The sequence below is a fragment of the Phaenicophaeus curvirostris genome, chromosome 11, assembly GCF_032191515.1.
Source record: "Phaenicophaeus curvirostris isolate KB17595 chromosome 11, BPBGC_Pcur_1.0, whole genome shotgun sequence".
In the NCBI taxonomy this organism is placed as follows: Eukaryota; Metazoa; Chordata; class Aves; order Cuculiformes; family Cuculidae; genus Phaenicophaeus; species Phaenicophaeus curvirostris.
The window spans coordinates 23,766,512-23,838,600 of record NC_091402.1 but is presented as its reverse complement, the minus strand read 5'-3'; positions in this window follow the sequence as shown (position 1 = coordinate 23,838,600).

Here is a 72,089-nt window from a genome sequence, read left to right as displayed (position 1 = left end):
GCCTTGTCTTCCTTTCTCTTTTCCCATTCTTCTATTTCTTTCTCAATCCCTTTGTTTTGCTCGCCGTTGCTGTTCCAGTTTTTCCATTCCCTTTGTATCTTGATATTCCCCTTTACCGCTCCGCTTGCTGGTTTAGAATCTTTGTGCTAGTCCCTGCCCTTTTTTTATAATCCTTTGTCTGTCTGTAGGACTCCTAGTTCCTCTCAAACATGTCAGTTCTTCTTTATGTACACACGTGGCTCTATAAGAGGCCCAGGCTGAAATGGTCCTCTTAGCTTCTGCTCAGAGAACTGCTGCTAAAAAGATCCATGTGTTGTTATCTTCAGGATGACTGAAGTGGCAGAGTTTTAGGGTATTTTGTTTCCCTCTCCTCCTCCCCACCCAAGTGCTCTGTAACTCAGAGGCACGGGACCCTAGCTGACTCGATTTTGGCACGTGCCAGGGATTCACAGACCCCTGCAACTGACTAATGATGTTGCAGCAGTGATCGTATTGAGTTAGCTCTGTGAGAGGAAGGGCTGTAACTCAGCTGATAAAAGCACAGGCTGTCTCTGCCCTTGCACAGCCTTTCCTGTTATGTCTGGAGTCTGCTATTACAGTTAGCTTCTCTGTGACAGCTTTATTGTTCTTCTCAGCCTGGACATTTTGGCCTGATGACCACCCAAAAGATGCGGCTGCGTGCAGTGGTAAGGCTGGTAGGAAAAAGGCCAGGGGAGAATCAATGACAGAGTTGAAAATGCCCTTTAGACTTTGCTGCTTCATTGGCTGCTGACAGATAGCGACGCCTCTGTGATTTTGCTACCCTAGAGACAGATCAAAGGCATTTAAGCAGTACTCAGAATCACAGAATAACCAGGTTGGAAGAGACCCACGGGATCATCGAGTCCAACCGTTCCTATCAAACACTAAACCATATCCCTCAGCACCTCATCCACCCGTACCTTAAACACCCCCAGGGAAGGTGACTCAACCATTTCCCTGGGCAGCCTGTTCCAGTGCCCAATGACCCTTTCTGTAAAGAATTTTTTCCTAACGTCTAGCCTAAACCTCCCCTGGCGGAGCTTGAGGCCATTCCCTCTTGTCCTGTCCCCTGTCACCTGGGAGAAGAGGCCAGCACCCTCCTCTCGACAACCTCCTTTCAGGTAGTTGTAGAGAGCAATGAGGTCTCCCCTCAGCCTCCTCTTCTCCAGGCTAAACATCCCCAGCTCTCTCAGCCGTTCCTCGTAAGGCCTGTTCTCCAGCCCCTTCACCAGCTTTGTTGCCCTTCTCTGGACTCGTTCTAGAGCCTCAACATCCTTGTTCTGGTGAGGGGCCCAGAACTGAACACAGTATTCGAGGAGGGGCCTCACCAGTGCCGAGTACAGAGGGAGGATGACCTGCTGGTCATGCCGTTTCTGATCCAAGCCAAGATGCCATTGGCCTTCTTGGCCACCTGGGCACACTGCTGGCTCATATTCAGTCGGCTGTCAACCAACACCCCCAGGTCCCTCTCCTCCAGGCAGCTTTCTAGCCAGACTTCTCCTAGTCTGTAGCACTGCATAGGGTTGTTGTGCCCCAAGTGCAGGACCTGCCATTTGGCCTTGATAAACCTCATGCCGTTGGACTCAGCCCAGTGGTCCAGCCTGTTCAGATCCCTTTGCAGAGCCTCCCTGCCCTCCAGCAGATCGACACTTCCACCCAGCTTAGTGTCGTCTGCAAACTTGCTAAGGGTGCACTCGATGCCTTCATCCAGGTCATTGATAAAGACATTGAACAGGGCTGGACCCAGCACTGAGCCCTGGGGAACCCCACTTGTCCCTGGCCTCCAGCTGGATTTCACACCATTTCCCGCCACTCCCTGGGCCCGGCCAGCCAACCGGTTTTCCACCCAGGAGAGTGTGCGCCTCTCCGGGCCAGAGGCTGACAGTTTCTCAAGCAGAATGCTGTGAGAGACTGTGTCAAAGGCTTTGCTGAAGTCCAGGAAGACCGCATCCACAGCCTTTCCCTCATCCAGCAGCCGAGTCGCTTTGTCATAGAAGGCGATCAGATTAGTCTGGCAAGACCTGCCTTTTGTGAACCTGTCTGGACTGGGCCTGATCACCCGGTTCTCTTGCATGTGCTTCATGAGAGCACTCAAGATCACCTGCTCCATGACTTTCCCTGGCACTGAGGTCAGACTGACAGTCTAACTGAGACCCTACTCAGTTCTATCTAAATGATGTGTTAGAGTCTTATTATTGTACATGCAATTAAGTTATGTAATTTAAATAGAGCTTTGCCATGCTACTTACGTAAAAACTTTCATTGAACCACCAACACATTTTATTTAAGTTGCCCAGTGACAGAAGAGAGCTTGGCTCTCTCGCTCCACTATGCGTGCGGGTCACCCGGGCAGGGGTGCCGCATTTCCGTCACCCGATGACCTGCAGAAAATTTCAAAAGAGAGCCGGGTTGATCTATTCAGGTTGCGACACCACGTATGTGTCACTCCGTAGCAGCAGAGAGCTCGGTTGGACGACTCGGCCTGCAGTAGCACGAGTCGGTGACCGGGCAGCAGCAGAGAGTCGGGTTTGATAACTCGTGGTGCAGAACCACATTTTTGTCACGCGGTGGAAGCAGAGAGCAGGCCTGCACGGCTCGGGCTGCGGTACCGCTTTTCGGTGTCCCGGTGGCAACAGAGAGCCACCCTAATCGATTCGGGCTGTGGCAGCACAACTCACTCCCCCGCCGGCAGCAGAGCGTCGGCTTCGACGACTCGGGCTGCGGTACCGCATTTTGGTGACCTGGTGGCAGTAGAGAACCGGGTTAGGAGACTGGGGCGACGGAACCGACTCACTTTCGCTCTGTGGCAGTAAAGCACCGTGTGTGACGACATGGGCTGCGGTAGTGTGATTCGGTCACCCGCTGGCAGCAGAGACTGACAACAGATTGGACGACTTGGACTACGGTACTGCGTTTTAATCGCTCGATGCCAACGGTGAGCCAGGTTAATAGACTCGGGCTACGGAACGACCTTTCTTTTACCCGGTGGCAGCAAAGAGCCGGGTTTGACGACTAGGGCTGCAGTAGCGCCTTTCGGTCACCCAATGGCAGAGAGCTGTGTTAATAGATTTAGGCTGCAGCACCGCATTTTGGTCATTCGGTGGCAGCACAGAACGGTATCTGACAATTAGGGCTACGGAACCGCTTTTCGGTCACCCGGTGGCAGAAAAGAGACGGGTTAATGAGAAGAAGAGGCCGTCGGCCCTCCCGGACGGGAGGGCTTTCCTCTTTCGTCCATCGTCCCTTCTTTGCCCTTCTGGTTCCCGCCATCCTGGGCTGTTACGCATCTGAATAATGGTGAGAAGATAATCTCTTTCAAATTAGTAGCAAAAGCTTTTACTTGTGCCCCTGAAAGTAAAATGCGAGCTAAGTGAGGACGTGCGAGACTGTAAGCGGCATCGCTGGACTGAGTTTTATAAATCACCAGGAAGAATCTGATTTGTTTAAGTATTTATTCTGTTATACGTACATCAGTAACAATCATTACATTACTAAATAAACAATCGTGTTATTAATGCATGATTAATAGTAGTTAAAGCAAACTCTATTGCCGGGATGGGAGGGACCAAGCGATCGAATCAATATGATTGATAAAGCAAGGCCGTCTTTATTGAAAAAAGAATCAGGTTATACACTTTTCTTCTACTTGATTACATCATTGTTTTATAATTTCATTGGTTGATCAAAGACATAATTATACGTTCCATGGTTACAAGCATATTGAATATCCATCCCCCCTTATACTAATATATCACTACCTGTCACACGCTATTTTACTCTTAACGTCTTGTGCGACCGCTATGATCGAGAACGCAGCATACTGTTACGGTTTCTGCATCCGTGAACACGCTACCTTATCTATAGCTAAACTTAATGTTCTACCAGGGAATTGCTTGTACGGCCAACCGCTCCCAGCTATTGTTCAGCTAGGAGCCTGTTTGTACAATTCCTCCAAAGGAAAATGTACTTGCCCGTTTAACCGTTTCTCAACACTCTATCTCACCAAATAAGAATGCTATACGCTAAGGGGTTATCAATCTTGTTCCCGTGAAAGTTTGCTGCAGAAAAGCAGCCCGGACACCCTCTTAGTGTTGAAGCACGCTATTTCTAGCAATGTTTACAGAAAGGCGTAGCGAGAGGAATAACTCGTTCAGACCGTACCGCTCAATATGCTTCTACAGACAGACAGTGCTGTGCTGAACACACGTGCTCTGGGCTCGTTTGAGGGATAAAGGGGGCTCGTGTTGGGGTCTCTGGGCCGATGCTGGGGACTGCTGTACTTGCTTTAGGGTGTCTTTACTCAACTGGGGGGGGCTCTAGTCCCATCTGGGGGATCCAGAGGCTTCTTTTTTAAGTCTGTTCCCATTTGAGGGACTCAGTTTGTTGGGTCTCTGAAGCATTTTGGGGTTGTCTGCGTGCATGTTGGAGTACCTGGGGTTTGGGTCTCCGTGCTTTGGTTCAACGTGTCTGTGCCCATTTTTGTCATCTCTGGCCTTGTTTTGTGGATGTCCGCGCTCGCTCTTTCTTTGTCTCTCTGCTCCTTGTTGTGTCCTCTGTGTGTGCGCCACCCCGGGATCTCTATTAATCGTAGCATCTTACTGTTATTTTTCTCTTGACTAGCATTTCTATGCTTTAGGAAGAGCAGCTCCGACCAGACGCAAACATCCACAGGCGGGCCTGGCTGAGTAAATGACTCCAGCTGGAAGTCGGAAAAAGGAGGAAAATGTACAAGTTCTGGCACGAGGGGCAAGTAAGTAACGAGAAGTACAAAGGTGAAGTGGGATCGCGTAAAGAAAAGAATCGGAAGGGCTAAAGACCGATTAGAACTCAGATTGGCTCATTGGCTGAACGATAACGAAGAAATCCTTCTAAAATATATTGATAATGAAGGAAGGACTGAGGAGATTCTCCATCCTTTGCTGAATCTAGAGGGAAATATAGTGACAAAAGATGAGAATAAGGTGGAAAGGCCGCCTTTGCCTCAGTCTTTAATAGTAAAACAAGATGTTCCCTGGATGCTCCGCCTCACGAGGCTGCAGGCAGAACGGAACGTGACTCCCTTGAACTGAGAGGAAGCGGCCGTCGGTTCCAGATGAGAGAGGGCTTTCCTCTTTTACCCATTTCCCCCCATCCTGGGCTGGGACCCATTCAGACGAAGATGAGAAGAAAAACGTCCTTCGATTTAGCGTCAGAAGTTGTCACTTGTGCCCCGAATGGAAAAGGCATGGAAATTTAGGAATTGCAAGACTCAAAATGGCATCGCTAGCCTAAGTTTCATAAATAATTGAAACAAAATAACTTACGCTTAGTAATTTTATTTAACTGTTAATGCAGGTATAGTTTATACAGCACTAGAGAAGACCCAGAAATGGTCCTCAGAGTGCTTCTGCTGATCAGGCATTTCAGAGAACTTTACATACGCGGAACTGTTTTCGTATCCGTATTTTTCCCCAAAATGACAGGTACGTTTCGCTCCTGGAACGCCGTCTCATGTCGGGGGGGGGAAGGGGGGATGAGTCGTTAAGGTATGGCCGTATCTAAGCGGTCAATCTCAACGATCCTGAGTGACAAGAAAATAAGAGTAGTTACCGTTATCTTAGTTGTTAATCTTGTTGTTTAACACGCTGCAGTTGACGTTCCATCCTACCATGTACAAATCACCGTTTCGTAATCAGAGAGAATCCAATTGAAGTATTTATTCTGTTATTTGTACATGATTAACAATCGTTACATTACTAAATAACGAATCGTGTTATAGTACACGATTAGATGTTATTTAAACCATAGGATCTCACCAAATATAAATGCTGTACGCTAGGGTATTCTTAATCGTGTTCGTGTGAACGTTTGCCACAGAAAAGCAGCCCAGACACCCTCTTAGTGCTGAAGCACACGATTTCTAGCGATGTTTACAGAAAGGTGTGGCAAGAGGCATAATTTGTTCAGACTGTACCGCTCAAAATGCTTCTACAGACAGACAGCGCTGCAGTGAACACACGTGCTCTGGGCTTGTTTGAGGGGTAAACGGGGCTCGTGTTTGGGTCTCTGGGCCAATTTCGGGGACCGCTGTACTTATTTTAGGGTGGGTTTGCTCATTTGGAGGAGGGCTCTTGTCCCATTTGGGAGGCCTGAGGCTTCTTTTTGGGGTCTCGGTGCCCATTTGAGGGACTCTGTGCCCCTTTGAGGGACTTGTTTTTCTTGGGATCTCTGAGCCCATTTTGGGGTTCTCTCTGCGCATTTTGGGGGGCCTTAGGTTTGGATCTCCAACTTGGTTTCAGCATTTCTGTGCCCATTGTTGTTGTGTCTGGCCTTGTTTTGTAGGTGTCTGTGCTCTTCCTGTGTGTCGCTGCTCCTATTTTTGTGCTCTCTGTGTGCACCACCCCAGGTGCTCTATTAATCATAAGATCTTACTGTTATTCTGCACTTGACTAGCGCTTCTGTGTTTCAGGAAAAGCAGCTCTAGTCGGACACAAACATCCACAGATAGGCCTTCCTGAATAAGACTATGGAAAGCAGGAAAAAGAGGAAAATACGCAAGCTCTGGCAGAAGGGACAGGTAACTCGTGAGGACAACAAAGACAAAATGGGATAGTGTACAAAAAAGAAGCAGAAGAGCTGAAGAGGGATTAAATTCAGATTAGCCTGTGCTCTAAAAGATAAAATAAAAATCATTCTAAAAATATATTAATAAAGAACGAAGGACTGAGGAGAATCTCCATCCTTCCCTGGATGCAGGGAGAAGAATAAGGATGAGGCCACGCTTCCCTCAATCTTTTTTATAGTAAAACGAGATGTTCCCTGGATACTCCACCTCACGAGGCTGCAGGCAGGAAGAACAGAACGAGGCTCCTTTGAATAGAGAAGAAAGGACTAGATACCCTCTAGGCAAACTTGGTATTCATAAGTCTGTGGACCCAGAGGGGATTCACCCGAGGGTATTGAGAGTGAGAGTGGGTGGAGGTGCTTACCAAATCTTTTTGCGTGATCTCAGCAGTCGTGGCTGACCGGTGAAGTTCCGTTGGACTGGAGGCTGGCAAACATTGCACCCATTTTTAAGAAGGACGGGAGAGAGGAACTAGGAAACTACAGACCTGTCAGCCTGACCTCAGTGCCAGGGAAGGGTGTGGAGATGTTTTACAGGGAAGAAGGACTCGATGCTGTAGGCCTTGTTGATATTGAGCAACTCTGACAAGACCTTGAAACAGAGAGCTGGGAAGAGACAGCCTCCTGATAAACAAGAGGCAGCCGAGAGAAAAACAAGATCTAGTTCAGTGGGAACACGTACCGACTGAGAGAAAAACAAAAGAAGAAAAATATCAACATAGTTAATTTTAGTGTAGCTTGTCTTTTTAGCATGCGCAGTTGTTTAGCCAATAATATGTTAGTAATAGCTTTATGGAAGGCTATATTCAGCCAATGATATTCTGTAGATAGCCTCACGGACGGCCTGTTATGTAACCCAAAAGGGTATATAAAGAAACAGCTAACTCAATAAAGCGTCTTGGATCCATCACGTTGAAGTCTGTGCCTTAATCCCCTCGTCATATGGTGACCCCGACGTAATGCGACTGGCAGCCTGATTCTGGAAGACAACCGGTGATACTGAAGATAGCTGGAGATGCTGAAGATGACAGGAGATACTGCAGTACGCTCGGTCGATAAAGCACACCCCATCGACGTGTGTCCAGGGGGGAGCGCTTGGCTGATCCATCATCTACTGGCTGGGCCAATTAGGCACACAGCTTGAAAAGGAGAAGAAATAGAAGAAGTTCCGGAACTGCCTGTTCTCTTCAGGATCAGGTGAGCAGCTGAGATGGTAATGGGGATGAATATGTGAGCAGAAGAAAAGTCTGTGCTGAAGATGTTTAAGCAGTTTTAAAGAAACAGGGGGTGAGTATAAAAGGAAAAACCTTCAAACTTTTATTGACCTGGTTAAAGAGTAAATGAATGCCCCCAGAGGGCTCTCAAGTGTTTAATTCAGAAAAACATGGAAGGACACTGGATGACAGTGATATTCCAAATTTGGAGTCGAGTGCAGGGGCATCGGCACCTCCCGATAATCCCTTGGATCTGTGGCCAGCAGCCCTGGAGAGAACTTTGATTTATTTTCATCCGTGGAGGTGTGGTGACCTTAAACAGCTACAAAGTCTTGCTGGGATTTGTTTGTGGGAGGCCGGAGACTCAAAATCATAGAATAACCAGGTTGGAAGAGACCCACCGGATCATCGAGTCCAACCGTTCCTATCAAACACTAAACCATGCCCCTCAGCACCTCGTCCACCCGTGCCTTAAACACCTCCAGGGAAGGTGACTCAACCACCTCCCTGGGCAGCCTGTTCCAGTGCCCAATGACCCTTTCTGTAAAGAATTTTTTCCTAATGTCCAGCCTGAACCTCCCCTGACAGGGCTTGAGGCCATTCCCTCCTGTCCTGTCCCTTTTCCCTTGGGAGAAGAGGCCAGCACCCTCCTCTTGACAACCTCCTTTCAGGTAGTTGTAGAGAGCAATGAGGTCTCCCCTCAGCCTCCTCTTCTCCAGGCTAAACAACCCCAGCTCTCTCAGCCGTTCCTCGTAAGGCCTGTTCTCCAGCCCCCTCACCAGCTTTGTTGCTCTTCTCTGGCCTCAGTCCAGAGCCTCAACATCCTTGTTCTGGTGAGGGGCCCAGAACTGAACACAGTATTCGAGGAGCGGTCTCACCAGTGCCGAGTACAGAGGGAGAAGAACCTCCCTGGACCTGCTGGTCACGCCGTTTCTGATACAAGCCAAGATGCCATTGGCCTTCTTGGCCACCTGGGCACACTGCTGGCTCATGTTCAGTCGGCTGTCAACCAACACCCCCAGGTCCCTCTCCTCCAGGCAGCTTTCTAGACAGACTCTTCCTAGTCTGTAGCACTGCATAGGGTTGTTGTGCCTCAAGTGCAGGACCTGGCACTTGGCCTTGTTAAACCTCATGCCGTTGGACTCAGCCCAGCGGTCCAGCCTGTTCAGATCCCTTTGCAGAGCCTCCCTGCCCTCCAGCAGATCGACACTTCCACCCAGCTTAGTGTCGTCTGCAAACTTGCTAAGGGTGCACTCGATGCCTTCATCCAGGTCATTGATAAAGACATTGAACAGGGCTGGACCCAGCACTGAGCCCTGGGGAACCCCACTTGTCCCTGGCCTCCAGCTGGATTTCACACCATTTCCCGCCACTCCCTGGGCCCGGCCAGCCAACCGGTTTTCCACCCAGGAGAGTGTGCGCCTGTCCAGACCAGAGGTGACAGTTTCTCAAGCAGAATGCTGTGAGAAACTGTGTCAAAGTCTTTACTGAAGTCCAGGAAGACCACATCCACAGCCTTTCCCTCATCCAGCAGCCGAGTCGCTTTGTCATAGAAGGCGATCAGGTTAGTCTGGCAAGACCTGCCTTTTGTGAACCTGTCTGGACTGGGCCTGATCACATGGTTCTCTTGCATGTGCTTCATGAGAGCACTCAAGATCACCTACTCCATGACTTTCCCTGGCACTGAGGTCAGACTGACAGGCCTGTAGTTCCCTGGGTTCTCCCTGCGACCCTTCTTGTAGATGGGCACGACATCAGCCAGCCTCCAGTCCAGTGGGACTTCCCCAGTCTTCCAGGACTGCTGGAAGACAATGGAAAGGGGTTTGGCCAGCACATCTGTCAGCTCCTTCAATCCTCTTGGATCACGGGAGCCTCATTTTACTCCTCTGGCTCCTGGGTTTGTACACAGAGGGGACAACTTTATTTACAATTAAAGACTGAGGCAAAGAAGGCATTAAGTACCTCAGCCTTTTCCTCATCCCCTGTCACTGTTGTTCCTTCTGCGTCCAATAGGGACTGTATAGTCTCCCTAGTCCTCGTTTTATTATTGATGTATTTGTAGAAAGATTTTTTGTTATCTTTCACAGACTTGGCCAATCTGATTTCTAGCTGAGCCTTAGCCCTTCTGATTTTTTCCCTACGCAATCTCACTTCCCTCCTGTAGTCCACCCAAGAGGCCTGTCCCCTCTTCCAGAGCTCATAAACGTTTCTCCTCTTCTTGATATCACTCACGATCTCTCTGTTCAACCAAGCTGGTTTTCTCCCCTGCTGGCTATTTTTTCTGGAACATAGGCATGGCCTTCTCCTGAGCTGCTAGGATTTCCTTTTTGAAGAGCTCCCAGCCCTCCTGGGCTCCCTTGCCCTTGAGTACTGTCTCCCATGAGACCTCGCCAAGCAGCCTTCTGAAGAGATCAAAGTCTGCCCTCTGGAAATTTAATGCTACCACCCTACTAACAACCCTCTTCACTTCTCCTAGAACAGAAAACCCCATCATCTCATGGTCACTTCGTCCTAAGCGTCCACCTACTGCCACATCCCCCACAAGGCCTTCTCTGCTCACAAACAGCAGGTCCAGGAGGGCACCCTCCCTTGTTGATTCATTCCCCAGCTGTGCAAGGAAGTTGTCTTCCACACACTCCAGGAACCTCCTAGACTGCTTCCTTTCTGCTCTACTGTACTCCCGGCAGATATCAGGCAGATTGAAGTATCCCACAAGAACGAGAGGCATTGATCTAGAGATTAACCCCAGCTGTTTATAGAAGAACTCATCCGCTGCTTCTCCTTGGCTGGGTGATCTGTAACAGACTCCCATCACAAAATCTACCTTCTTATGGGCTCCTCTGATTTCAACCCACAGGCACTCGACCTCCTGATCGCCACACTCCATCTCAACGGTGTCCAAGTCCTCCCTTACAAAGAGGGCTACCCTGCCTCCTCTCCTACCCTTCCTGTCCCGCCTGAAGAGCTTGTACCCCACCATAGCTGCACTCCAGTTATATGAGTCGTCCCACCACGTTTCCGTGATGGCAACGACATCATAGGCCCCTTGCCCTACGACAGCTTCCAGCTCTTCCTTCTTATTCCCCGTGCTGCATGCATTGGTGTAAATGCACTTCAGCTGAGCTGCCGAGCCTTCAGCCCTCTTAGAGGGAACAGAGTTCGTTCCCAATTGCCTGGTAACTGCAGTAGCTTGCTCCAGAGCACCCGTATCTCCCTTAGCACCCCCAGGGCTGTTCTCCCCCACTTTCTGTATGGTGAGGTACTGGTGGTCCAGACCAGCACACCTTCTCTGAATCACCATTGCCCCACGTCCAGGCTCGTTCCTGTCTAGCCTGGGCTCAACCCCCTCCCCCTTCACATCTAGTTTAAAGCTCGATTTATGAGCTTAGCTAGGTTTTTAGCGAGGGCTTTATCCCCCCTAGGAGACCCACGTGAGCCACCCCACGATCAAAGAAACCAAAGCGTCTCTCCTCAAACCAGGCTCGGAGCCAAGCATTAATTGAATTGTTCTTCCTGACTTTCAGCTCCTCTCTATTTAGCCTTGGGATGGAGCAGAACGCTACTTGTGCCCCAAAACCCTCCACCATTTTCCCAATGGCCCTGAAGTCTTTCTTGAGGGTTTTGGTCCTTCTGTTTACTAGATCATCGTTACCGGTTTCGACTACTATCAGAGGATAGTAGTCTGTCTCGTGGACGAGGGAAGGAAGTTTTCTAGCTACCTCCTTCACTGATGTCCCCGGTAAGCAGCAGATCTCTCTGTGGAGAGGGTCCGGTCTGCAAATGGGTCCCTCTGTTCCTTTAAGGAGGGAGTCTCCTACAACAATCATCCTCTTCTTCTTCTTAATGGAGGATGTTTTTATCTTTTTCTGGGGATGCTGCGGCCTAGGGAAGGATTCTAGGCTGTGGGAGCCAAAAAGCTGTAGAGAAAGTACTAACTGCTCCGCTACTGCTGAGGGAGGCCGCTGCCCTGGGCCGACGGTTGGGAGGGGGGCACCCACCGCTGCTCATGCCACCGCTTTCTGTAACCCAGGCAGTTTGGGCATTACAGAAGGGACTGTTAGCGGATACGATACGAAATGACTCAATTAAACGATGTTGGTAGAAGTTCAAGAATCAAGACGGCTTAAATAATGCCATTTATTATAATAATGCCAACAGGTGCAGCTTTTAGGTTTATCAGACACTTTTAAAGATGCTGGATTTTGGAAAGTTGAAACAGGCGTGACCTGTACGTGGCGTTTGTAGACAGATTGAAGCGTGCGCTCGACAAACAGATAAACGACGGAGCAGTTCAAGAAGCCTTAATCTTGCAATTAGCGATAAAAAAGCCTAATGATGAATACAGAAAGACATGGGGTGGTCTGAAAACTCCTACAACAACAGCAGTGATCATTTACCTAGCAAGCACAGCTCGTGGCTGCTGTCCTGACTGTACACAGGGACAGAAAAACGTTTTGTTATAGATGCAAGCTTTACTGGAATAATTCAAGCAAGGGAAATCATATACGGGGAGATGGAGACTTTGCCTTGACTGACCGGTCCACGATTCTACGAACCAGAAACTACAAAAATCATCAACCTACAGAGGACGACACTCGCAGAGCAAAGAAGAATAATATTTTATCAGACATGAAATATTTGTTAGACAATCGATGTAACCTTTATTAGATAATGTATATGCATATTTTAAGTATTGTATGTGCTCGGTACTGTGTGTAGTTTAAATATTAACAGCATCAAAAAATTGTGGATCCGAGAGTGATAACCAACACTGTATGAATGTATTTGGCTAGCTTGGAAATGAGTGGTAGAGTATGCGTTTCTGTGTGTGTGTTTGAAGCACTTCAAACATTTGTAAAACTTACAGATTAGTTTTGATTACTCTTGGAAATACGTGTCTGGGACCTTTCACTCTCAAAGGTCCGCTAAACCAACAAACAGGTAGATTTACCTGGGGGGATCTTTGGAATGGAAGGCTTCAGAAGGAAAAATTTTAAAATGCCTAGCAAAACAAAAAAATACCAAAAAACCAATGGAAAAAGCCTTGCAGCTGTGTGTGTGAGTGCCCACCCACCCCCCACAACCCCCCCACGGCCCCTTCAGCTTTGTAGAAGTATCGCTTTTTATCGGTATTATCGCTTTAGGGGAATGCCAATTTGTGAGAACATTCTGCGTTCCAGTGTCCCTTATCAGATCACCGGTTGCTGGGCCCTAGCGCAGACAGCCGTGAGGGATATTAAGCCAAGGAATAGATGAAAATTCAAAAGAGTCGTTACGAGTTATTGAGTGGGTATTTTACCACATCAACCTTAAAAACAAAGAAACCAACCAGAATCACGAGTTTTGAAAGGACTGATGGCGGACGCTGTTTCACCAGACCTTATGTGGTGGCAGTCCCAAGGAACCTCATGAGAAGGGATTTGTTATCACATTTGAAATGTATCATCCGTACACCGGCGATGGCCCCTTTTCAATATTGGCCACCGGTCAGCGACGGACGCTCAAGCTGAAGTGGAAAACAGATTTGGGGTAGATCAGTCGCCGCTATCGAAAGAAAAGGTCATAATCTTACAACAGTTAATTTTAGAGCAATTGGAACGTGGACGTATTGAAGAATCTGGTACTCCATGGAATACACCGGCGTTCATGACCACAAAGAAATCAGGCAAGTGGAGACTGTTACATGACTTGCGAAAATCAGGGAGCTAATGGGAGATATGGGAGCGTTAGAGCCAGGACTACAATCGCCGACCGTGACTCCGAGACATTGGAACATTTTGATCATAGATCTCAAAGGTTGGTTTTTTACCATACCTATTTGTCCAGAGGATGGCGACAAGTTTACCCTTTCGGCGCCAGAAGTGAATAAGCAAGCACCTATGAAAAGATATCAATGGGTAGTATTGCCACAAGGCGTGAAATCTCACCGACGATGTGTCAACGATAGGTGGCTAAGGCGCTGGAACATTTCCAACAACAGTATCCGCATTTGATAGTCCTTCATTATATGGATGACAGGTTGATAATAGAACAATATCAGCTTGAACAATGTCAAACAGAGCTTGTAAATGACTTAGACCGATTAGGGTTACCCATAGCCTCAGAGAAGGTACAGGCCCAACCGCCGTGAAAGTATTTGGGTTGGAAGGTACTGGACCAAACTGTTGTACTACAGAAGTTGATGCTACGGGTTGACATCAAAACACTAAACGATGTGCAAAAGATGTTGGGAAATATCAGTTGGGTGCGATAGACAATCGGATGATTAAACCTTTGTTTAATTTATTGAAGGGCAATACAGATTTGAACACCCCAAGAAAATTGACAAAAGAGGCAGAAAGGGCATTAGAGCAAATTAAGAGGGCCGTTGAAGAGCGTCAAACGCATCCGGTGATGATTGAACAGCCTGTGCATTTACAGTTAATTAACAATAAAGTTCAGTCTGTGGAAATTATAATGCACTAGCTGGAAGACAGAGTAGAAAGTGATAAATGGGGAATTATAGAACTGTTGTTTCTAAAACATCAGATGAATAAAACAATAGTAACCAGACCTGAAGCTTTTGCCATGCTGCTGATTAGACGTAGAGAAAGAGTTTTCGAGTTAAGAGGGTATGAGCCAGACAGCGTTATAATTCCCATGAAAAAAGAATATTTACGATGCTGTTTACAAAAGAATTTAGCTTTGCAAGTGGCACGAGAAAATTATAAAGGACAATTAAAGACTCATCATCCTAGTAGTAAGTTGACAACCTTATTAGAGAATCAAGTTATTAAAGAGAAAACAAAGTTAAGGCTGGTGCGGGTGCAAGGCCAGACTCTTTGTCCAGATGGGAGTGGAAGAAAGGGAAAAGCGGTAAGTGTAGGGTTGGAGGAAGAAGAATGGAAAAAGGTAACATTTTTGATACAGTCATCTCCACAAATTGGAGAGCTAAAGGCCGTGGTCGGGGCTTTGAATAAGTGGCCCGACCAACCTTTGAACGTTATCGCTGATTCAATGTATGTAGCAGGAATCGTGCAAAGAATGGAAAGATCAATTCTGAAAGACATTTCAAATCAGCAATTGAGTTAATAAAACAGCTGTTACAGTTGTTGAATCAGCAAAGGGAGATGTAGTATGTATGCAATCATAGGAGTCACACGAGTTAGCCAAGGTTTTGCACAGAAGGAAATGGTAGAGCAGACAAGTTACAGTTATGGCAAGCTGATGTGACTCACGTTGCAGAGTTTGGAAGATGGAAATATGTACATCTTTCTATAGACACATACTCAATGTCAGTCGTATTGACGGCATTATCGGGGGAAACATCACACCGTGTACAAACACACTTTAGACAAGCTTTTGCCGCTTTAGGAATTCTGCAGGTAATCGAGATGGATAATGCAGCAGCAGACGTTTCACAGAGTACGCAACCCTTTCTAAGAAAGGGGGATATATCGCATAAAACAGGAATCCCAAATTCCCCCACCGGCCAAGCCGTTATTAAACATACCTATCAAATAGTAACACAATTGCTAGCAAAACAAAAAAGGGGGGAATCGGGAGAGACGCTGCAAACCAAATTGATGAAGGAGCAATATGTGATGAATATTTTGCAATTAGCAGGAGGTGATCAAATTGTGCCGGTGTAAAATCATATGCAAACCGTGTTGTCAAAACCAGACCAAGTACAAGACAATGTGAAAGTGCTATTGAACAACAGAAAAGGGCAAAAGACAGGTCCCTATAAGCTATTAACGTATGGATGAGGTTATGCCTGTGTTTTAACAGATAAAGGACCGCTTTGGGCACCAGCGAGGTGGATCGAGCCTGCATTGCTGCGTGATAACTGTGAAGCCCCAGCTATGATAGCAGTCGACAAGAATGAGAAGGATGTTAACAGTATATATGCTCTTAATCCCACGCATGATAGTTGACGGAGGTCCCTGGGCAATTGATACTCAAAAGAATGCATGGATAACATTTGCGAACGTGACAGTTCAAGATTTATTTTGTCTCTCTTCAGCCACTCCACGAGATCTGTTTAGAACATGTCTGATAGGATTGTCATTACTGCAAAGAAACTATTCGAGTTTTAAACCTTTCGTAAACCATAACTCGACCCTTACAGTACGTAAGACCACAGATGTCAAAAACTTTATACTAAGTTTAAAGTACAGTGGCTTGGAGCCTCAAGAGTTAGGGCTGTTCCATGCACTGAGAAATAGAAGCTGCCTATTTGGTTATGCACGGGAAGCCCCAGGATGTTGGGAAGGATCTTCTAGCCACCAATTTGTTTATGCTGAAAGCAGGTGGGACAATGTATCATGATGGTGTAAAGGAGAAAAAGAACCACAGAAGAAACCATACTCGGCACTGGTGAGACCGCTCGTTGAATACTGTGTTCAGTTCTGGGCTCCTCACTGTCGGAAACGACGGGAGACATGCACATCAGATGATGATCAACAAGTCTCAGTTTATTAGGAGTAAATCGATGATATATATACATTAGTTAATTAGCTCATACATATTACAAAACAAAAGCTCATCATTGGTTCTAAATACAACACGATGGTACATTGTTCTGTTACCATGACTATTATAATTATCTAAACATCAGGTACCTAAAAAGAAGACAGCTACAAACATAATTATCTTAATCTAGCTACGTTCTGTACTATGATCTTTGCATGCAAGCGGCTTTGTACTTGCCAAGCCTTGCGTTTCGGCCATAAATTTTGTAAAACAATACTCAGCCTAAGAAGGCAAGCCTTGAGGGGCTTCATGACCTTTTTCTTGTAGCTAGGTGCTGACAAGGTCATCCACATTTCCCCCATTTTCTTTAAGTAAGAAAACATTGGCCTGTGACTTGTGGATTAAGTTGAGGACTGAGTTATGCAAACAAGTCAGCAAACAAGGTAACAGGATGATTATGAACAGTATCGCAATCCCTATACCTAATGCCTACATAATAAATGTTCTGAGCCACGGACCCAGTCCTAAAGAGGACAACCATTTGTCTAAGGGATTGGAGACCGCTTCAATGTTTTGTGTGTGATCTTGTAACCATTTTAGGTGCAGATGGATGGACTTAGAATTAGAGGACAAATTAAAACAACACATTCCCTCAAAATCTTCACAACCATGACCTTGAGCCAATAATAAAAAAATCAATGGCAGCTCTGTTTTGTAAGATTTGATGTCTCCGACTATCCATATCTTGTGCCATTTCAGACAAAATTTCAGTAGTGACATTAGATTGTTTTACAATCCAACATGCCAATTTCCCTAAAGTATTCAATGCATGTGCTGTACCTACACTAGGCACAAGGGAGGCAAAAATGCGGGCTGCTGGGCCCCAAAGCTCCACCTGATCATTACAATCAGGTGACAAAGCCGATATGGAGCGCTTGGAACAGTTATGAAGGAGAGAATGAACTGTCTCAGAAATGTTCGGAGCAAATAAGGCTAGTTTTCCCAAATAACAGGGACCCCCTTTTACATATCAGGGTATTCCTTGCCAAGCGCGATCTCCACATATTAAATAGATGTCATGAGGTAATTTTAGTGCTGTACGGTTGGCCCAAATTCTGGTTTCATTGGTTCCCCACCCATATGGGGTTGTGCCACACATATAAGTGGCATTCCAAAAAGGCCATTCTTTAGGTGTTAACCACATTATCTTATCAGTCTTTTTGTAAACGTAAAATCCCAAATTCAAACATCCATATTCATTGGCTGTTCTGTTTAACATTCTGCTACCTAATAATTTAATCTCTTGAGGATCCCAAGGCAAAGAGACATTTAAACCTGCCAACAAACGGGCTGCACATTCATCCTGCCTCAAATTGACAGTGCAACTTCCTTCAGTTAATCCTTTAAAGTCTGATTCGTTAAAACCAGGAACCCCGAGAGAGCAAGTTTGAAAGGGGTCTGTGGCAGATGCCAAAGAAAGACAAAAGGAAGTCACACTCGTCTTATTTGCCCAAGTTACCCATAAATTAGTCCTAGGACCGATGTAACCTTGGGTCAACGACACAATCATGAGAACTAGTATCTCAATCCACATCATTATCAGAATTCGGGAGCGTGTTGTCAGTAGTTGCAACATTCGGTGCAGCCTTCATCCACTTTGCTGGGACCCAGATAGGACCTGTAGGGGAAGATACACAAAGATATCCTCTACCCCAGTAAAGTACTTCTGCTGGGCCATGCCATAGCCCATTTTTTGGATCTTTATATAAATCTACAACAGGTTTGCTTGGTTGCGTCTTTTCGTGATGGACATCATAATGCAGAACAACTGGAGGATCTTTAGAATCTTCAAACACACATAAACGATTTAACACAAATAGCGTCTTTACAAGTTTCGTTGAGATGTCAGGTTCCTGACAAATTTTTAAATAACGTTTCAATGTATTGTGAGCTCGCTCAATTATTGCTTGACCTGTGGGAGAATTTGGAATACCGGTTACATGTCGTATTCCCCACTCCTTCAAATAACGTGAGAGATTCTGACTGCGGTAGGCAGGACCGTTATCTGTTTTGATTTGATGGGGCACCCCCATGACTAAGACGCAGCTGGAGAGATGCCGACGAACACGGAGAGCTTTTTCTCCGACTTGGGCTGTAGCCCATATATATTTACTAAAAGTGTCAATAGTTACATGGAGATATTTTAATCGTCCAAATTCAGAGACATGAGTCACATCCATTTGCCAAATTTCATTAGCAGTAAGGCCACGAGGGTTGACACCTAATCCAAGGCCTTGTCCATAATTGTGATAACTGCAGATTGGACAAGCTCGTACTATAGCAGTTGCTTCAGAATGTGAGATTTGAAATTCTCTGACAAGGCCTTTTGCATTTTGATGAAAAATGGCATGTGCTTCTCTGGCTAATTTTTGACTATCGATTGGGGTTCTGGTAGTAAGTGAGACCAATTTATCTGCTCTATCATTACCTTCACCTAAACCAACATCCCATTTGTGACTACAAATGTGCAAAATGCAAAATGCATTTTCCCTTTGTTTAATTGCCCTTTGTAATTGGAGAAATAACTCATATAGTCTTTTGTTTTGAACCACTTTGATAAAGGCATCTTCAATACGTTCCACAATTCCTGCAACATATAATGAGTCTGTGACAATGTTTAGAGGATCAGTCAAAGTCATCAATGCCCAAATTGCAGCAGATAGTTCCAAGGTTTGTAGAGTGTCTGTTTCTTCTGCTGGCAAGATATGATGTTGCCGTTTTCCGTCTTGCTGCCACGTTATGGCTGCAGTTCGAGATTTCCTTCCTGCGTCAGTATACGCAGTGATGGCTTAGGGGATTGGATGCCGTTTTCTTTTTGGACAGGTAAACCAGTGCCATTTCCCCATCCATTGTAACAAAGGTGATTTAAATAAGTTAATGTTCACATCAGCAGGGTTACCTAAAAGGGCTTCTGGAAGATCTTCACTGTTATCAAGGTACCACTGAAGGGCGTCCTTAGAGTTCATCGGAATGTATATCATGGTAGGTTCACGTCCATGGAGTTGTAAAACTTTTTCACGGCCTTTTTTAATAAGATGAGCTAATACTTCAACTTGTTGGACTAATGTCTTGGTTTGTTGTAGACTTGGGGACATCCATTCTAAAATATTTAGTTCTGTCCCTTGTGATGAAATCTGAGCGATGGCTCCTAGTAAATGACGCTGGCCCAGCCATATGAGTAGGCTGAGCTCCTGCGATGAGATAAAACGAGAGGTACAGCCAGTTGTTATTCTATCTGCTATTTGCTGTATGACACATTTCTGCTCTGGAGTTACTGAAATTGCTTGAGCAGGGTCTGTGCCTTGTAGTAATGGTCGTAGAGTGTCTAAAAGTTCATTGGAAATGCCCACAATCGGTTTCAACCGTGGTAGGTCTCCCAAGAGACGTTGAGCATCGTTTAATGTTTGCAGATTCAAATTCAACTGAATCTTTTGTGGAGATACTGTACATTCTTTTAAAGTCCAACCTAGATATTTCCATGGCGAAGAGCGCTGTATCTTTTCAGGAGCTATGATCAATTTTGAATGAGCAAGTGTCTGCCTGATTGTTTTTACTTGTTCATCTGTAAAAGGTGTTGCTTGTGCGAATAATATATCGTCCATGTAATGGTAGATAATCACTGATTTCCAATGTCTCCGGAGTGGTTGAAGAGCAGCATCAACATATAACTGGCATAGAGTCGGACTATTCCTCATTCCCTGAGGCAGCACTGTCCATTCAAAACGTTGATGTGGACCTTCTCTATTCAAAGAGGGTAATGTAAATGCAAATCGTCTCCTGTCTTTTGGGTGCAAATCGATAGTGAAAAAACAATCTTTCAGGTCAGTGATTAGTAGAGGCCAATCTTGAGGGAGCATAGATGGATTTGGGAGGCCTGGTTGCAAAGCTCCCATAGGTTCCATTTGCTCATTCACGGCTCTCAGGTCATGCAAGAGGCGATATTTTCCTGATTTTTTCTTTATGACAAAGATGGGAGTATTCCATGGGCTTGTAGATAATCTTAAATGTCCTTGTTGAAGTTGTTCCTGCACCAAATGATGTGCTTGCTGAAGGCTTTCCCATTTTAAAGGCCATTGCTTAACCCATACTGGTGTATCAGTTGTCCAGGTTATGGGAATTGGGAAAGACCAAGCAATGGCTACAAGGTTAAAGGGTGCTCATTTGTGAGAACCGGTCCCAATTGGGCGAGAATATCTCGGCCAACTAGACATTGAACAGTAGGTGGCAGCTGAACGATTGAAAAGACAGCAGATACTTGTCGGCCATCGATTTTTACAGACACGGTAGGTGATTGTTGGGCTAATGTTAAACCCCCAACTCCAGAGACTGCTACCGTAGCTGGCCGAATTGGCCAATCAGAAGGCCAAAATTGTGGAGCGATTATACTAGGATCTGCCCCAGTGTCAAAGAGTCCTAATAACACCGTATGGGTTCCTTGGTAAGTCACTGTAACTTTACGTTTAGGACGCTCTGAGAGGTTCATTGTTAATAGCGTGACTCCTCCTGTGGAACCAAATCCTTTGTCTTCTCAGGGAGAAGTAGAAATTGGAGTCAGCTTGTTGGTTAATTGTGGCATTGGTATCAATTGAGCGATTCGTTGTCCCTCGTGAATACAAACAGGTGGAAACGGCGTATGAGCCATAATCATGATCTCTCCGGTGTAGTCAGCATCAATGAGTCCAGGCAGTACGAAAAGTCCCAACATTGAAGCTGAGGATCTCCCAATTAACAGTGCTCCTACTTGTTGTCCATCAATTTTTAGTGGTCCGATGATTCCAGTCGAGATCTTGTGTGGCTGGTTCATCAGCAAATTAGTATCTACTGAGGCTGCCAAGTCGAGCCCGAGGCTGCCTTGGGTTGCTGGTGAAAGTGTGGAGGCAGTGCCGGTTGAGCAGCGGCCACTTCTGTCGTCGCGCGGAAGCTGCAAGTCGCGCTCCCATTGAAGTTTCCCGATCTGCGGCGACAAGCTCCAGTATTGTGTGTATCAGATTGGCACCGGGCACACCATATTCCTGTTGCTGCACATTCTTGTCGAGTGTGTCCGAGCACTCCACAACGATAACATTTCGGCCGGCCTCTGGGTTGTGCATTCCTTGTTTGCGCAGCTGACACTTGGAGAGGTGCAAGAGCAGCTAACACTTGTGATTGAGACGCTTTTGCCTGTTCCTGTAATCCCTGTCCTAACTCTTTAATAGCTTCAACTACAAAGGCTTGTGGACCCACTGGAATGTGAGACATTTTCTCTAATGCTTCCTCAATGGTCCAATTAGCTCCCAAAGTATTTAACACATTACGTGTAGTGGTATTAGAATTTTGCAAGGCGCATTGTTTTAACAATGCCTCTTTCATATAATCTTGCACTCCCGCATGTTCAATAGCAGAAGTGACTTTGTCTATAAAGGTACCAAAATGTTCGTCACGACCTTGTTTAATTCCCATGTAAACTGGTACACCACCCGGATCCTTTACACGACCAATTGCCAACCGAACAAGGCGCATAGCTTGATGTATTTTATCTGGGCCAATAAGTGCCTGAGCCTCTGTTCACAAAAACGGTCCCAGACCCATCAACTCCTCCATAGTTATACCATGAAGGGGATCTGCTGGGTCCCGCTGCACAGCTATGCATTGATTTACCAAAGTTTGCCAATGAGCGTTAAAAAGCAGTTGTTGATGTGGTGAAAAAAAGGAGACGAACCACTCCGCTACAGTCGGAGGGCAATAATAACTGTGAATCCCATATATAGTCTAACATTTGTTTAACGGGTTCACTGCTCACTCCAAACTGACTAACAGTGGAGCGGAGCTGTGATAAAAGCTTCCAGTCTAGGGCTGTTAAAGTAGCATTCAATCCACCGCCGGGCAAGGGCTGATAAATTACTGGGCACGCCAATTGAGCAGCCGCGTGAAGCACATCAGCATCTCCCGTATCTATACCTTCCCTAGTTAGAGCTGCCCATGCTTCTCAATGCTCCCTTGCCATGGCTTCGGCCAAATCTGATTGAGCACCAGGCAAGGTATCATCTTCGGGACTAGGGGATGTGATAAAGGGATTATTAGGTGTAGTTACTTTGATAGTGGTCGGAACAGAGTCAGGCGGAGGCGGATCAGGCCTGGAGGCGCTGCCGGAGGAGCGGAGGGAACAACTGCATCAAGAGAAGGTGGAGATGGTGGAGGAGGTAAAACGACAGTATTTGTGCTGGGAGGAAAGATAGGAACCTGCAGCCAGTCAGAGGTATATGATTTATTTTTATCTTGAGTGGCTGTGGCATGCTCGGCAGCTTTTTGTTCTGCCTGGTACTGTAACAGCTCATTATGTATAATTTTCCATGCTCTACCAAACTTCTTTGCAGTTTTGTCCCCATCTATCGCTGCCTCCAATAATTTATCTCCAAATTTGCGCCATTCAGACAGCTTGTGTACAGTATGCGGGTTTTGAAAACAACCCTGTATTTGACCATACGCTAATAAATTTGGAAGTTCCTTTTTTAAATCTACATCTTTAACCTGTCTCTTAGTCAAAAAACAAGTAAATAAATCATATGCTGCTTGCCTCTCCATACCTTAAAACGTCAGCGCTGTTGCGGCTCTCCAAGGTCTCGGCAGCACGTATTGACCAGGATCGTCTATACGGTCACCTGGGGCTCGGCGCGGTTCCTCCTGCGCTTGTAGCCGTCCTTGCTGCGTAAGGACTCGACCACTCGTCGTTCCGTTGTGGCAACAAGGCTCATATGTATGGTCACCTTTATCACGTTGGGGTCACCATTTGTCAGAAACGACGGGAGACATGCACATCAGATGATGATCAACAAGTCTCAGTTTATTAGGAGTAAATCGATGATATTGTACATTAGTTAATTAGCTCATACATATTAGAAAACAAAAGCTCATCATTGGTTCTAAATACAACACAATGGTACATTGTTCTGTTACCATGACTATTATAATTATCTAAACATCAGGTACCTAAAAAGAAGACAGCTACAAGCATAATTATCTTAATCTAGCTACGTTCTGTACTATGATCTTTGCATGCAAGCAGCTTTGTACTTGCTAAGCCTTGTGTTTCGGCCATAAATTTTGTAAAACAATACTCAGCCTAAGAAGCCAAGCCTCAAGGGGCTTCATGACCTTTTTCTTGTAGCCAGGTGCTGACAAGGTCATCCACACCTCACCACAAGAAGGATGTTGAGGCTCTGGAGCGAGGCCAGAGAAGAACAACGAAGCTGTTGAAGGGGCTGGAGAACAGGCCTTACGAGGAACGGCTGAGAGAGCTGGGGTTGTTTAGCCTGGAGAAGAGGAGGCTGAGGGGAGACCTCATTGCTCTCTACAACTACCTGAAAGGAGGTTGTCAAGAGGAGGGTGCTGGCCTCTTCTCCCAAGGGAAAAGGGACAGGACAGGAGGGAATGGCCTCAAGCCCTGTCAGGGGAGGTTCAGGCTGGACATTAGGAAAAAATTCTTTACAGAAAGGGTCATTGGGCACTGGAACAGGCTGCCCAGGGAGGTGGTTGAGTCACCTTCCCTGGAGGTGTTTAAGGCACGGGTGGACGAGGTGCTGAGGGGCATGGTTTAGAGATTGGTGGGAATGGTTGGACTCGGTGATCCGGTGGGTCTCTTCCAACCTGGTTATTCTATGACTCTAAGTTAATGCAACCTATAATGGGAAGAAATTAGCACCCGGCATCTTCCTGATATGTGGGAATTGAGCCTGGTCAGGAATCCCCTCCAGACCTAAGGCGGACCCTGAATTCTACGGTGGGTAACCATGTTTGTGCCACCTATGCAACAACTACTGTGGCAGCACAAAAGAAACAAAAGTCAAGCTAGAGGTAGAATCACTTATGATGAAAATTTTAATAGTCAGATACAGAACTGGGATTGTACTTCCCAAATTTTAACTGCCGTTTTGGCACCACAACTAGGAGTAGCCAAAGCACTGAAGTTGGCCGTTTATAAAACAGGTGAATTTAACTTCAAGAGTATTGACAACACTTAGAGCAAATTTAGATTCTATAAGACATGCCACGCTTCAGAATCGAGCAATAGATATATTATTAGCACAAGGCCATGGATGGGAGAAGTTAGAAGGAATGTGTTGTATGAATTGGTCAGATCATTCCAAATCCATATATAAAACCATAAAGAAGCTACAAGGTATGACAGAGCAATTAATGCATGAGCAAGGGTTTTTAGAGAATTGTCAAGCAAGGTTTGGGATAGCAAGATGGGTACAAGAACAGTTGATCAAAGAAGGAATGTTATTCTTAATGGTGTTAATTGCTTTTACAATTAGCAAGTGTATTACAGTGTATGCAACATCAAGTCAATCATATGTGTCACGTGAATGCTTTACTCTTAAAACAAAAACAGGGAATTGTGGAGACAAAGGGAAGGACAACTCAATGCTGTAGGGCATGTTGATATCGAGCAACTCTAACAATACCTTGAAACAGAGAGCTGGAAAAAGACAGCCTCCTGATAAACAAGAACCAGCTAATAGAAAAACAAGAGCTAATTCAGTGGGAACAAGTACCAATTGAGAGAAAAACAAAAGAAGAGAAACATCAACATAGTTATTTTTAGTGTAACTTGGTTTTTTTAGCATACGCAGTTGTTCAGCCAATAATATGTTAGTAATAGCTTTATGGATGGCTTCCTTTATAAAATAATATACTGTAGATAGATAGCCTCATGGACAGCCTGTTATGTAACCCAAAAGGGTATATAAAGAAACAGCTAAGAGTCTTGGATCCATCACACTGAAGTCCGTGCCTTAATCCACTCAAAATATTGTGGAAGAGTTTATCTTGGGTACGATCGCAAAACGCATACAGGGCAACTGGGCAACCAGGCCCACTCAACATGAGTTTATGAAATGCAGTTCATGTCAAACTAACCTAAAGCCATTCTATAACAATGCAACCCACTGGCTGGATAAGGGAAAAGCTATGGATATGATCTACCTGGACTTCAGCAAAGCCTTTCACACAGTATGTCACAGTATCCTACTTGCAAAACTGGCATGGACAAGCATACCCTCAGCCTGCTTAACATCGGGGTCGAAGGCTAAGCCTCAAGAGTGGGGGCAAACATACTTGAATCGACTGGGAGAAGGGTAACAAAATATGGTCCCAAGGGCACTGTGGTGAATCCAGAGCAGTTAAATATCTTCATCAAGAACCTGGATGATGGGGTGGAATGTACCCTTAAAAACTTTATAGATGACATTACAGAATCACAGAATCACAGAACAACCAAGTTGGAAGAGACCCACCGGATCATCGAGTCCAACCGTTCCTATCAAACACTAAACCATATCCCTCAGCACCTCATCCACCCGTGCCTTAAACACCTCCAGGGAAGGTGACTCAACCACCTCCCTGGGCAGCCTGTTCCAGTGCCCAATGACCCTTTCTGTAAAGAATTTTTTCCTAACGTCTAGCCTAAACCTCCCCTGGCGGAGCTTGAGGCCATTCCCTCTTGTCCTGTCCCCTGTCACTTGGGAGAAGAGGGCAGCACCCTCCTCTCGACAACCTCCTTTCAGGTAGTTGTAGAGAGCAATGAGGTCTCCTCTCAGCCTCCTCTTCTCCAGGCTAAACATCCCCAGGTCTCTCAGCCACTCCTCATAAGGCCTGTTCTCCAGCCCTTTCACCAGATTTGTTGCAACCCAAAAAGACAGGCAGCTCCCAGCGAATCCCATCTCCCGCTACGTTACCTTCACCGCTCGGCCACCGAACCTCCATCACCTTGGGCTGCCACGTCGAGGACGCGCTCCACCTGCAATCCACAAGCAGTCAAGGACGGCTGTACCTTCACGGACTCGAGGACACATGAACAACAACTGCTGCTTCACGCAACTCACCGTTGCTCTCTTCACCCAAGCCAGCTCCTCTGCCACTCTACTGCTTTGCCCACGGCCCCGTACCTTCAAAGCAAAACCAAAACCCATTATCTAGTCGCACAGCCCCCGGCCACATCTTCCCACCGACACCGCAGCAGACCCACCTCGCTATGGCACTCGACCCGCACGCATCTCCGTCCGTGCCTCTCGGCGCACAGGTCCGGCCTCTACATCTGAAAAACACAACAGCAAAGACATCACCCTGACGCTCAGCAACGCCCAAAGAAATCCAAGCCTCTCGCTTGCTTTTACTGAGGCCGCCTCTACTGGGCCTTACAGCCAAGCAAAGCTAGTCCACAACCAAACCCAAACATGAATTGCCGCTCCCTTCACGTACAAACCCCTTCGCCACCGCTCCTGCTGCCTTCTCCCACGCAGTTTTGGTCGTCCCCTCCGTGGCTCCAGAGAGGAGCAGAAACTACCCTCCTCACCCGCCACACCAAGGGCTGCTACTTCTGCAAAGTAATGGACGCCCCAAGACTGCAAAGTAATGGACGCCCCTAGACTGCAACGTCTAGTCTCGTCAAAACCTTAAGCACGCAATCAGGCCACTCTACCTCGGCTGACTCTTAGCAATTCCTCTACGCACCAGGCAGAGCAGCTCCAACCAGACACAAATACACACAGAACACCAGCACACAAGACCAACGTCGGGAACCGGGACAAAAGAAGACTCACAGTGACAAAGAGGACTCCGGGACCACCCCTGCCAATGGGCAAGACAACGGACAGGGCTCCGAGGGAGAACCTACGGCAGCCCTGGAAAAGCCATGAACCGTGCAGGGTTCCAAAGAGATGTGGCCGCAACTGGCTAGATGGACGGGCAAGAAGCCCCTTTTAAAGGCCTAAAGATGCAGAGGATGCGCGGAACGAGTCCCACAACAGGGATCCAAGAAAACGGAAGAGTAGCTCTTCCGGATGGCGAGGCGGGCTGCAAGGCCGCAGCAAAAGCCCGGCGTGCCTTGACCACAAAAGAGGACATCAAGACCTGCAGAATATTTCAGACGCGGCACGGTGACTAGACAGACTAGACCCCAACAGATACAGGCTGGAACTGCCCTGCCCATGCAGGGTTTGGGCTCAGAAGTACGCCCCTCTGCCTTCACCGGCCCAAAGACGACTCTCCCTGCACAGCCTAGGCTACCTTCAAAACCCCTCCCTGCTAGCCCCAACCCACCTCCCGCTTCCCACCTCTGCTCCCTACACTTAGCTTTCAGAGGGCCACGACTCAAGCTGTCCTGGGCCAAAGCAGCTCAAATCACAGCGGCTAACGGTAATAATCCTGCAGTCACGGGGTTCCTCTTCAGCATCTGCAAGAAAAAAACAAAGAGGAAAACACAGTGCCAGCCGTCGGAACCACACCGCTCGCCGCCAACATCTTCTACTACGCCCCGTCACCCATCGCAAAACCACCCGGGCATTCTGCTCACCTGCCCCTTGCTCGCTCAAACGTCAGAACCGGCAGCTGACACGGCCTGGGGCACCTGCAGTTCCAAGACCAAAAGCTCCTTTTGTGACCATGAGAAATCTACACTCCCACGCTCCTCCTCACGACGACCCAGCCTCCCCTCAGGCACTCACCCTCTTCCAGACGCTCCCCGAACAGCACCTGCCAAAACCAAAAACGCTCAGCTGAGTTGCTACATAGCACTTGGCTCTTAGACACCACCTCGGACAACCACCTCGCCTTCTCACGCCGTTTGCTGACACCAAGCTGGGCCCCTCTGACGCCGCAGGCTGAACCTGCAAGAAGAGACCAGCTTAGACACAACCCAAATAGACAGGCAGCTCCCAGCGAATCCCATCTCCCGCTACGTTACCTTCACCGCTCGGCCACCGAACCTCCATCACCTTGGGCTGACACGTCGAGGACGCGCTCCACCTGCAATCCACAAGCAGTCAAGGACGGCTGTACCTTCACGGACTCGAGGACACATGAACAACAACTGCTGCTTCACGCAACTCACCGTTGCTCTCTTCACCCAAGCCAGCTCCTCTGCCATTCTACTGCTTTGCCCACGGCCCCGTACCTTCAAAGCAAAACCAAAACCCATTATCTAGTCGCACAGCCCCCGGCCACATCTTCCCACCGACACCGCAGCAGACCCACCTCGCTATGGCACTCGACCCGCACGCATCTCCGTCCGTGCCTCTCGGCTCACAGGTCCGGCCTCTACATCTGAAAAACACAACAGCAAAGACATCACCCTGACGCTCAGCAACGCCCAAAGAAATCCAAGCCTCTCGCTTGCTTTTACTGAGGCCGCCTCTACTGGGCCTTACAGCCAAACAAAGCTAGTCCACAACCAAACCCAAACATGAATTGCCGCTCCCTTCACGTACAAACCCCTTCGCCACCGCTCCCGCTGCCTTCTCCCACACAGTTTTGGTCGTCCCCTCCGTGGCTCCAGAGAGGAGCAGAAACTACCCTCTTCACCCGCCACACCAAGGGCTGCTACTTCTGCAAAGTAATGGACGCCCCAAGACTGCAAAGTAATGGACGCCCCTAGACTGCAATGTCTAGTCTCATCAAAACCTTAAGCATGCAATCAGGCCACTCTACCTCGGCTGACTCTTAGCAATTCCTCTACGCACCAGGCAGAGCAGCTCCAACCAGACACAAATACACACAGAACACCAGCACACAAGACCAACGTCGGGAACCGGGACAAAAGAAGACTCACAGCGACAAAGAGGACTCCGGGACCACCCCTGCCAATGGGCAAGGCAACGGACAGGGCTCCGAGGGAGAACCTACGGCAGCCCTGGAAAAGCCATGAACCGTGCAGGGTTCCAAAGAGATGTGGCCGCAACTGGCTAGATGGACGGGCAAGAAGCCCCTTTTAAAGGCCTAAAGATGCAGAGGATGCGCGGAACGAGTCCCACAACAGGGATCCAAGAAAACGGAAGAGTAGCTCTTCCGGATGGCGAGGCGGGCTGCAAAGGCCGCAGCAAAAGCCCGGCGTGCCTTGACCACAAAAGAGGACATCAAGACCTGCAGAATATTTCAGACGCGGCACGGTGACTAGACAGACTAGACCCCAACAGATACAGGCTGGAACTGCCCTGCCCATGCAGGGTTTGGGCTCAGAAGTACGCCCCTCTGCCTTCACCGGCCCAAAGACGACTCTCCCTGCACAGCCTAGGCTACCTTCAAAACCCCTCCCTGCTAGCCCCAACCCGCCTCCCGCTTCCCACCTCTGCTCCCTACACTTAGCTTTCAGAGGGCCACGACTCAAGCTGTCCTGGGCCAAAGCAGCTCAAATCACAGCGGCTAACGGTAATAATCCTGCAGTCACGGGGTTCCTCTTCAGCATCTGCAAGAAAAAAACAAAGAGGAAAACACAGTGCCAGCCGTCGGAACCACACCGCTCGCCGCCAACATCTTCTACTACGCCCCGTCACCCATCGCAAAACCACCCGGGCATTCTGCTCACCTGCCCCTTGCTCGCTCAAACGTCAGAACCGGCAGCTGACACCGCCTGGGGCACCTGCAGTTCCAAGACCAAAAGCTCCTTTTGTGACCATGAGAAATCTACACTCCCACGCTCCTCCTCACGACGACCCAGCCTCCCCTCAGGCACTCACCCTCTTCCAGACGCTCCCCGAACAGCACCTGCCAAAACCAAAAACGCTCAGCTGAGTTGCTACATAGCACTTGGCTCTTAGACACCACCTCGGACAACCACCTCGCCTTCTCACGCCGTTTGCTGACACCAAGCTGGGCCCCTCTGACGCCGCAGGCTGAACCTGCAAGAAGAGACCAGCTTAGACACAACCCAAATAGACAGGCAGCTCCCAGCGAATCCCATCTCCCGCTACGTTACCTTCACCGCTCGGCCACCGAACCTCCATCACCTTGGGCTGACACGTCGAGGACGCGCTCCACCTGCAATCCACAAGCAGTCAAGGACGGCTGTACCTTCACGGACTCGAGGACACATGAACAACAACTGCTGCTTCACGCAACTCACCGTTGCTCTCTTCACCCAAGCCAGCTCCTCTGCCACTCTACTGCTTTGCCCACGGCCCCGTACCTTCAAAGCAAAACCAAAACCCATTATCTAGTCGCACAGCCCCCGGCCACATCTTCCCACCGACACCGCAGCAGACCCACCTCGCTATGGCACTCGACCCGCACGCATCTCCGTCCGTGCCTCTCGGCTCACAGGTCCGGCCTCTACATCTGAAAAACACAACAGCAAAGACATCACCCTGACGCTCAGCAACGCCCAAAGAAATCCAAGCCTCTCGCTTGCTTTTACTGAGGCCGCCTCTACTGGGCCTTACAGCCAAGCAAAGCTAGTCCACAACCAAACCCAAACATGAATTGCCGCTCCCTTCACGTACAAACCCCTTCGCCACCGCTCCCGCTGCCTTCTCCCACGCAGTTTTGGTCGTCCCCTCCGTGGCTCCAGAGAGGAGCAGAAACTACCCTCCTCACCCGCCACACCAAGGGCTGCTACTTCTGCAAAGTAATGGACGCCCCAAGACTGCAAAGTAATGGACGCCCCTAGACTGCAACGTCTAGTCTCGTCAAAACCTTAAGCACGCAATCAGGCCACTCTACCTCGGCTGACTCTTAGCAATTCCTCTACGCACCAGGCAGAGCAGCTCCAACCAGACACAAATACACACAGAACACCAGCACACAAGACCAACGTCGGGAACCGGGACAAAAGAAGACTCACAGCGACAAAGAGGACTCCGGGACCACCCCTGCCAATGGGCAAGACAACGGACAGGGCTCCGAGGGAGAACCTACGGCAGCCCTGGAAAAGCCATGAACCGTGCAGGGTTCCAAAGAGATGTGGCCGCAACTGGCTAGATGGACGGGCAAGAAGCCCCTTTTAAAGGCCTAAAGATGCAGAGGATGCGCGGAACGAGTCCCACAACAGGGATCCAAGAAAACGGAAGAGTAGCTCTTCCGGATGGCGAGGCGGGCTGCAAAGGCCGCAGCAAAAGCCCGGCGTGCCTTGACCACAAAAGAGGACATCAAGACCTGCAGAATATTTCAGACGCGGCACGGTGACTAGACAGACTAGACCCCAACAGATACAGGCTGGAACTGCCCTGCCCATGCAGGGTTTGGGCTCAGAAGTACGCCCCTCTGCCTTCACCGGCCCAAAGACGACTCTCCCTGCACAGCCTAGGCTACCTTCAAAACCCCTCCCTGCTAGCCCCAACCCGCCTCCCGCTTCCCACCTCTGCTCCCTACACTTAGCTTTCAGAGGGCCACGACTCAAGCTGTCCTGGGCCACAGCAGCTCAAATCACAGCGGCTAACGGTAATAATCCTGCAGTCACGGGGTTCCTCTTCAGCATCTGCAAGAAAAAAACAAAGAGGAAAACACAGTGCCAGCCGTCGGAACCACACCGCTCGCCGCCAACATCTTCTACTACGCCCCGTCACCCATCGCAAAACCACCCGGGCATTCTGCTCACCTGCCCCTTGCTCGCTCAAACGTCAGAACCGGCAGCTGACACGGCCTGGGGCACCTGCAGTTCCAAGACCAAAAGCTCCTTTTGTGACCATGAGAAATCTACACTCCCACGCTCCTCCTCACGACGACCCAGCCTCCCCTCAGGCACTCACCCTCTTCCAGACGCTCCCCGAACAGCACCTGCCAAAACCAAAAACGCTCAGCTGAGTTGCTACATAGCACTTGGCTCTTAGACACCACCTCGGACAACCACCTCGCCTTCTCACGCCGTTTGCTGACACCAAGCTGGGCCCCTCTGACGCCGCAGGCTGAACCTGCAAGAAGAGACCAGCTTAGACACAACCCAAATAGACAGGCAGCTCCCAGCGAATCCCATCTCCCGCTACGTTACCTTCACCGCTCGGCCACCGAACCTCCATCACCTTGGGCTGACACGTCGAGGACGCGCTCCACCTGCAATCCACAAGCAGTCAAGGACGGCTGTACCTTCACGGACTCGAGGACACATGAACAACAACCGCTGCTTCACGCAACTCACCGTTGCTCTCTTCACCCAAGCCAGCTCCTCTGCCATTCTACTGCTTTGCCCACGGCCCCGTACCTTCAAAGCAAAACCAAAACCCATTATCTAGTCGCACAGCCCCCGGCCACATCTTCCCACCGACACCGCAGCAGACCCACCTCGCTATGGCACTCGACCCGCACGCATCTCCGTCCGTGCCTCTCGGCGCACAGGTCCGGCCTCTACATCTGAAAAACACAACAGCAAAGACATCACCCTGACGCTCAGCAACGCCCAAAGAAATCCAAGCCTCTCGCTTGCTTTTACTGAGGCCGCCTCTACTGGGCCTTACAGCCAAACAAAGCTAGTCCACAACCAAACCCAAACATGAATTGCCGCTCCCTTCACGTACAAACCCCTTCGCCACCGCTCCCGCTGCCTTCTCCCACGCAGTTTTGGTCGTCCCCTCCGTGGCTCCAGAGAGGAGCAGAAACTACCCTCTTCACCCGCCACACCAAGGGCTGCTACTTCTGCAAAGTAATGGACGCCCCAAGACTGCAAAGTAATGGACGCCCCTAGACTGCAACGTCTAGTCTCGTCAAAACCTTAAGCATGCAATCAGGCCACTCTACCTCGGCTGACTCTTAGCAATTCCTCTACGCACCAGGCAGAGCAGCTCCAACCAGACACAAATACACACAGAACACCAGCACACAAGACCAACGTCGGGAACCGGGACAAAAGAAGACTCACAGCGACAAAGAGGACTCCGGGACCACCCCTGCCAATGGGCAAGGCAATGGACAGGGCTCCGAGGGAGAACCTACGGCAGCCCTGGAAAAGCCATGAACCGTGCAGGGTTCCAAAGAGATGTGGCCGCAACTGGCTAGATGGACGGGCAAGAAGCCCCTTTTAAAGGCCTAAAGATGCAGAGGATGCGCGGAACGAGTCCCACAACAGGGATCCAAGAAAACGGAAGAGTAGCTCTTCCGGATGGCGAGGCGGGCTGCAAAGGCCGCAGCAAAAGCCCGGCGTGCCTTGACCACAAAAGAGGACATCAAGACCTGCAGAATATTTCAGACGCGGCACGGTGACTAGACAGACTAGACCCCAACAGATACAGGCTGGAACTGCCCTGCCCATGCAGGGTTTGGGCTCAGAAGTACGCCCCTCTGCCTTCACCGGCCCAAAGACGACTCTCCCTGCACAGCCTAGGCTACCTTCAAAACCCCTCCCTGCTAGCCCCAACCCGCCTCCCGCTTCCCACCTCTGCTCCCTACACTTAGCTTTCAGAGGGCCACGACTCAAGCTGTCCTGGGCCAAAGCAGCTCAAATCACAGCGGCTAACGGTAATAATCCTGCAGTCACGGGGTTCCTCTTCAGCATCTGCAAGAAAAAAACAAAGAGGAAAACACAGTGCCAGCCGTCGGAACCACACCGCTCGCCGCCAACCTCTTCTACTACGCCCCGTCACCCATCGCAAAACCACCCGGGCATTCTGCTCACCTGCCCCTTGCTCGCTCAAACGTCAGAACCGGCAGCTGACACGGCCTGGGGCACCTGCAGTTCCAAGACCAAAAGCTCCTTTTGTGACCATGAGAAATCTACACTCCCACGCTCCTCCTCACGACGACCCAGCCTCCCCTCAGGCACTCACCCTCTTCCAGACGCTCCCCGAACAGCACCTGCCAAAACCAAAAACGCTCAGCTGAGTTGCTACATAGCACTTGGCTCTTAGACACCACCTCGGACAACCACCTCGCCTTCTCACGCCGTTTGCTGACACCAAGCTGGGCCCCTCTGACGCCGCAGGCTGAACCTGCAAGAAGAGACCAGCTTAGACACAACCCAAATAGACAGGCAGCTCCCAGCGAATCCCATCTCCCGCTACGTTACCTTCACAGCTCGGCCACCGAACCTCCATCACCTTGGGCTGACACGTCGAGGACGCGCTCCACCTGCAATCCACAAGCAGTCAAGGACGGCTGTACCTTCACGGACTCGAGGACACATGAACAACAACCGCTGCTTCACGCAACTCACCGTTGCTCTCTTCACCCAAGCCAGCTCCTCTGCCACTCTACTGCTTTGCCCACGGCCCCGTACCTTCAAAGCAAAACCAAAACCCATTATCTAGTCGCACAGCCCCCGGCCACATCTTCCCACCGACACCGCAGCAGACCCACCTCGCTATGGCACTCGAACTGCACGCATCTCCGTCCGTGCCTCTCGGCTCACAGGTCCGGCCTCTACATCTGAAAAACACAACAGCAAAGACATCACCCTGACGCTCAGCAACGCCCAAAGAAATCCAAGCCTCTCGCTTGCTTTTACTGAGGCCGCCTCTACTGGGCCTTACAGCCAAGCAAAGCTAGTCCACAACCAAACCCAAACATGAATTGCCGCTCCCTTCACGTACAAACCCCTTCGCCACCGCTCCCGCTGCCTTCTCCCACGCAGTTTTGGTCGTCCCCTCCGTGGCTCCAGAGAGGAGCAGAAACTACCCTCCTCACCCGCCACACCAAGGGCTGCTACTTCTGCAAAGTAATGGACGCCCCAAGACTGCAAAGTAATGGACGCCCCTAGACTGCAACGTCTAGTCTCGTCAAAACCTTAAGCACGCAATCAGGCCACTCTACCTCGGCTGACTCTTAGCAATTCCTCTACGCACCAGGCAGAGCAGCTCCAACCAGACACAAATACACACAGAACACCAGCACACAAGACCAACGTCGGGAACCGGGACAAAAGAAGACTCACAGCGACAAAGAGGACTCCGGGACCACCCCTGCCAATGGGCAAGGCAACGGACAGGGCTCCGAGGGAGAACCTACGGCAGCCCTGGAAAAGCCATGAACCGTGCAGGGTTCCAAAGAGATGTGGCCGCAACTGGCTAGATGGACGGGCAAGAAGCCCCTTTTAAAGGCCTAAAGATGCAGAGGATGCGCGGAACGAGTCCCACAACAGGGATCCAAGAAAACGGAAGAGTAGCTCTTCCGGATGGCGAGGCGGGCTGCAAAGGCCGCAGCAAAAGCCCGGCGTGCCTTGACCACAAAAGAGGACATCAAGACCTGCAGAATATTTCAGACGCGGCACGGTGACTAGACAGACTAGACCCCAACAGATACAGGCTGGAACTGCCCTGCCCATGCAGGGTTTGGGCTCAGAAGTACGCCCCTCTGCCTTCACCGGCCCAAAGACGACTCTCCCTGCACAGCCTAGGCTACCTTCAAAACCCCTCCCTGCTAGCCCCAACCCGCCTCCCGCTTCCCACCTCTGCTCCCTACACTTAGCTTTCAGAGGGCCACGACTCAAGCTGTCCTGGGCCAAAGCAGCTCAAATCACAGCGGCTAACGGTAATAATCCTGCAGTCACGGGGTTCCTCTTCAGCATCTGCAAGAAAAAAACAAAGAGGAAAACACAGTGCCAGCCGTCGGAACCACACCGCTCGCCGCAAACATCTTCTACTACGCCCCGTCACCCATCGCAAAACCACCCGGGCATTCTGCTCACCTGCCCCTTGCTCGCTCAAACGTCAGAACCGGCAGCTGACACGGCCTGGGGCACCTGCAGTTCCAAGACCAAAAGCTCCTTTTGTGACCATGAGAAATCTACACTCCCACGCTCCTCCTCACGACGACCCAGCCTCCCCTCAGGCACTCACCCTCTTCCAGACGCTCCCCGAACAGCACCTGCCAAAACCAAAAACGCTCAGCTGAGTTGCTACATAGCACTTGGCTCTTAGACACCACCTCGGACAACCACCTCGCCTTCTCACACCGTTTGCTGACACCAAGCTGGGCCCCTCTGACGCCGCAGGCTGAATCTGCAAGAAGAGACCAGCTTAGACACAACCCAAATAGACAGGCAGCTCCCAGCGAATCCCATCTCCCGCTACGTTACCTTCACAGCTCGGCCACCGAACCTCCATCACCTTGGGCTGACACGTCGAGGACGCGCTCCACCTGCAATCCACAAGCAGTCAAGGACGGCTGTACCTTCACGGACTCGAGGACACATGAACAACAACTGCTGCTTCACGCAACTCACCGTTGCTCTCTTCACCCAAGCCAGCTCCTCTGCCACTCTACTGCTTTGCCCACGGCCCCGTACCTTCAAAGCAAAACCAAAACCCATTATCTAGTCGCACAGCCCCCGGCCACATCTTCCCACCGACACCGCAGCAGACCCACCTCGCTATGGCACTCGACCCGAACGCATCTCCGTCCGTGCCTCTCGGCGCACAGGTCCGGCCTCTACATCTGAAAAACACAACAGCAAAGACATCACCCTGACGCTCAGCAACGCCCAAAGAAATCCAAGCCTCTCGCTTGCTTTTACTGAGGCCGCCTCTACTGGGCCTTACAGCCAAGCAAAGCTAGTCCACAACCAAACCCAAACATGAATTGCCGCTCCCTTCACGTACAAACCCCTTCGCCACCGCTCCCGCTGCCTTCTCCCACGCAGTTTTGGTCGTCCCCTCCGTGGCTCCAGAGAGGAGCAGAAACTACCCTCTTCACCCGCCACACCAAGGGCTGCTACTTCTGCAAAGTAATGGACGCCCCAAGACTGCAAAGTAATGGACGCCCCTAGACTGCAACGTCTAGTCTCGTCAAAACCTTAAGCACGCAATCAGGCCACTCTACCTCGGCTGACTCTTAGCAATTCCTCTACGCACCAGGCAGAGCAGCTCCAACCAGACACAAATACACACAGAACACCAGCACACAAGACCAACGTCGGGAACCGGGACAAAAGAAGACTCACAGCGACAAAGAGGACTCCGGGACCACCCCTGCCAATGGGCAAGGCAACGGACAGGGCTCCGAGGGAGAACCTACGGCAGCCCTGGAAAAGCCATGAACCGTGCAGGGTTCCAAAGAGATGTGGCCGCAACTGGCTAGATGGACGGGCAAGAAGCCCCTTTTAAAGGCCTAAAGATGCAGAGGATGCGCGGAACGAGTCCCACAACAGGGATCCAAGAAAACGGAAGAGTAGCTCTTCCGGATGGCGAGGCGGGCTGCAAGGCCGCAGCAAAAGCCCGGCGTGCCTTGACCACAAAAGAGGACATCAAGACCTGCAGAAAATTTCAGACGCGGCACGGTGACTAGACAGACTAGACCCCAACAGATACAGGCTGGAACTGCCCTGCCCATGCAGGGTTTGGGCTCAGAAGTACGCCCCTCTGCCTTCACCGGCCCAAAGACGACTCTCCCTGCACAGCCTAGGCTACCTTCAAAACCCCTCCCTGCTAGCCCCAACCCGCCTCCCGCTTCCCACCTCTGCTCCCTACACTTAGCTTTCAGAGGGCCACGACTCAAGCTGTCCTGGGCCAAAGCAGCTCAAATCACAGCGGCTAACGGTAATAATCCTGCAGTCACGGGGTTCCTCTTCAGCATCTGCAAGAAAAAAACAAAGAGGAAAACACAGTGCCAGCCGTCGGAACCACACCGCTCGCCGCCAACCTCTTCTACTACGCCCCGTCACCCATCGCAAAACCACCCGGGCATTCTGCTCACCTGCCCCTTGCTCGCTCAAACGTCAGAACCGGCAGCTGACACGGCCTGGGGCACCTGCAGTTCCAAGACCAAAAGCTCCTTTTGTGACCATGAGAAATCTACATTCCCACGCTCCTCCTCACGACGACCCAGCCTCCCCTCAGGCACTCACCCTCTTCCAGACGCTCCCCGAACAGCACCTGCCAAAACCAAAAACGCTCAGCTGAGTTGCTACATAGCACTTGGCTCTTAGACACCACCTCGGACAACCACCTCGCCTTCTCACGCCGTTTGCTGACACCAAGCTGGGCCCCTCTGACGCCGCAGGCTGAACCTGCAAGAAGAGACCAGCTTAGACACAACCCAAATAGACAGGCAGCTCCCAGCGAATCCCATCTCCCGCTACGTTACCTTCACAGCTCGGCCACCGAACCTCCATCACCTTGGGCTGACATGTCGAGGACGCGCTCCACCTGCAATCCACAAGCAGTCAAGGACGGCTGTACCTTCACGGACTCGAGGACACATGAACAACAACCGCTGCTTCACGCAACTCACCGTTGCTCTCTTCACCCAAGCCAGCTCCTCTGCCACTCTACTGCTTTGCCCACGGCCCCGTACCTTCAAAGCAAAACCAAAACCCATTATCTAGTCGCACAGCCCCCGGCCACATCTTCCCACCGACACCGCAGCAGACCCACCTCGCTATGGCACTCGACCCGCACGCATCTCCGTCCGTGCCTCTCGGCTCACAGGTCCGGCCTCTACATCTGAAAAACACAACAGCAAAGACATCACCCTGACGCTCAGCAACGCCCAAAGAAATCCAAGCCTCTCGCTTGCTTTTACTGAGGCCGCCTCTACTGGGCCTTACAGCCAAGCAAAGCTAGTCCACAACCAAACCCAAACATGAATTGCCGCTCCCTTCACGTACAAACCCCTTCGCCACCGCTCCCCACTGCCTTCCCCCACGCAGTTTTGGTCGTCCCCTCCGTGGCTCCAGAGAGGAGCAGAAACTACCCTCCTCACCCGCCACACCAAGGGCTGCTACTTCTGCAAAGTAATGGACGCCCCAAGACTGCAAAGTAATGGACGCCCCTAGACTGCAACGTCTAGTCTCGTCAAAACCTTAAGCATGCAATCAGGCCACTCTACCTCGGCTGACTCTTAGCAATTCCTCTACGCACCAGGCAGAGCAGCTCCAACCAGACACAAATACACACAGAACACCAGCACACAAGACCAACGTCGGGAACCGGGACAAAAGAAGACTCACAGCGACAAAGAGGACTCCGGGACCACCCCTGCCAATGGGCAAGGCAACGGACAGGGCTCCGAGGGAGAACCTACGGCAGCCCTGGAAAAGCCATGAACCGTGCAGGGTTCCAAAGAGATGTGGCCGCAACTGGCTAGATGGACGGGCAAGAAGCCCCTTTTAAAGGCCTAAAGATGCAGAGGATGCGCGGAACGAGTCCCACAACAGGGATCCAAGAAAACGGAAGAGTAGCTCTTCCGGATGGCGAGGCGGGCTGCAAAGGCCGCAGCAAAAGCCCGGCGTGCCTTGACCACAAAAGAGGACATCAAGACCTGCAGAATATTTCAGACGCGGCACGGTGACTAGACAGACTAGACCCCAACAGATACAGGCTGGAACTGCCCTGCCCATGCAGGGTTTGGGCTCAGAAGTACGCCCCTCTGCCTTCACCGGCCCAAAGACGACTCTCCCTGCACAGCCTAGGCTACCTTCAAAACCCCTCCCTGCTAGCCCCAACCCGCCTCCCGCTTCCCACCTCTGCTCCCTACACTTAGCTTTCAGAGGGCCACGACTCAAGCTGTCCTGGGCCAAAGCAGCTCAAATCACAGCGGCTAACGGTAATAATCCTGCAGTCACGGGGTTCCTCTTCAGCATCTGCAAGAAAAAAACAAAGAGGAAAACACAGTGCCAGCCGTCGGAACCACACCGCTCGCCGCCAACATCTTCTACTACGCCCCGTCACCCATCGCAAAACCACCCGGGCATTCTGCTCACCTGCCCCTTGCTCGCTCAAACGTCAGAACCGGCAGCTGACACGGCCTGGGGCACCTGCAGTTCCAAGACCAAAAGCTCCTTTTGTGACCATGAGAAATCTACACTCCCACGCTCCTCCTCACGACGACCCAGCCTCCCCTCAGGCACTCACCCTCTTCCAGACGCTCCCCGAACAGCACCTGCCAAAACCAAAAACGCTCAGCTGAGTTGCTACATAGCACTTGGCTCTTAGACACCACCTCGGACAACCACCTCGCCTTCTCACGCCGTTTGCTGACACCAAGCTGGGCCCCTCTGACGCCGCAGGCTGAATCTGCAAGAAGAGACCAGCTTAGACACAACCCAAATAGACAGGCAGCTCCCAGCGAATCCCATCTCCCGCTACGTTACCTTCACAGCTCGGCCACCGAACCTCCATCACCTTGGGCTGACACGTCGAGGACGCGCTCCACCTGCAATCCACAAGCAGTCAAGGACGGCTGTACCTTCACGGACTCGAGGACACATGAACAACAACTGCTGCTTCACGCAACTCACCGTTGCTCTCTTCACCCAAGCCAGCTCCTCTGCCATTCTACTGCTTTGCCCACGGCCCCGTACCTTCAAAGCAAAACCAAAACCCATTATCTAGTCACACAGCCCGCAGCCACATCTTCCCACCGACACCGCAGCAGACCCACCTCGCTATGGCACTCGACCCGAACGCATCTCCGTCCGTGCCTCTCGGCGCACAGGTCCGGCCTCTACATCTGAAAAACACAACAGCAAAGACATCACCCTGACGCTCAGCAACGCCCAAAGAAATCCAAGCCTCTCGCTTGCTTTTACTGAGGCCGCCTCTACTGGGCCTTACAGCCAAGCAAAGCTAGTCCACAACCAAACCCAAACATGAATTGCCGCTCCCTTCACGTACAAACCCCTTCGCCACCGCTCCCGCTGCCTTCTCCCACGCAGTTTTGGTCGTCCCCTCCGTGGCTCCAGAGAGGAGCAGAAACTACCCTCTTCACCCGCCACACCAAGGGCTGCTACTTCTGCAAAGTAATGGACGCCCCAAGACTGCAAAGTAATGGACGCCCCTAGACTGCAACGTCTAGTCTCGTCAAAACCTTAAGCACGCAATCAGGCCACTCTACCTCGGCTGACTCTTAGCAATTCCTCTACGCACCAGGCAGAGCAGCTCCAACCAGACACAAATACACACAGAACACCAGCACACAAGACCAACGTCGGGAACCGGGACAAAAGAAGACTCACAGCGACAAAGAGGACTCCGGGACCACCCCTGCCAATGGGCAAGGCAACAGACAGGGCTCCGAGGGAGAACCTACGGCAGCCCTGGAAAAGCCATGAACCGTGCAGGGTTCCAAAGAGATGTGGCCGCAACTGGCTAGATGGACGGGCAAGAAGCCCCTTTTAAAGGCCTAAAGATGCAGAGGATGCGCGGAACGAGTCCCACAACAGGGATCCAAGAAAACGGAAGAGTAGCTCTTCCGGATGGCGAGGCGGGCTGCAAGGCCGCAGCAAAAGCCCGGCGTGCCTTGACCACAAAAGAGGACATCAAGACCTGCAGAAAATTTCAGACGCGGCACGGTGACTAGACAGACTAGACCCCAACAGATACAGGCTGGAACTGCCCTGCCCATGCAGGGTTTGGGCTCAGAAGTACGCCCCTCTGCCTTCACCGGCCCAAAGACGACTCTCCCTGCACAGCCTAGGCTACCTTCAAAACCCCTCCCTGCTAGCCCCAACCCGCCTCCCGCTTCCCACCTCTGCTCCCTACACTTAGCTTTCAGAGGGCCACGACTCAAGCTGTCCTGGGCCAAAGCAGCTCAAATCACAGCGGCTAACGGTAATAATCCTGCAGTCACGGGGTTCCTCTTCAGCATCTGCAAGAAAAAAACAAAGAGGAAAACACAGTGCCAGCCGTCGGAACCACACCGCTCGCCGCCAACATCTTCTACTACGCCCCGTCACCCATCGCAAAACCACCCGGGCATTCTGCTCACCTGCCCCTTGCTCGCTCAAACGTCAGAACCGGCAGCTGACACGGCCTGGGGCACCTGCAGTTCCAAGACCAAAAGCTCCTTTTGTGACCATGAGAAATCTACACTCCCACGCTCCTCCTCACGATGACCCAGCCTCCCCTCAGGCACTCACCCTCTTCCAGACGCTCCCCGAACAGCACCTGCCAAAACCAAAAACGCTCAGCTGAGTTGCTACATAGCACTTGGCTCTTAGACACCACCTCGGACAACCACCTCGCCTTCTCACGCCGTTTGCTGACACCAAGCTGGGCCCCTCTGACGCCGCAGGCTGAATCTGCAAGAAGAGACCAGCTTAGACACAACCCAAATAGACAGGCAGCTCCCAGCGAATCCCATCTCCCGCTACGTTACCTTCACCGCTCGGCCACCGAACCTCCATCACCTTGGGCTGACACGTCGAGGACGCGCTCCACCTGCAATCCACAAGCAGTCAAGGACGGCTGTACCTTCACGGACTCGAGGACACATGAACAACAACTGCTGCTTCACGCAACTCACCGTTGCTCTCTTCACCCAAGCCAGCTCCTCTGCCATTCTACTGCTTTGCCCACGGCCCCGTACCTTCAAAGCAAAACCAAAACCCATTATCTAGTCGCACAGCCCCCGGCCACATCTTCCCACCGACACCGCAGCAGACCCACCTCGCTATGGCAGTCGACCCGCACGCATCTCCGTCCGTGCCTCTCGGCGCACAGGTCCGGCCTCTACATCTGAAAAACACAACAGCAAAGACATCACCCTGACGCTCAGCAACGCCCAAAGAAATCCAAGCCTCTCGCTTGCTTTTACTGAGGCCGCCTCTACTGGGCCTTACAGCCAAGCAAAGCTAGTCCACAACCAAACCCAAACATGAATTGCCGCTCCCTTCACGTACAAACCCCTTCGCCACCGCTCCCCACTGCCTTCCCCCACGCAGTTTTGGTCGTCCCCTCCGTGGCTCCAGAGAGGAGCAGAAACTACCCTCCTCACCCGCCACACCAAGGGCTGCTACTTCTGCAAAGTAATGGACGCCCCAAGACTGCAAAGTAATGGACGCCCCTAGACTGCAACGTCTAGTCTCGTCAAAACCTTAAGCATGCAATCAGGCCACTCTACCTCGGCTGACTCTTAGCAATTCCTCTACGCACCAGGCAGAGCAGCTCCAACCAGACACAAATACACACAGAACACCAGCACACAAGACCAACGTCGGGAACCGGGACAAAAGAAGACTCACAGCGACAAAGAGGACTCCGGGACCACCCCTGCCAATGGGCAAGGCAACGGACAGGGCTCCGAGGGAGAACCTACGGCAGCCCTGGAAAAGCCATGAACCGTGCAGGGTTCCAAAGAGATGTGGCCGCAACTGGCTAGATGGACGGGCAAGAAGCCCCTTTTAAAGGCCTAAAGATGCAGAGGATGCGCGGAACGAGTCCCACAACAGGGATCCAAGAAAACGGAAGAGTAGCTCTTCCGGATGGCGAGGCGGGCTGCAAGGCCGCAGCAAAAGCCCGGCGTGCCTTGACCACAAAAGAGGACATCAAGACCTGCAGAATATTTCAGACGCGGCACGGTGACTAGACAGACTAGACCCCAACAGATACAGGCTGGAACTGCCCTGCCCATGCAGGGTTTGGGCTCAGAAGTACGCCCCTCTGCCTTCACCGGCCCAAAGACGACTCTCCCTGCACAGCCTAGGCTACCTTCAAAACCCCTCCCTGCTAGCCCCAACCCGCCTCCCGCTTCCCACCTCTGCTCCCTACACTTAGCTTTCAGAGGGCCACGACTCAAGCTGTCCTGGGCCAAAGCAGCTCAAATCACAGCGGCTAACGGTAATAATCCTGCAGTCACGGGGTTCCTCTTCAGCATCTGCAAGAAAAAAACAAAGAGGAAAACACAGTGCCAGCCGTCGGAACCACACCGCTCGCCGCCAACCTCTTCTACTACGCCCCGTCACCCATCGCAAAACCACCCGGGCATTCTGCTCACCTGCCCCTTGCTCGCTCAAACGTCAGAACCGGCAGCTGACACGGCCTGGGGCACCTGCAGTTCCAAGACCAAAAGCTCCTTTTGTGACCATGAGAAATCTACACTCCCACGCTCCTCCTCACGACGACCCAGCCTCCCCTCAGGCACTCACCCTCTTCCAGACGCTCCCCGAACAGCACCTGCCAAAACCAAAAACGCTCAGCTGAGTTGCTACATAGCACTTGGCTCTTAGACACCACCTCGGACAACCACCTCGCCTTCTCACGCCGTTTGCTGACACCAAGCTGGGCCCCTCTGACGCCGCAGGCTGAATCTGCAAGAAGAGACCAGCTTAGACACAACCCAAATAGACAGGCAGCTCCCAGCGAATCCCATCTCCCGCTACGTTACCTTCACCGCTCGGCCACCGAACCTCCATCACCTTGGGCTGACACGTCGAGGACGCGCTCCACCTGCAATCCACAAGCAGTCAAGGACGGCTGTACCTTCACGGACTCGAGGACACATGAACAACAACTGCTGCTTCACGCAACTCACCGTTGCTCTCTTCACCCAAGCCAGCTCCTCTGCCATTCTACTGCTTTGCCCACGGCCCCGTACCTTCAAAGCAAAACCAAAACCCATTATCTAGTCGCACAGCCCGCAGCCACGTCTTCCCACCGACACCGCAGCAGACCCACCTCGCTATGGCACTCGACCCGCACGCATCTCCGTCCGTGCCTCTCGGCGCACAGGTCCGGCCTCTACATCTGAAAAACACAACAGCAAAGACATCACCCTGACGCTCAGCAACGCCCAAAGAAATCCAAGCCTCTCGCTTGCTTTTACTGAGGCCGCCTCTACTGGGCCTTACAGCCAAGCAAAGCTAGTCCACAACCAAACCCAAACATGAATTGCCGCTCCCTTCACGTACAAACCCCTTCGCCACCGCTCCCCACTGCCTTCCCCCACGCAGTTTTGGTCGTCCCCTCCGTGGCTCCAGAGAGGAGCAGAATCTACCCTCCTCACCCGCCACACCAAGGGCTGCTACTTCTGCAAAGTAATGGACGCCCCAAGACTGCAAAGTAATGGACGCCCCTAGACTGCAACGTCTAGTCTCGTCAAAACCTTAAGCATGCAATCAGGCCACTCTACCTCGGCTGACTCTTAGCAATTCCTCTACGCACCAGGCAGAGCAGCTCCAACCAGACACAAATACACACAGAACACCAGCACACAAGACCAACGTCGGGAACCGGGAAAAAAGAAGACTCACAGCGACAAAGAGGACTCCGGGACCACCCCTGCCAATGGGCAAGGCAACGGACAGGGCTCCGAGGGAGAACCTACGGCAGCCCTGGAAAAGCCATGAACCGTGCAGGGTTCCAAAGAGATGTGGCCGCAACTGGCTAGATGGACGGGCAAGAAGCCCCTTTTAAAGGCCTAAAGATGCAGAGGATGCGCGGAACGAGTCCCACAACAGGGATCCAAGAAAACGGAAGAGTAGCTCTTCCGGATGGCGAGGCGGGCTGCAAGGCCGCAGCAAAAGCCCGGCGTGCCTTGACCACAAAAGAGGACATCAAGACCTGCAGAATATTTCAGACGCGGCACGGTGACTAGACAGACTAGACCCCAACAGATACAGGCTGGAACTGCCCTGCCCATGCAGGGTTTGGGCTCAGAAGTACGCCCCTCTGCCTTCACCGGCCCAAAGACGACTCTCCCTGCACAGCCTAGGCTACCTTCAAAACCCCTCCCTGCTAGCCCCAACCCGCCTCCCGCTTCCCACCTCTGCTCCCTACACTTAGCTTTCAGAGGGCCACGACTCAAGCTGTCCTGGGCCAAAGCAGCTCAAATCACAGCGGCTAACGGTAATAACCCTGCAGTCACGGGGTTCCTCTTCAGCATCTGCAAGAAAAAAACAAAGAGGAAAACACAGTGCCAGCCGTCGGAACCACACCGCTCGCCGCCAACCTCTTCTACTACGCCCCGTCACCCATCGCAAAACCACCCGGGCATTCTGCTCACCTGCCCCTTGCTCGCTCAAACGTCAGAAGCGGCAGCTGACACGGCCTGGGGCACCTGCAGTTCCAAGACGAAAATCTGCTTTTGTGACCATGAGAAATCCACACTCCCACGCTCCTCCTCACGACGACCCAGTCTCCCCCTCAGGCACTCACCCTCTTCCAGACGCTCCCCGAACAGCACCTGCCAAAACCAAAAACGCTCAGCTGAGTTGTTACATAGCACTTGGCTCTTAGACACCACCTCGGACAACCACCTCGCCTTCTCACGCCGTTTGCTGACACCAAGCTGGGCCCCTCTGACGCCGCAGGCTGAATCTGCAAGAAGAGACCAGCTTAGACACAACCCAAATAGACAGGCAGCTCCCAGCGAATCCCATCTCCCGCTACGTTACCTTCACCGCTCGGCCACCGAACCTCCATCACCTTGGGCTGCCACGTCGAGGACGCGCTCCACCTGCAATCCACAAGCAGTCAAGGACGGCTGTACCTTCACGGACTCGAGGACACATGAACAACAACTGCTGCTTCACGCAACTCACCGTTGCTCTCTTCACCCAAGCCAGCTCCTCTGCCACTCTACTGCTTTGCCCACGGCCCCGTACCTTCAAAGCAAAACCAAAACCCATTATCTAGTCGCACAGCCCCCGGCCACATCTTCCCACCGACACCGCAGCAGACCCACCTCGCTATGGCACTCGACCCGCACGCATCTCCGTCCGTGCCTCTCGGCGCACAGGTCCGGCCTCTACATCTGAAAAACACAACAGCAAAGACATCACCCTGACGCTCAGCAACGCCCTAAGAAATCCAAGCCTCTCGCTTGCTTTTACTGAGGCCGCCTCTACTGGGCCTTACAGCCAAGCAAAGCTAGTCCACAACCAAACCCAAACATGAATTGCCGCTCCCTTCACGTACAAACCCCTTCGCCACCGCTCCCGCTGCCTTCTCCCACGCAGTTTTGCTCGTCCCCTCCGTGGCTCCAGAGAGGAGCAGAAACTACCTTCCTCACCCGCCACACCAAGGGCTGCTACTTCTGCAAAGTAATGGACGCCCCAAGACTGCAAAGTAATGGACGCCCCTAGACTGCAACGTCTAGTCTCGTCAAAACCTTAAGCATGCAATCAGGCCACTCTACCTCGGCTGACTCTTAGCAATTCCTCTACGCACCAGGCAGAGCAGCTCCAACCAGACACAAATACACACAGAACACCAGCACACAAGACCAACGTCGGGAACCGGGACAAAAGAAGACTCACAGCGACAAAGAGGACTCCGGGACCACCCCTGCCAATGGGCAAGGCAACGGACAGGGCTCCGAGGGAGAACCTACGGCAGCCCTGGAAAAGCCATGAACCGTGCAGGGTTCCAAAGAGATGTGGCCGCAACTGGCTAGATGGACGGGCAAGAAGCTCCTTTTAAAGGCCTAAAGATGCAGAGGATGCGCGGAACGAGTCCCACAACAGGGATCCAAGAAAACGGAAGAGTAGCTCTTCCGGATGGCGAGGCGGGCTGCAAGGCCGCAGCAAAAGCCCGGCGTGCCTTGACCACAAAAGAGGACATCAAGACCTGCAGAAAATTTCAGACGCGGCACGGTGACCAGACAGACTAGACCCCAACAGATACAGGCTGGAACTGCCCTGCCCATGCAGGGTTTGGGCTCAGAAGTACGCCCCTCTGCCTTCACCGGCCCAAAGACTACTCTCCCTGCACAGCCTAGGCTACCTTCAAAACCCCTCCCTGCTAGCCCCAACCCGCCTCCCGCTTCCCACCTCTGCTCCCTACACTTAGCTTTCAGAGGGCCACGACTCAAGCTGTCCTGGGCCAAAGCAGCTCAAATCACAGCGGCTAACGGTAATAACCCTGCAGTCACGGGGTTCCTCTTCAGCATCTGCAAGAAAAAAACAAAGAGGAAAACACAGTGCCAGCCGTCGGAACCACACCGCTCGCCGCCAACCTCTTCTACTACGCCCCGTCACCCATCGCAAAACCACCCGGGCATTCTGCTCACCTGCCCCTTGCTCGCTCAAACGTCAGAACCGGCAGCTGACACGGCCTGGGGCACCTGCAGTTCCAAGACCAAAATCTCCTTTTGTGACCATGAGAAATCTACACTCCCACGCTCCTCCTCACGACGACCCAGTCTCCCCTCAGGCACTCACCCTCTTCCAGACGTTCCCCGAACAGCACCTGACAAAACCAAAAACGCTCAGCTGAGTTGCTACATAGCACTTGGCTCTTAGACACCACCTCGGACAACCACCTCACCTTCTCACGCCGTTTGCTGACACCAAGCTGGGTCCCTCTGACGCCGCAGGCTGAACCTGCAAGAAGAGACCAGCTTAGACACAACCCAAATAGACAGGCAGCTCCCAGCGAATCCCATCTCCCGCTACGTTACCTTCACCGCTCGGCCACCGAACCTCCATCACCTTGGGCTGCCACGTCGAGGACGCGCTCCACCTGCAATCCACAAGCAGTCAAGGACGGCTGTACCTTCACGGACTCGAGGACACATGAACAACAACCGCTGCTTCACGCAACTCACCGTTGCTCTCTTCACCCAAGCCAGCTCCTCTGCCACTCTACTGCTTTGCCCACGGCCCCGTACCTTCAAAGCAAAACCAAAACCCATTATCTAGTCGCACAGCCCCCGGCCACATCTTCCCACCGACACCGCAGCAGACCCACCTCGCTATGGCACTCGACCCGCACGCATCTCCGTCCGTGCCTCTCGGCGCACAGGTCCGGCCTCTACATCTGAAAAACACAACAGCAAAGACATCACCCTGACGCTCAGCAACGCCCTAAGAAATCCAAGCCTCTCGCTTGCTTTTACTGAGGCCGCCTCTACTGGGCCTTACAGCCAAGCAAAGCTAGTCCACAACCAAACCCAAACATGAATTGCCGCTCCCTTCACGTACAAACCCCTTCGCCACCGCTCCCGCTGCCTTCTCCCACGCAGTTTTGCTCGTCCCCTCCGTGGCTCCAGAGAGGAGCAGAAACTACCTTCCTCACCCGCCACACCAAGGGCTGCTACTTCTGCAAAGTAATGGACGCCCCAAGACTGCAAAGTAATGGACGCCCCTAGACTGCAACGTCTAGTCTCGTCAAAACCTTAAGCATGCAATCAGGCCACTCTACCTCGGCTGACTCTTAGCAATTCCTCTACGCACCAGGCAGAGCAGCTCCAACCAGACACAAATACACACAGAACACCAGCACACAAGACCAACGTCGGGAACCGGGAAAAAAGAAGACTCACAGCGACAAAGAGGACTCCGGGACCACCCCTGCCAATGGGCAAGGCAACGGACAGGGCTCCGAGGGAGAACCTACGGCAGCCCTGGAAAAGCCATGAACCGTGCAGGGTTCCAAAGAGATGTGGCCGCAACTGGCTAGATGGACGGGCAAGAAGCTCCTTTTAAAGGCCTAAAGATGCAGAGGATGCGCGGAACGAGTCCCACAACAGGGATCCAAGAAAACGGAAGAGTAGCTCTTCCGGATGGCGAGGCGGGCTGCAAGGCCGCAGCAAAAGCCCGGCGTGCCTTGACCACAAAAGAGGACATCAAGACCTGCAGAAAATTTCAGACGCGGCACAGTGACCAGACAGACTAGACCCCAACAGATACAGGCTGGAACTGCCCTGCCCATGCAGGGTTTGGGCTCAGAAGTACGCCCCTCTGCCTTCACCGGCCCAAAGACTACTCTCCCTGCACAGCCTAGGCTACCTTCAAAACCCCTCCCTGCTAGCCCCAACCCGCCTCCCGCTTCCCACCTCTGCTCCCTACACTTAGCTTTCAGAGGGCCACGACTCAAGCTGTCCTGGGCCAAAGCAGCTCAAATCACAGCGGCTAACGGTAATAACCCTGCAGTCACGGGGTTCCTCTTCAGCATCTGCAAGAAAAAAACAAAGAGGAAAACACAGTGCCAGCCGTCGGAACCACACCGCTCGCCGCCAACCTCTTCTACTACGCCCCGTCACCCATCGCAAAACCACCCGGGCATTCTGCTCACCTGCCCCTTGCTCGCTCAAACGTCAGAACCGGCAGCTGACACGGCCTGGGGCACCTGCAGTTCCAAGACCAAAATCTCCTTTTGTGACCATGAGAAATCTACACTCCCACGCTCCTCCTCACGACGACCCAGTCTCCCCTCAGGCACTCACCCTCTTCCAGACGTTCCCCGAACAGCACCTGACAAAACCAAAAACGCTCAGCTGAGTTGCTACATAGCACTTGGCTCTTAGACACCACCTCGGACAACCACCTCACCTTCTCACGCCGTTTGCTGACACCAAGCTGGGTCCCTCTGACGCCGCAGGCTGAACCTGCAAGAAGAGACCAGCTTAGACACAACCCAAATAGACAGGCAGCTCCCAGCGAATCCCATCTCCCGCTACGTTACCTTCACCGCTCGGCCACCGAACCTCCATCACCTTGGGCTGCCACGTCGAGGACGCGCTCCACCTGCAATCCACAAGCAGTCAAGGACGGCTGTACCTTCACGGACTCGAGGACACATGAACAACAACTGCTGCTTCACGCAACTCACCGTTGCTCTCTTCACCCAAGCCAGCTCCTCTGCCACTCTACTGCTTTGCCCACGGCCCCGTACCTTCAAAGCAAAACCAAAACCCATTATCTAGTCGCACAGCCCCCGGCCACATCTTCCCACCGACACCGCAGCAGACCCACCTCGCTATGGCACTCGACCCGCACGCATCTCCGTCCGTGCCTCTCGGCGCACAGGTCCGGCCTCTACATCTGAAAAACACAACAGCAAAGACATCACCCTGACGATCAGCAACGCCCAAAGAAATCCAAGCCTCTCGCTTGCTTTTACTGAGGCCGCCTCTACTGGGCCTTACAGCCAAGCAAAGCTAGTCCACAACCAAACCCAAACATGAATTGCCGCTCCCTTCACGTACAAACCCCTTCGCCACCGCTCCCGCTGCCTTCTCCCACGCAGTTTTGCTCGTCCCCTCCGTGGCTCCAGAGAGGAGCAGAAACTACCTTCCTCACCCGCCACACCAAGGGCTGCTACTTCTGCAAAGTAATGGACGCCCCAAGACTGCAAAGTAATGGACGCCCCTAGACTGCAACGTCTAGTCTCGTCAAAACCTTAAGCATGCAATCAGGCCACTCTACCTCGGCTGACTCTTAGCAATTCCTCTACGCACCAGGCAGAGCAGCTCCAACCAGACACAAATACACACAGAACACCAGCACACAAGACCAACGTCGGGAACCGGGACAAAAGAAGACTCACAGCGACAAAGAGGACTCCGGGACCACCCCTGCCAATGGGCAAGGCAACGGACAGGGCTCCGAGGGAGAACCTACGGCAGCCCTGGAAAAGCCATGAACCGTGCAGGGTTCCAAAGAGATGTGGCCGCAACTGGCTAGATGGACGGGCAAGAAGCTCCTTTTAAAGGCCTAAAGATGCAGAGGATGCGCGGAACGAGTCCCACAACAGGGATCCAAGAAAACGGAAGAGTAGCTCTTCCGGATGGCGAGGCGGGCTGCAAGGCCGCAGCAAAAGCCCGGCGTGCCTTGACCACAAAAGAGGACATCAAGACCTGCAGAAAATTTCAGACGCGGCACGGTGACCAGACAGACTAGACCCCAACAGATACAGGCTGGAACTGCCCTGCCCATGCAGGGTTTGGGCTCAGAAGTACGCCCCTCTGCCTTCACCGGCCCAAAGACTACTCTCCCTGCACAGCCTAGGCTACCTTCAAAACCCCTCCCTGCTAGCCCCAACCCGCCTCCCGCTTCCCACCTCTGCTCCCTACACTTAGCTTTCAGAGGGCCACGACTCAAGCTGTCCTGGGCCAAAGCAGCTCAAATCACAGCGGCTAACGGTAATAACCCTGCAGTCACGGGGTTCCTCTTCAGCATCTGCAAGAAAAAAACAAAGAGGAAAACACAGTGCCAGCCGTCGGAACCACACCGCTCGCCGCCAACCTCTTCTACTACGCCCCGTCACCCATCGCAAAACCACCCGGGCATTCTGCTCACCTGCCCCTTGCTCGCTCAAACGTCAGAACCGGCAGCTGACACCGCCTGGGGCACCTGCAGTTCCAAGACCAAAATCTCCTTTTGTGACCATGAGAAATCTACACTCCCACGCTCCTCCTCACGACGACCCAGTCTCCCCTCAGGCACTCACCCTCTTCCAGACGTTCCCCGAACAGCACCTGACAAAACCAAAAACGCTCAGCTGAGTTGCTACATAGCACTTGGCTCTTAGACACCACCTCGGACAACCACCTCACCTTCTCACGCCGTTTGCTGACACCAAGCTGGGTCCCTCTGACGCCGCAGGCTGAACCTGCAAGAAGAGACCAGCTTAGACACAACCCAAATAGACAGGCAGCTCCCAGCGAATCCCATCTCCCGCTACGTTACCTTCACCGCTCGGCCACCGAACCTCCATCACCTTGGGCTGCCACGTCGAGGACGCGCTCCACCTGCAATCCACAAGCAGTCAAGGACGGCTGTACCTTCACGGACTCGAGGACACATGAACAACAACTGCTGCTTCACGCAACTCACCGTTGCTCTCTTCACCCAAGCCAGCTCCTCTGCCACTCTACTGCTTTGCCCACGGCCCCGTACCTTCAAAGCAAAACCAAAACCCATTATCTAGTCGCACAGCCCCCGGCCACATCTTCCCACCGACACCGCAGCAGACCCACCTCGCTATGGCACTCGAACCGCACGCATCTCCGTCCGTGCCTCTCGGCTCACAGGTCCGGCCTCTACATCTGAAAAACACAACAGCAAAGACATCACCCTGACGCTCAGCAACGCCCAAAGAAATCCAAGCTTCTCGCTTGCTTTTACTGAGGCCGCCTCTACTGGGCCTTACAGCCAAGCAAAGCTAGTCCACAACCAAACCCAAACATGAATTGCCGCTCCCTTCACGTACAAACCCCTTCGCCACCGCTCCCGCTGCCTTCTCCCACGCAGTTTTGGTCGTCCCCTCCGTGGCTCCAGAGAGGAGCAGAAACTACCCTCCTCACCCGCCACACCAAGGGCTGCTACTTCTGCAAAGTAATGGACGCCCCAAGACTGCAAAGTAATGGACGCCCCTAGACTGCAACGTCTAGTCTCGTCAAAACCTTAAGCATGCAATCAGGCCACTCTACCTCGGCTGACTCTTAGCAATTCCTCTACGCACCAGGCAGAGCAGCTCCAACCAGACACAAATACACACAGAACACCAGCACACAAGACCAACGTCGGGAACCGGGAAAAAAGAAGACTCACAGCGACAAAGAGGACTCCGGGACCACCCCTGCCAATGGGCAAGGCAACGGACAGGGCTCCGAGGGAGAACCTACGGCAGCCCTGGAAAAGCCATGAACCGTGCAGGGTTCCAAAGAGATGTGGCCGCAACTGGCTAGATGGACGGGCAAGAAGCCCCTTTTAAAGGCCTAAAGATGCAGAGGATGCGCGGAACGAGTCCCACAACAGGGATCCAAGAAAACGGAAGAGTAGCTCTTCCGGATGGCGAGGCGGGCTGCAAGGCCGCAGCAAAAGCCCGGCGTGCCTTGACCACAAAAGAGGACATCAAGACCTGCAGAAAATTTCAGACGCGGCACGGTGACTAGACAGACTAGACCCCAACAGATACAGGCTGGAACTGCCCTGCCCATGCAGGGTTTGGGCTCAGAAGTACGCCCCTCTGCCTTCACCGGCCCAAAGACGACTCTCCCTGCACAGCCTAGGCTACCTTCAAAACCCCTCCCTGCTAGCCCCAACCCGCCTCCCGCTCCCACCTCTGCTCCCTACACTTAGCTTTCAGAGGGCCACGACTCAAGCTGTCCTGGGCCACAGCAGCTCAAATCACAGCGGCTAAAGGTAATAATCCTGCAGTCACGGGGTTCCTCTTCAGCATCTGCAAGAAAAAAACAAAGAGGAAAACACAGTGCCAGCCGTCGGAACCACACCGCTCGCCGCCAACCTCTTCTACTACGCCCCGTCACCCATCGCAAAACCACCCGGGCATTCTGCTCACCTGCCCCTTGCTCGCTCAAACGTCAGAACCGGCAGCTGACACGGCCTGGGGCACCTGCAGTTCCAAGACCAAAAGCTCCTTTTGTGACCATGAGAAATCTACATTCCCACGCTCCTCCTCACGACGACCCAGCCTCCCCTCAGGCACTCACCCTCTTCCAGACGCTCCCCGAACAGCACCTGCCAAAACCAAAAACACTCAGCTGAGTTGCTACATAGCACTTGGCTCTTAGACACCACCTCGGACAACCACCTCACCTTCTCACGCCGTTTGCTGACACCAAGCTGGGTCCCTCTGACGCCGCAGGCTGAACCTGCAAGAAGAGACCAGCTTAGACACAACCCAAATAGACAGGCAGCTCCCAGCGAATCCCATCTCCCGCTACGTTACCTTCACCGCTCGGCCACCGAACCTCCATCACCTTGGGCTGCCACGTCGAGGACGCGCTCCACCTGCAATCCACAAGCAGTCAAGGACGGCTGTACCTTCACGGACTCGAGGACACATGAACAACAACTGCTGCTTCACGCAACTCACCGTTGCTCTCTTCACCCAAGCCAGCTCCTCTGCCACTCTACTGCTTTGCCCACGGCCCCGTACCTTCAAAGCAAAACCAAAACCCATTATCTAGTCGCACAGCCCCCGGCCACATCTTCCCACCGACACCGCAGCAGACCCACCTCGCCATGGCACTCGACCCGAATGCATCTCCATCCGTGCCTCTCGGCTCACAGGTCCGGCCTCTACATCTGAAAAACACAACAGCAAAGACATCACCCTGACGCTCAGCAACGCCCTAAGAAATCCAAGCCTCTCGCTTGCTTTTACTGAGGCCGCCTCTACTGGGCCTTACAGCCAAGCAAAGCTAGTCCACAACCAAACCCAAACATGAATTGCCGCTCCCTTCACATACAAACCCCTTCGCCACCGCTCCCGCTGCCTTCTCCCACGCAGTTTTGCTCGTCCCCTCCGTGGCTCCAGAGAGGAGCAGAAACTACCTTCCTCACCCGCCACACCAAGGGCTGCTACTTCTGCAAAGTAATGGACGCCCCAAGACTGCAAAGTAATGGACGCCCCTAGACTGCAACGTCTAGTCTCGTCAAAACCTTAAGCACGCAATCAGGCCACTCTACCTCGGCTGACTCTTAGCAATTCCTCTACGCACCAGGCAGAGCAGCTCCAACCAGACACAAATACACACAGAACACCAGCACACAAGACCAACGTCGGGAACCGGGACAAAAGAAGACTCACAGCGACAAAGAGGACTCCGGGACCACCCCTGCCAATGGGCAAGGCAACGGACAGGGCTCCGAGGGAGAACCTACGGCAGCCCTGGAAAAGCCATGAACCGTGCAGGGTTCCAAAGAGATGTGGCCGCAACTGGCTAGATGGACGGGCAAGAAGCCCCTTTTAAAGGCCTAAAGATGCAGAGGATGCGCGGAACGAGTCCCACAACAGGGATCCAAGAAAACGGAAGAGTAGCTCTTCCGGATGGCGAGGCGGGCTGCAAGGCCGCAGCAAAAGCCCGGCGTGCCTTGACCACAAAAGAGGACATCAAGACCTGCAGAAAATTTCAGACGCGGCACGGTGACCAGACAGACTAGACCCCAACAGATACAGGCTGGAACTGCCCTGCCCATGCAGGGTTTGGGCTCAGAAGTACGCCCCTCTGCCTTCACCGGCCCAAAGACTACTCTCCCTGCACAGCCTAGGCTACCTTCAAAACCCCTCCCTGCTAGCCCCAACCCGCCTCCCGCTTCCCACCTCTGCTCCCTACACTTAGCTTTCAGAGGGCCACGACTCAAGCTGTCCTGGGCCAAAGCAGCTCAAATCACAGCGGCTAACGGTAATAACCCTGCAGTCACGGGGTTCCTCTTCAGCATCTGCAAGAAAAAAACAAAGAGGAAAACACAGTGCCAGCCGTCGGAACCACACCGCCAACCTCTTCTACTACGCCCCGTCACCCATCGCAAAACCACCCGGGCATTCTGCTCACCTGCCCCTTGCTCGCTCAAACGTCAGAACCGGCAGCTGACACCGCCTGGGGCACCTGCAGTTCCAAGACCAAAAGCTCCTTTTGTGACCATGAGAAATCTACATTCCCACGCTCCTCCTCACGACGACCCAGCCTCCCCTCAGGCACTCACCCTCTTCCAGACGCTCCCCGAACAGCACCTGCCAAAACCAAAAACGCTCAGCTGAGTTGCTACATAGCACTTGGCTCTTAGACACCACCTCGGACAACCACCTCGCCTTCTCACGCCGTTTGCTGACACCAAGCTGGGCCCCTCTGACGCCGCATGCTGAACCTGCAAGAAGAGACCAGCTTAGACACAACCCAAATAGACAGGCAGCTCCCAGCGAATCCCATCTCCCGCTACGTTACCTTCACCGCTCGGCCACCGAACCTCCATCACCTTGGGCTGCCACGTCGAGGACGCGCTCCACCTGCAATCCACAAGCAGTCAAGGACGGCTGTACCTTCACGGACTCGAGGACACATGAACAACAACTGCTGCTTCACGCAACTCACCGTTGCTCTCTTCACCCAAGCCAGCTCCTCTGCCACTCTACTGCTTTGCCCACGGCCCCGTACCTTCAAAGCAAAACCAAAACCCATTATCTAGTCGCACAGCCCCCGGCCACATCTTCCCACCGACACCGCAGCAGACCCACCTCGCTATGGCACTCGAACCGCACGCATCTCCGTCCGTGCCTCTCGGCTCACAGGTCCGGCCTCTACATCTGAAAAACACAACAGCAAAGACATCACCCTGACGCTCAGCAACGCCCAAAGAAATCCAAGCTTCTCGCTTGCTTTTACTGAGGCCGCCTCTACTGGGCCTTACAGCCAAGCAAAGCTAGTCCACAACCAAACCCAAACATGAATTGCCGCTCCCTTCACGTACAAACCCCTTCGCCACCGCTCCCGCTGCCTTCTCCCACGCAGTTTTGGTCGTCCCCTCTGTGGCTCCAGAGAGGAGCAGAAACTACCCTCCTCACCCGCCACACCAAGGGCTGCTACTTCTGCAAAGTAATGGACGCCCCAAGACTGCAAAGTAATGGACGCCCCTAGACTGCAACGTCTAGTCTCGTCAAAACCTTAAGCATGCAATCAGGCCACTCTACCTCGGCTGACTCTTAGCAATTCCTCTACGCACCAGGCAGAGCAGCTCCAACCAGACACAAATACACACAGAACACCAGCACACAAGACCAACGTCGGGAACCGGGACAAAAGAAGACTCACAGCGACAAAGAGGACTCCGGGACCACCCCTGCCAATGGGCAAGGCAACGGACAGGGCTCCGAGGGAGAACCTACGGCAGCCCTGGAAAAGCCATGAACCGTGCAGGGTTCCAAAGAGATGTGGCCGCAACTGGCTAGATGGACGGGCAAGAAGCCCCTTTTAAAGGCCTAAAGATGCAGAGGATGCGCGGAACGAGTCCCACAACAGGGATCCAAGAAAACGGAAGAGTAGCTCTTCCGGATGGCGAGGCGGGCTGCAAGGCCGCAGCAAAAGCCCGGCGTGCCTTGACCACAAAAGAGGACATCAAGACCTGCAGAAAATTTCAGACGCGGCACGGTGACTAGACAGACTAGACCCCAACAGATACAGGCTGGAACTGCCCTGCCCATGCAGGGTTTGGGCTCAGAAGTACGCCCCTCTGCCTTCACCGGCCCAAAGACGACTCTCCCTGCACAGCCTAGGCTACCTTCAAAACCCCTCCCTGCTAGCCCCAACCCGCCTCCCGCTTCCCACCTCTGCTCCCTACACTTAGCTTTCAGAGGGCCACGACTCAAGCTGTCCTGGGCCAAAGCAGCTCAAATCACAGCGGCTAACGGTAATAACCCTGCAGTCACGGGGTTCCTCTTCAGCATCTGCAAGAAAAAAACAAAGAGGAAAACACAGTGCCAGCCGTCGGAACCACACCGCTCGCCGCCAACATCTTCTACTACGCCCCGTCACCCATCGCAAAACCACCCGGGCATTCTGCTCACATGCCCCTTGCTCGCTCAAACGTCAGAACCGGCAGCTGACACCGCCTGGGGCACCTGCAGTTCCAAGACCAAAAGCTCCTTTTGTGACCATGAGAAATCTACATTCCCACGCTCCTCCTCACGACGACCCAGCCTCCCCTCAGGCACTCACCCTCTTCCAGACGCTCCCCGAACAGCACCTGCCAAAACCAAAAACGCTCAGCTGAGTTGCTACATAGCACTTGGCTCTTAGACACCACCTCGGACAACCACCTCACCTTCTCACGCCGTTTGCTGACACCCTCTGACACCCTCTGACGCCGCAGGCTGAACCTGCAAGAAGAGACCAGCTTAGACACAACCCAAATAGACAGGCAGCTCCCAGCGAATCCCATCTCCCGCTACGTTACCTTCACCGCTCGGCCACCGAACCTCCATCACCTTGGGCTGACATGTCGAGGACGCGCTCCACCTGCAATCCACAAGCAGTCAAGGACGGCTGTACCTTCACGGACTCGAGGACACATGAACAACAACTGCTGCTTCACGCAACTCACCGTTGCTCTCTTCACCCAAGCCAGCTCCTCTGCCACTCTACTGTTTTGCCCACGGCCCCGTACCTTCAAAGCAAAACCAAAACCCATTATCTAGTCGCACAGCCCCCGGCCACATCTTCCCACCGACACCGCAGCAGACCCACCTCGCCATGGCACTCGACCCGAATGCATCTCCATCCGTGCCTCTCGGCGCACAGGTCCGGCCTCTACATCTGAAAAACACAACAGCAAAGACATCACCCTGACGCTCAGCAACGCCCTAAGAAATCCAAGCCTCTCGCTTGCTTTTACTGAGGCCGCCTCTACTGGGCCTTACAGCCAAGCAAAGCTAGTCCACAACCAAACCCAAACATGAATTGCCGCTCCCTTCACATACAAACCCCTTCGCCACCGCTCCCGCTGCCTTCTCCCACGCAGTTTTGCTCGTCCCCTCCGTGGCTCCAGAGAGGAGCAGAAACTACCTTCCTCACCCGCCACACCAAGGGCTGCTACTTCTGCAAAGTAATGGACGCCCCTAGACTGCAACGTCTAGTCTCGTCAAAACCTTAAGCATGCAATCAGGCCACTCTACCTCGGCTGACTCTTAGCAATTCCTCTACGCACCAGGCAGAGCAGCTCCAACCAGACACAAATACACACAGAACACCAGCACACAAGACCAACGTCGGGAACCGGGACAAAAGAAGACTCACAGCGACAAAGAGGACTCCGGGACCACCCCTGCCAATGGGCAAGGCAACGGACAGGGCTCCGAGGGAGAACCTACGGCAGCCCTGGAAAAGCCATGAACTGTGCAGGGTTCCAAAGAGATGTGGCCGCAACTGGCTAGATGGACGGGCAAGAAGCCCCTTTTAAAGGCCTAAAGATGCAGAGGATGCGCGGAACGAGTCCCACAACAGGGATCCAAGAAAACGGAAGAGTAGCTCTTCCGGATGGCGAGGCGGGCTGCAAGGCCGCAGCAAAAGCCCGGCGTGCCTTGACCACAAAAGAGGACATCAAGACCTGCAGAAAATTTCAGACGCGGCACGGTGACCAGACAGACTAGACCCCAACAGATACAGGCTGGAACTGCCCTGCCCATGCAGGGTTTGGGCTCAGAAGTACGCCCCTCTGCCTTCACCGGCCCAAAGACTACTCTCCCTGCACAGCCTAGGCTACCTTCAAAACCCCTCCCTGCTAGCCCCAACCCGCCTCCCGCTTCCCACCTCTGCTCCCTACACTTAGCTTTCAGAGGGCCACGACTCAAGCTGTCCTGGGCCAAAGCAGCTCAAATCACAGCGGCTAACGGTAATAACCCTGCAGTCACGGGGTTCCTCTTCAGCATCTGCAAGAAAAAAACAAAGAGGAAAACACAGTGCCAGCCGTCGGAACCACACCGCCAACCTCTTCTACTACGCCCCGTCACCCATCGCAAAACCACCCGGGCATTCTGCTCACCTGCCCCTTGCTCGCTCAAACGTCAGAACCGGCAGCTGACACGGCCTGGGGCACCTGCAGTTCCAAGACCAAAAGCTCCTTTTGTGACCATGAGAAATCTACATTCCCACGCTCCTCCTCACGACGACCCAGCCTCCCCTCAGGCACTCACCCTCTTCCAGACGCTCCCCGAACAGCACCTGCCAAAACCAAAAACGCTCAGCTGAGTTGCTACATAGCACTTGGCTCTTAGACACCACCTCGGACAACCACCTCACCTTCTCACGCCGTTTGCTGACACCAAGCTGGGTCCCGCTGACACCAAGCTGGGTCCCTCTGACGCCGCAGGCTGAACCTGCAAGAAGAGACCAGCTTAGACACAACCCAAATAGACAGGCAGCTCCCAGCGAATCCCATCTCCCGCTACGTTACCTTCACCGCTCGGCCACCGAACCTCCATCACCTTGGGCTGCCACGTCGAGGACGCGCTCCACCTGCAATCCACAAGCAGTCAAGGACGGCTGTACCTTCACGGACTCGAGGACACATGAACAACAACTGCTGCTTCACGCAACTCACCGTTGCTCTCTTCACCCAAGCCAGCTCCTCTGCCACTCTACTGCTTTGCCCACGGCCCCGTACCTTCAAAGCAAAACCAAAACCCATTATCTAGTCGCACAGCCCCCGGCCACATCTTCCCACCAACACCGCAGCAGACCCACCTCGCTATGGCACTCGACCCGCACGCATCTCCGTCCGTGCCTCTCGGCGCACAGGTCCGGCCTCTACATCTGAAAAACACAACAGCAAAGACATCACCCTGACGCTCAGCAACGCCCAAAGAAATCCAAGCCTCTCGCTTGCTTTTACTGAGGCCGCCTCTACTGGGCCTTACAGCCAAGCAAAGCTAGTCCACAACCAAACCCAAACATGAATTGCCGCTCCCTTCACGTACAAACCCCTTCGCCACCGCTCCCGCTGCCTTCTCCCACGCAGTTTTGGTCGTCCCCTCCATGGCTCCAGAGAGGAGCAGAAACTACCCTCCTCACCCGCCACACCAAGGGCTGCTACTTCTGCAAAGTAATGGACGCCCCAAGACTGCAAAGTAATGGACGCCCCTAGACTGCAACGTCTAGTCTCGTCAAAACCTTAAGCACGCAATCAGGCCACTCTACCTCGGCTGACTCTTAGCAATTCCTCTACGCACCAGGCAGAGCAGCTCCAACCAGACACAAATACACACAGAACACCAGCACACAAGACCAACGTCGGGAACCGGGACAAAAGAAGACTCACAGCGACAAAGAGGACTCCGGGACCACCCCTGCCAATGGGCAAGGCAACGGACAGGGCTCCGAGGGAGAACCTACGGCAGCCCTGGAAAAGCCATGAACCGTGCAGGGTTCCAAAGAGATGTGGCCGCAACTGGCTAGATGGACGGGCAAGAAGCCCCTTTTAAAGGCCTAAAGATGCAGAGGATGCGCGGAACGAGTCCCACAACAGGGATCCAAGAAAACGGAAGAGTAGCTCTTCCGGATGGCGAGGCGGGCTGCAAGGCCGCAGCAAAAGCCCGGCGTGCCTTGACCACAAAAGAGGACATCAAGACCTGCAGAAAATTTCAGACGCGGCACGGTGACTAGACAGACTAGACCCCAACAGATACAGGCTGGAACTGCCCTGCCCATGCAGGGTTTGGGCTCAGAAGTACGCCCCTCTGCCTTCACCGGCCCAAAGACGACTCTCCCTGCACAGCCTAGGCTACCTTCAAAACCCCTCCCTGCTAGCCCCAACCCGCCTCCCGCTTCCCACCTCTGCTCCCTACACTTAGCTTTCAGAGGGCCACGACTCAAGCTGTCCTGGGCCACAGCGGCTAACGGTAATAACCCTGCAGTCACGGGGTTCCTCTTCAGCATCTGCAAGAAAAAAACAAAGAGGAAAACACAGTGCCAGCCGTCGGAACCACACCGCCAACCTCTTCTACTACGCCCCGTCACCCATCGCAAAACCACCCGGGCATTCTGCTCACCTGCCCCTTGCTCGCTCAAACGTCAGAACCGGCAGCTGACACGGCCTGGGGCACCTGCAGTTCCAAGACCAAAAGCTCCTTTTGTGACCATGAGAAATCTACACTCCCACGCTCCTCCTCACGACGACCCAGCCTCCCCTCAGGCACTCACCCTCTTCCAGACGCTCCCCGAACAGCACCTGACAAAACCAAAAACGCTCAGCTGAGTTGCTACATAGCACTTGGCTCTTAGACACCACCTCGGACAACCACCTCGCCTTCTCACGCCGTTTGCTGACACCAAGCTGGGCCCCTCTGACGCCGCATGCTGAACCTGCAAGAAGAGACCAGCTTAGACACAACCCAAATAGACAGGCAGCTCCCAGCGAATCCCATCTCCCGCTACGTTACCTTCACCGCTCAGCCACCGAACCTCCATCACCTTGGGCTGCCACGTCGAGGACGCGCTCCACCTGCAATCCACAAGCAGTCAAGGACGGCTGTACCTTCACGGACTCGAGGACACATGAACAACAACTGCTGCTTCACGCAACTCACCGTTGCTCTCTTCACCCAAGCCAGCTCCTCTGCCACTCTACTGCTTTGCCCACGGCCCCGTACCTTCAAAGCAAAACCAAAACCCATTATCTAGTCGCACAGCCCCCGGCCACATCTTCCCACCAACACCGCAGCAGACCCACCTCGCTATGGCACTCGACCCGCACGCATCTCCGTCCGTGCCTCTCGGCGCACAGGTCCGGCCTCTACATCTGAAAAACACAACAGCAAAGACATCACCCTGACGCTCAGCAACGCCCAAAGAAATCCAAGCCTCTCGCTTGCTTTTACTGAGGCCGCCTCTACTGGGCCTTACAGCCAAGCAAAGCTAGTCCACAACCAAACCCAAACATGAATTGCCGCTCCCTTCACGTACAAACCCCTTCGCCACCGCTCCCCACTGCCTTCCCCCACGCAGTTTTGGTCGTCCCCTCCGTGGCTCCAGAGAGGAGCAGAAACTACCCTCCTCCCCCGCCACACCAAGGGCTGCTACTTCTGCAAAGTAATGGACGCCCCAAGACTGCAAAGTAATGGACGCCCCTAGACTGCAACGTCTAGTCTCATCAAAACCTTAAGCACGCAATCAGGCCACTCTACCTCGGCTGACTCTTAGCAATTCCTCTACGCACCAGGCAGAGCAGCTCCAACCAGACACAAATACACACAGAACACCAGCACACAAGACCAACGTCGGGAACCGGGACAAAAGAAGGCTCACAGCGACAAAGAGGACTCCGGGACCACCCCTGCCAATGGGCAAGACAACGGACAGGGCTCCGAGGGAGAACCTACGGCAGCCCTGGAAAAGCCATGAACCGTGCAGGGTTCCAAAGAGATGTGGCCGCAACTGGCTAGATGGACGGGCAAGAAGCCCCTTTTAAAGGCCTAAAGATGCAGAGGATGCGCGGAACGAGTCCCACAACAGGGATCCAAGAAAACGGAAGAGTAGCTCTTCCGGATGGCGAGGCGGGCTGCAAGGCCGCAGCAAAAGCCCGGCGTGCCTTGACCACAAAAGAGGACATCAAGACCTGCAGAAAATTTCAGACGCGGCACGGTGACTAGACAGACTAGACCCCAACAGATACAGGCTGGAACTGCCCTGCCCATGCAGGGTTTGGGCTCAGAAGTACGCCCCTCTGCCTTCACCGGCCCAAAGACGACTCTCCCTGCACAGCCTAGGCTACCTTCAAAACCCCTCCCTGCTAGCCCCAACCCACCTCCCGCTTCCCACCTCTGCTCCCTACACTTAGCTTTCAGAGGGCCACGACTCAAGCTGTCCTGGGCCAAAGCAGCTCAAATCACAGCGGCTCACGGTAATAACCCTGCAGTCACGGGGTTCCTCTTCAGCATCTGCAAGGGAAAACAAACAGGAAATCAGTGCTAAAACACAAGACCGTTCCTGGCTTTAGGATCACGATGCAAGGAAAGCAGTGCCTGATCAACACTGCATTTATGATTACAAGATTTCAGGACCGTAGATATGGCACTCTAGGCATGTCTGGCATGCTATAACGTATTCCTCATTACAATGGGATGTGGCCATAACTGGGACATTGTACATGAAGGAATCACCTTTTAAATGCCTAAAGACACAAGATGCATGGAAGAAGTCTCTGGTTAACTGGGATCCTTGAAAATTTACGACTAGCGATTGTGGCTTCCAACACATTCTGCAAGGGCACAGGAAATGATGGCTGACTAGAAGCTTTGAAAATGTGAAGCCAATCCACACTTAGGTTATGACGCAAGAAGAACGGTGCCTAATTGTTATTTTACCCATGAGTGCACACGTTCAAGGCCCTCGAGTTGCTGCTAAAGTCATATGCTGCATTCCTTTAAAGGAAAGGGGACATCAAGGCTTAAGAAACACGTAAGAGAAACAGAATATAAAGTACACGGCACAGACAAGCTGGAACGGCCCTGCCTGGAACATGCTAGCTTTGGGCTGAGAAGTAACACCCTCCAGCTCTCCCTGCCCAAAGGGGACACTTCCCGCACAGCCCACTCCACTAAGCTACTTTTAAAACCCCTCCCTGCCGTTCCCAGCCTTCTCCCCTCTGTCACACCCCACCCCTGCCCCCATCCCTCAACTTAACTTTCAGACCACCAGGAGACATCCTCAGCAGAAAAAGAACTCCAAGAGCATCAGCTCTCCAGGATGATCCTACAGTTGCCAGGTTCCGCTTTGCCATCTGCAAGAAAACCAAAGATAAAACTAAAATAGTGCCAACAGCCAGCATTGCACGGATCAATATCAGCATCTTACATGACAACTTGCTCTGCCTAACTGGCATGTTCTTCCACTCACTTGCTCCACAGCAGTTCCAATGTCAGATGCTGCAGCTGTTATCACCCAGGGTAATTAAATTAAGAGAATTACTGTCACATCTGTGAGACATCTGTCCCATGCTCCTTCTCCCTACTACCCAGCTGATCTCAAATGCTCTTCCCATTCCCAAAGTGGCCCGTACAGTGCCTGCCAAACCAAAAGTAAATACTAAGTTGCCAAATAATTCTTTGCTCTTCTAGACATACTTAACTTCCTCCTCACCTTCAGCCCCACAGTGATGAGAATAAGCCTGACTACCGCACTGGTGCCCCAAAATTCCGTGCCGTCTGCTTTCCTCTCCTCCTCACCACTTAGGTTGTAGGACCGGTAGTGGTGATACCCAGGACAAAAGAAAGACGAGACATGGAGGTCAAAATTCTAGGAAGTTACCAGACTTTAGTCACAGGAGTGAACAAAAAGAACTCGAAAAAATATTCTTATCGAAAACCAGTAAAGATAATTAACACAGAAGACCTAAAAACACAGGACACTCACCACACAGCAATGGAGACTGGAATTACAGAGGCGGTCAGCCAATGAAAAACTTGCAACAGTGGGATTTGACTCCTCTAAGACCTAAATTGGAAACTCAGTGACAGTAAAAAAAACACAGTGGATAACATGGACAAGGTAACAACTGCTGTGAGCAATCATAGAGCAAACCTCATTGGTAAGTTCAGGAAAAATCCAAAACTACTAAATAAGGGAGGCTTGTCATACACACAGACCAGATGAAGAAGAGTTGCTCAGCTGCTAACTGTTACAAGCCAAAATAATATCTTATCTCTTCCCTGAGAAATTCAAGGGAAACGAAGGGCAGAATCCTGCACTGTAGATAGGCAGCAAGTCCATACCTTTAAGTAGCAAGGTCTCTGATATTCATAGATTCATCAGATTGGAAAAGACCCCCCGGATCATTAAGTCCCACCATTTCTATCGATCACTAAGCAATGCCCCTCAGCACCTTGCCCATCCATCCTTTAAACACCTCCAGGGAAGGTGACTCAACCACCTCCTTGGGCAGCCTTTGCCAGTCCCCAGTAACCCTTTCAGTGAAATACTTTTTCCTGATGTCCAGCCTGAACCTCTCCTGGCAGAGCTTGAGGCCATTCCCTCTTGTCCTGTCCTCTGTCACTTAGGAGAAGACCCCAGCTCTCTCCTCTCCACAACCTCCTTTCAGGTAGTTGTAGAGAGCAATAAGGTCTCCCCTCAGCCTCCTCTTCTCCAGGCTAAACACCCCCAGCTCTCTCAGCCACTCCTCATAAGGCCTGCTCGCCAGCCCCCTCACCAGCCACATTACTCTTCTCTGGACATTCAGATGGATGGAGACAGGATGGACGCAAAGAAGTTAGCTGAGGAACACAATAAGTGGAAGGTATAAGGGAGCAGAGATCTCAGAGCCCTAGAGATTACATTTTTTAGGGTAACTACGACTTTTCAACTTGTGTCTCAACCTCATCGTTACCTCCCATCTGCTGCAGAGAGACTAGAACAACAGAAACCTGAATGGCACTTGCATCTGACTGCAAAACTGACCCAAGAAAGACTAACGAACCTATCTGCCTTTCCCCAAATCATTCAAGCCCTTTTCCACCCCTGAAGTATCAAAGAAGGAACCCTACCCCTTCCTAACAGGACCTGCCCTCTATTTTAACCCTCCTGACCCTTCTGTGTTGCTGTTCCTTGAGAGCTGTGCTTCTGAGCCCTTCCCAAGGTTCCCCTGGCCCCTTCTGTCTTCCACCAGCCCACAAACTCAACTTCCTACCGTAAGCCGACAAACTTAACTCCAGATTATCATCACCCACAAGGTGCCTGTTACAAACTGCAAAGTCCCTAGGACCAATGCATCATCCCACACAGAATGAGCAACAAAAACAGATCATTCCATAACCAGAAACTCTAAGCAAAACACCCAGAAAAATAAAAACAAAGAAGGAAATCAAACTGTTAAAACATTTTGCTCCCTCCAATACCCAATCAAAAATTACTGACAAAAAAACCCCATAGTTGCAGCTGCATGTGCTGTTTACCCCGGACTCTTCCAAAACTCATACTGCCAGCAGATGCCTCTGTTTCTTTACAAGACAAAAAAAAAAAAAGCTTATCAAGCTAGCTTAATCGGCTCAAAAGCTATAATGAATTGAAACAGCAGCAAAGCTCTAACCTCAAGGAAAACCAGACCCTAAGAGACCTCCTGAGGCAAGGCCTGTGGCTTATATACACCCTCGGCCTTCCCACGCACCACCTGTGAATGGGGTGTGGTAAACCCCCTCACAGGTATAAATAGGTCCTGGGGAGCAGCTGTGTCTTATTAACTCTGCTTTACATTTTCAGCCAGAACAACACTACTACATGCTTGAAAGTATTTTTACAAGAAATAATGGTATGCGCGCTTTCACTGTGACATTGCTTGTTGTGACAGCAATGGGACTAATTAGCAAACACTTTAGAGCTGGACTTTTTGGTTCCTTTTGTTTATTGTGCTACTATAATTTTTGTTCTCTGGTATCCCTGTACACCTACTCTTTTATCTTTCTGTGCTGTTTTCTCTTTCTTTTTTTTTTTCCCCAGTCTTCAGCATCTGTTCTGTGCCCATATATTTTTACTCCTTTTCCATTTTTGTCCTAATTTGCATTCCTCAGTCTTTTCCTCCACAATTTGACTGGCTTGATCCTTGCAGTTTGTTCTTTCTCTGCACCTACAAATGCCTTGCTTTTCTTTCTCTCTTTTTTTCTCTTTTCATCTCTCTCTTTCTTTTTCTATTCCTTTGTATTGTTCACTGTTGCTGTTCCAGCTTTGAAATTCACTCTGTATCTTGACACTCTCCTTTGCTCCTCTTGCTGTTTCTGAATCTTTGTGCTAGTCCCTGCCCTTTTTTATAATCCTCTGTCTGTAGGGCTCCTAGTTCCTCTCAAACACGTCAGCTCTTCTTTATGTACACACGTGGCTTTACAAGACCCCTAGGCTGAAATGTTCCTCTAAGCTCCTGCTCAGAGAACTGCTGCTGAAAAGATCCGTGTGTTGATATCTTCAAGATGTCTGAAGTAGTAGAGCTTTAGGACATTTTCTTCCCCTCTCCCTCTCCCCACCCCAGCGCTCCGTAACTTAGAGGCATGGGACCCTAGCTGACTTGCTTTTTGTACGTGCCTGGGATTCACAGACCCCTGCAACTGGAGCCTGACTAATGGTGTTGCAGCAGTGACCGTATTGACTTAGTTCTGTGAGAGGAAGGGCCACAACTCAGCTGATAAAAGCACAGGCTGTCTCTGTCCTTGATGTAAATACAGGAGTTTCACAGCCTTTCCTCTTATGTCTAGGGTCTGTTATTACAGTTAACATCTCTGTGACAGCTTTATTGTTCTTCTCGGCCTGGACATTTTAGCCTGATGACTACACAAAAGATGTGGCTGTATGCAATGGTAAGGCTGTTGGGAGAAGGGCAAGAAGAGGATCAATAACAAAGAGTTGAAAAGGCCCTTTAGAGTTTGTTGCTTCGTTGGCTGCTGAGAAATAGCACAGTCTCTGTGATTTTGCTACTGTATGAGACAGATCAAAGATGCTTAATCAGTGCTCAATTCTATCTAAATGGTGCATGAGAATATGATTATGTAATGCATAGAATCACCAGGTTGGGAAAGACCCATTGGATCATTGAGTCCAACTATTCCTATCAAATACTAAACCATGTCCCTCAGCACCTCATCCACCCATCCTTTAAACACCTCCAGGGAATGTGACCCAACTACCTCCCTGGGCAGCCTCTGCCAGTGCCCAGTGACCCTTTCTGTGAAATATTTGTTTCTAATGTTCAGCCTAAACATTCCGTGGTGGACCTTGAGGCCATTCTCTCTTGTCCTGTCCCCTGTCACTTAGGAGAAGAGGCCAGCTCCCTCCCCTCCACAACTTCCTTTCAGGTAGTTGTAGAGAGCAATAAGGTCTCCTCTCAGCCTTCTCTTCTCCAGGCTAAACAACCCCAGCTCTCTCAGCTGTTCCTTGTAAGGCCTGTTCTCCAGCCCCCTCACCAGCTTTGTTGCTCTTCTCTGGCCTCAGTCCAGAGCCTCAACATCCTTGTGGTGGGGGGCCCAGAACTGAACACAGGATTCGAGGAGTGGTCTCACCAGTGCTGACTACAGAGGGAGAATAACCTCCCTGGATCTGCTGGTCACGCCGTTTCTGATCCAAGCCAAGATGCCATCGGCCTTCTTGGCCACCTGGGCCACTGCTGGCTCATATTCAGTTGGCTGTCAACCAACACCCCCAGGTCCCTCTCCTCCAGGCAGCTTTCTAGCCAGACTTCTCCTAGTCTGTAGCACTGCATAGGGTTGTTGTGCCCCAAGTGCAGGACCTGCCATTTGGCCTTGTTAAACCTCATGCCGTTGGACTCAGCCCAGCAGTCCAGCCTGTTCAGATCCCTTTGCAGAGCCTCCCTGCCCTCCAGCAGATCGACACTTCCACCCAGCTTAGTGTCGTCCGCAAACTTGCTAAGGGTGCACTCAATGCCTTCATCCAGGTCATTGATAAAGACATTGAACAGGGCTGGACCCAGCACTGAGCCCTGGAGACACCACTTGTCCCTGGCCTCCAGCTGGATTTCACACCATTTCCCACCACTCCCTGGGCCCTCCATCCAACCAGTTTTCCACCTAGGAGAGCGTTCGCCTGTCCAGGCCAGAGGCTGACAGTTTCTCAAGCAGGATGCTGTTAGAAACTGTGTCAAAGGCTTTACCAAAGTCCAAGAAGATACATCCACAGCCTTTCCCTCGTCCAGTATGCAGGTCACTTTGTCATAGAAGGCGATCAGGTTTGTTTGGCAAGACGTGCTTTTCGTAAACCCATGTTGTATGGAACTTGTTGATATGCTTCTTAAAATCGTATCTCAGAGAGTAAAATATTCACTGTACCCTGGACAAGTTTTTAACAAGGATTATTGATACTTAATCAATAATGATGAGCTCTATGAGCTCAATAAGCTCTTCAAAAAGGAAGTCCTAGCAGCTCAGCAGAAAGCCATCCCTGTGTTCCGGAAAAAAAGCCAGCAGGGGAGAAAGCCAGCTTGGTTGAATAGAGAGATCTTGAGGGATATCAAGAAGAAGAGAAATGTTTATGGGCTCTGGAAGAGGGGACAGGCCTCTTGGGTGGACTAGAGGAGGGAAGTGAGATTGTGTAGGGAAAAAATCAGAAGGGCTAAGGCTCAGCTAGAAATCAGATTGGCCAAGTCTGTGAAAGATAACAAAAAATCTTTCTACAAATACATAAATAATAAAAGGAGGACTAGGGAGACCATACAGTCCCTATTGGACGCAGAAGGAACAACAGTGACAGGGGATGAGGAAAAGGCTGAGGTACTTAATGCCTTCTTTGCCTCAGTCTTTAGTTGTAAGGAGGGTCGTTCCATCTGTGTACAAACCCAGGAGCTAGAGGAGCATAATGAGGCTCCCGTGATCCAAGAGGAGGTGGTCAGAGCCTTGCTAGCCCGACCAGACACCCACAAGTCTCTGCGGCCGGATGGGATCCACCCAAGGATATTGAAAGAGCTGGCAGATGTGCTGGCCAAACCCTTTCCATAATCTTCCAACAGTCCTGGAAGACTGGGGAAGTCCCACTGGACTGGAGGCTGGCTGATGTTGTGCCCATCTACAAGAAGGGTCGCAGGGAGGACCCAGGGAACTACAGGCCTGTCAGTCTGACCTCAGTGCCAGGGAAAGTCATGGAACCATAGAATCATAGAATAACCAGGTTGGAAGAGACCCACCGGATCATCGAGTCCAGCCATTCCTATCAAACACTAAACCATGTCCCTTAGCACCTCGTCCACCCGTGCCTTAAACACCTCCAGGGAAGGTGAATCAACCACCTCCCTGGGCAGCCTGTTCCAGTGCCCAACTGGAACAGATGATCTTGAGTGCTATCATGAAGCACATGCAAGAGAACCAGGTGATCAGGCCCAGTCCAGACAGGTTCACAAAAGGCAGGTCTTGCCAGACTAACCTGATCGCCTTCTATGACAAAGTGACTCGGCTGCTGGATGAGGGAAAGGCTGTGGATGGATCTTCCTAGACTTCAGTAAAGACTTTGACACAGTTTCTCACAGCATTCTGCTTGAGAAACTGTCACCTCTGGTCTGGACAGGCGCACACTCTCCTGGGTGGAAAACCGGTTGGCTGGCCGGGCCCAGGGAGTGGTGGGAAATGGTGTGAAATCCAGCTGGAGGCCAGGGACAAGTGGGGTTCCCCAGGGCTCAGTGCTGGGTCCAGCCCTGTTCAATGTCTTTATCAATGACCTGGATGAAGGCATCGAGTGCACCCTTAGCAAGTTTGCGGACGACACTAAGCTGGGTGGAAGTGTCGATCTGCTGGAGGGCAGGGAGGCTCTGCAAAGGGATCTGAACAGGCTGGACCGCTGGGCTGAGACCAATGGCATGAGGTTTATCAAGGCCAAATGGCAGGTCCTGCACTTGGGGCACAACAACCCTATGCAGTGCTACAGACTAGGAGAAGTCTGGCTAGAAAGCTGCCTGGAGGAGAGGGACCTGGGGGTGTTGGTTGACAGCCAACTGAATATGAGCCAGCAGTGGCCCAGGTGGCCAAGAAGGCCAATGGCATCTTGGCTTGGACCAGAAACGGCGTGACCAGCAGATCCAGGGAGGTTATTCTCCCTCTGTAGTCAGCACTGGTGAGACCACTCCTCGAATCCTGTGTTCAGTTCTGGGCCCCCCACCACAAGGATGTTGAGGCTCTGGAACGAGTCCAGAGAAGAGCAACAATCATAGAATCATAGAATAACCAGGTTGGAAGAGACCCACCGGATCATCGAGTCCAACCATTCCTATCAAACACTAAACCATGCCCCTTAGCACCTCGTCCACCCATCCCTTAAACCCCTCCAGGGAAGGTGAATCAACCCCCTCCCTGGGCAGCCTCTGCCAGTGCCCAATGACCCTTTCTGTGAAAAATTTTTTCCTAATGTCCAGCCTGAACCTCCCCTGGTGGAGCTTGAGGCCATTCCCTCTCGTCCTGTCCCCTGTCCCTTGGGAGAAGAGGCCAGCTCCCTCCTCTCCACAACCTCCTTTCAGATAGTTGTAGAGAGCAATGAGGTCTCCCCTCAGCCTCCTCTTCTCCAGGCTAAACACCCCCAGCTCTCTCAGCCACTCCTCATAAGGCCTGTTCTCCAGCCCCCTCACCAGCTTCGTTGCTCTTCTCTGGACTCGCTCCAGAGCCTCAACATCCTTCTTGTGGTGAGGGGCCCAGAACTGAACAAAGCTGGTGAAGGGGCTGGGCACCCAGTTACGTAACCGAAAAAGGTTTATAAAGAAACAGCTAAGTTCAATAAACTGAACATTCACTGATCACATTGATCTCTGCATCTTGATTCCATGCTCCTGTCAACATCTTCGTGCATTTGGAGGGGCTGTGGTCCCATTTTTGGGATCCTGAGGCTTCTCTTGGGAGTCTCTGTGCCCATTGTTTGAGT